Source organism: Citrus clementina, unplaced genomic scaffold (assembly GCF_000493195.1).
Source record: "Citrus clementina cultivar Clemenules unplaced genomic scaffold, Citrus_clementina_v1.0 scaffold_1, whole genome shotgun sequence".
NCBI classification, from domain to species: Eukaryota; Viridiplantae; Streptophyta; class Magnoliopsida; order Sapindales; family Rutaceae; genus Citrus; species Citrus x clementina.
Window position 1 is genome coordinate 17,966,333 of NW_006263303.1, and position 55,666 is coordinate 18,021,998.

At 35.5% G+C, this 55,666-nt stretch overlaps 7 protein-coding genes across 11 annotated transcripts; 5 read left to right on the forward strand and 2 right to left on the reverse strand.

The window, feature by feature from the left end:
- Nucleotides 1-4,700: 4,700 nt before the first annotated feature.
- On the forward strand, nt 4,701-5,933 carry LOC112095696. The gene is made up of 2 exons (XM_024177801.1): nt 4,701-5,679; nt 5,788-5,933. The coding sequence occupies exons 1-2, from the start codon at nt 4,701-4,703 to the stop codon at nt 5,931-5,933; spliced, it is 1,125 nt and encodes a 374-aa protein (XP_024033569.1).
- Nucleotides 5,934-17,490: 11,557 nt separating this feature from the next.
- Nucleotides 17,491-18,024, forward strand: LOC18053665 (aspartic proteinase CDR1). Its single transcript, XM_024177802.1, has one exon. The coding sequence runs from the start codon at nt 17,491-17,493 to the stop codon at nt 18,022-18,024; it is 534 nt and encodes a 177-aa protein (XP_024033570.1).
- A 2,476-nt stretch (nt 18,025-20,500) lies between these two features.
- LOC18053666 (choline transporter protein 1) lies at nt 20,501-26,783 on the forward strand. Of its 4 annotated transcripts, none has more exons than XM_024178535.1 (11): nt 20,501-20,913; nt 22,144-22,496; nt 22,655-22,800; nt 22,962-23,105; nt 23,300-23,339; nt 23,983-24,056; nt 24,151-24,264; nt 24,694-25,050; nt 25,161-25,421; nt 25,533-25,760; nt 26,132-26,783. In XM_024178535.1, exons 1-11 carry the CDS (start codon nt 20,726-20,728, stop codon nt 26,315-26,317), a joined length of 2,091 nt encoding a protein of 696 aa, XP_024034303.1. In that variant the 5' UTR covers nt 20,501-20,725; the 3' UTR covers nt 26,318-26,783. The 4 variants fall into 4 exon arrangements, with proteins under 4 accessions (XP_024034303.1, XP_006451901.1, XP_024034305.1 ...); XM_024178537.1 differs by having other exon boundaries at nt 20,894-20,926; nt 26,132-26,782; XM_024178536.1 differs by lacking the exon at nt 20,501-20,913 and adding an exon at nt 21,250-21,973 and having other exon boundaries at nt 26,132-26,782.
- A 242-nt stretch (nt 26,784-27,025) lies between these two features.
- Nucleotides 27,026-32,588, reverse strand: LOC18053668 (putative nuclear RNA export factor SDE5). Its single transcript, XM_006451841.2, has 8 exons — nt 32,516-32,588; nt 31,375-31,953; nt 31,218-31,243; nt 30,643-30,720; nt 30,093-30,142; nt 29,702-29,951; nt 28,217-29,146; nt 27,026-28,081 (listed from the first exon to the last, which is right to left on the reverse strand). Exons 2-6 carry the CDS (start codon nt 31,946-31,948, stop codon nt 29,819-29,821), a joined length of 861 nt encoding a protein of 286 aa, XP_006451904.1. The 5' UTR covers nt 31,949-31,953; nt 32,516-32,588; the 3' UTR covers nt 27,026-28,081; nt 28,217-29,146; nt 29,702-29,818.
- Nucleotides 32,589-33,027: 439 nt separating this feature from the next.
- Nucleotides 33,028-34,727, forward strand: LOC18053669. Its single transcript, XM_006451842.2, has 3 exons — nt 33,028-33,100; nt 34,018-34,099; nt 34,230-34,727. The coding sequence occupies exons 2-3, from the start codon at nt 34,024-34,026 to the stop codon at nt 34,328-34,330; spliced, it is 177 nt and encodes a 58-aa protein (XP_006451905.1). The 5' UTR covers nt 33,028-33,100; nt 34,018-34,023; the 3' UTR covers nt 34,331-34,727.
- Nucleotides 34,728-35,608: 881 nt separating this feature from the next.
- LOC18053670 (glycine-rich cell wall structural protein 2) lies at nt 35,609-36,631 on the forward strand. Its single transcript, XM_006451843.2, has one exon. The coding sequence runs from the start codon at nt 35,609-35,611 to the stop codon at nt 36,629-36,631; it is 1,023 nt and encodes a 340-aa protein (XP_006451906.1).
- A 134-nt stretch (nt 36,632-36,765) lies between these two features.
- LOC18053671 (MLO-like protein 11) lies at nt 36,766-44,148 on the reverse strand. Of its 2 annotated transcripts, XM_006451846.2 has the most exons (15): nt 43,965-44,148; nt 43,115-43,172; nt 42,778-43,010; nt 42,397-42,513; nt 42,039-42,099; nt 41,186-41,280; nt 40,562-40,636; nt 39,890-39,975; nt 39,548-39,597; nt 39,277-39,317; nt 38,860-39,030; nt 38,703-38,738; nt 38,287-38,354; nt 38,145-38,205; nt 36,766-37,625 (listed from the first exon to the last, which is right to left on the reverse strand). In XM_006451846.2, the coding sequence occupies exons 1-15, from the start codon at nt 44,109-44,111 to the stop codon at nt 37,218-37,220; spliced, it is 1,707 nt and encodes a 568-aa protein (XP_006451909.1). In that variant the 5' UTR covers nt 44,112-44,148; the 3' UTR covers nt 36,766-37,217. The 2 variants fall into 2 exon arrangements, with proteins under 2 accessions (XP_006451909.1, XP_024033418.1); XM_024177650.1 differs by lacking the exon at nt 43,965-44,148 and having other exon boundaries at nt 42,778-42,898.
- Nucleotides 44,149-55,666: the final 11,518 nt, after the last annotated feature.

Sequence of the window (55,666 nt, forward strand, 5' to 3'; positions counted from 1 at the left end):
GGTGCACCGAATAAGGCCTTCGATGAGCGAATATAGCCCACATCTAGAAAATCTTTGAGTTGTCTCCTCAACTCTACAAGTTCAGGTGGCGAGTAATGGGAAAGCATGGACTTAGTCGAAGAATTCCATGCTAATGACCATTTTAAAGTCATCCATGGGCACGATAGAGAAGTCAAGCTTTTTGCTCTATGTCCCAAGTGTTGTGTACACGCCTTGTGCGATGCCCGCAATGGATTTGGCGAGTGAGTTCACCGCCTTCATCGTGCCTCAATCCTTAGTGGTCTTGAGGCCTAAGCACTTGACTTCATCTTCGAACACGAAGTTATGTTGCTCCCATATCTAGTAGTGCATGAACAGATTGGTCGTTTATGACCTCACTCACATACATGAGCCTTTTCTTGGTGAATGCGGGCTGTTAGGTCTTGAATGTATCAAGACGTTGAAGAAAACTCATGTTGAGTTAGGGTTCTTTCGCGGACATTGTGGGGTTGCTCTTGAGTTGGGCCGTAAGAGCATTAAGCAACTTCTTCTTCGGATAGTCGCGTACCCAATGAGGGCCATTGCATATGAAGCATGGGCTTCAAGACTTTGGTGGCTCTTTCTTGTTCTCCAATTTTCCTTACCCCATCTTGTTGTTAGGAGGCTTTTTCTGCCCTCAGTCCTTGCCGTTGTTACCCTTGTCCTTGCGACTCTCTCCCCCACTTTTGTCTTAGTTAGGCCTTTTGCCTTGGTGAGCGACTCTGCAGTGGCGATGACATCGTCAAGTATTTGAAAGTCCCGCCTATCAAGCTCCGTCTTGGCCCAATCCTTAAGGTCATCTTGAAAATAGAAAAGAGAGTTCTCACTACCCGTTTGTTTGAGACGACGTGGGCACGCTTTCGCTTATATTTCTGCACTACTTGGGGCAAATTGCTTTCGGAGTTCTTGCTTCAAGTCGACCCAATTATCGATGCTGTAAATTCCTTTGCCCATCTCGTCATTCTTCCGACGCTACTATAGTTGTGCGGTGCCTTGAAGGTAGGTGGGTGTTATGTCCACTTTCAATACTTCATCTCGTACACCTATAGCATCAAAGTATTGGTCTAGACCGAAGAATAAATTGTCTATGATAATGGCATTGCGTGTGCCATCATAGGTGTCGGGCTTTGGCCTGTCGATGCGTCACACATCACTCGTACTTACGGATGCTGGGCTAGCGGAGAGTGTGCTTTTGTGCCATGCCCAATTCAAGCGGACTTCCTCCACTTCCTCACGGAAAGCTCGCAGTTCCTCTTAGATGAAATTGCAGAGTTTAAGCAACTCTTCGTGAAATGCTCAAAACTCCCCTTGGAGGGTGTTCACTTGATCTTGGATGAGGACCTTTGTTGCCACAGTGAAGTCGATATACCCTCCCTCGAGACCATCCACACTTTCCTCCAATCCATCAAGGGTGTCCTGAGCAACGAACATAGTTGTTTCAAGCGTAGCCATGAAAGGCTCCAAGGCATCAATGGATGGGGCCTTGGACTTGCCGCGGGACTTGCCTTGTGCTCATCCTTCCTCACGACCACGATTTGGCTCCGGTGGAGCATCCACACTAACAACACCCTCTTGTGATGTGTTGGGAGGGCTGGTCATTGCTCGTGAGCTAACTTGCGTGGGTGCAAACCTTGGCTTTGATACCACTTGTCACGAGATGAGTGTTTTGCACAACGAACCGGTGTGGCACTTAGACAACTCTTGCCAAAAGTTGCTAAGCCTTTAATCTTCTCAACTAGATAGAGGTGGCAAAAATACCCGCCCGATTCGGACCCGGACTGTACCCGGGCGTTGTGGGTCGGGTATTACCCGGCCCGGGTATGAAGCCGGGTTGGTCTTGGGCACCACTTGATAAACCCGGAATCTGGATTTTATTAAAAAAAAATTATAAAATATATATTATTTTAAATATTTATATTTATTTGACTAATTTATTATACATATATAAAGTTTTAAATACTTAAAGTTTATATTTTCATGTCAAATTTTATTGAAAAAAATTAAAACTTATTAAGTTACCAAAAAATAAAAAATATATACACATATAATATTAAAAAATATAAAATTCGGGTACCCGGATTAAAACCCGGCCCGGACCCGGACCGGGGTTTTGCCATCCCTACAACTAGATAGGCTTGGATGTTTTTGAAAGAGTTAGAGAGAAGAGAGCAATAGAGCTGAAAGAGGAAAATTGTATTACTCGCAAGAGTAATTATAAGAGAGCTTACAAGAATGTTTGAGTTGATTGCTCCAAGCTTGATACTTAAATGTTAAATGCCATGCCCTATTTATAGAGAGGCTTGCCAAGCTCTAGAGTTCTAGAGAATTCTACCAACTTGCCTAAATATCTAGATATTTACATGTGCTAGAGATGTGTAGAGAATTCTAAATATGTACAAGCTTGAGATGTGTTAAAGTTAGCTAAAATATTTTAGAATCAGGCCAAGCTAGCACTCTTGGCCTAAACTTGGGCTAGGAATTTAGGCGGTCCGGAACAATAGGCACTCCTCCAATTCGCTCCCTGCTGATTTTAGACACAGGCTCTAGTCTAACATGAGTTCAATGCCAACCATGCAAGTCCTGCTTTAACCAAAGCTACCCAATTTTTTATAGAAGAAGTTCTAGTTCCTATACGAAACTCCCTTGTGATCATCTTATTTGTAAGCCTTTTGATTTCCAATGTGTCTATGGTGAATGCGTTTATGAAAAAAATTACAGGGATGCTTCCTTTACCAAAGGGGTTGCTTCGAAGGAAGATTTCACTTGAATGTCAGATAACAATCAAAACCTTATACACTTTCGTCATGTAGTCTACGGTTGCTCAGATGACAAATATGCTTTACAAGAAGGTAAGTCTGAGTTGTTGCGGGAATCTTGGGCATGAACAAGGAGCTAAGTTCTTTCATGGTTCAACTGGGAGCTTTCGTTTTGTATTGCTTCTCCGACTGCTTTTCTATTCCCCTGTGTTAGCATATGTGAGTAGAAATGATGAGAGCACCATTAGCTGTATAAACAACAGAGCAGGTGATTCCAGCTCAAGAGTTGACGTGTCAACAATCGTTATACATGCTGGCTTTCTTTGTAACAAACTTATTTCAGTTGTAAAACATATTCCAGTAGCTTCATTAATCAGTTAGATAGATTCCTTTAAGCTACTATATAAACCAACTCTTGTAATCATTTTTGATAACATTGATTGAATATAAACTCATTGATTCAAGTATCTTCTCTGTTATTTTCTCTCTTTCTATCATTTTCTTATCTGCCAAACACATTAACAACATTTCAAACACCCTGCCAGATGGAAGATACCCAAAAACCTTTCTGAAGTATGGCACTAACATGGGCTACAGAGGAGGTTTTGCTGCTCAAACTACCCCCTTTGTTTATTCCGACTTTTACTGCTTAAATTTATTGGATGTAATTGTGGAGAAAACATTTGAATTATCCACCCCATATATTTGACATTAGAGTGAATGGAACAGGTGGTTGCATCATTGATTCTAGAACTGGACGCATCAACATCATTTAAGATGCTTGCTGGCAGCTCCACATGGAATTAAATACTATTTTCATAAATATCCGCTTGAAAAAGACAAATTGTCCTTCTTCATAGCAACTTTGCCATATCTTGCCAGAAGACTTCAGCTCATTTCCTTCAATGACATTGCATTTTGAAAAAGCCAACTTGACAATAGCCCCAGAAAATGTGTTTCTCATTAGCCGCCAAGAAAAGAGATTCGTCCTAGCAATTCTTTCATTCGAAGACTACTAATCTAGGAGCATGGCAGTAATGTAAATGCACTCTCTTTTGCACCAGAAAATTGCTCTGAGGACACAGGTTGAAAATCAACGTGCCTTGTTTCTTCATCTGGTTTTTTTATAATGAATATCCTGAGTGGAAAATCATATTGCTTCTAAACTTGAGAATTAAAAAGATATTAATGTATTTCCAATGTTGAGATAATTTTGGTGGACTGATCTATTAATTATTCGGTCTTTATCAAGTTGAACTTACAAGAAACTTCTTAGCAAATGCTCAACTCCTAGAGAAGATTATTTTTGCAGCTAGATTATTATGAACGTGATGAAATTTCATTGCATAATGCGTCGCCTTATTATATTATCAATCAATGCACTGCTTGAGATTAGTTACGGTGCTTTGTAAATGATTCAAAAAGCCAATGTAGACTATGAACTTGAAGCATCCCATACCAATATTGAGCAACTCATCATGTAATTTTCTATTACCTAATATTATTGTTTTCCTGAAAATTTAATTCAACCTAAAAGTCCCACAACGATAAAATCAATTTCGCATCAGAAGTAAAACTAACCTTAAGAAATTTCCCTGACATATAGCAAAAAAGCTAATAGAGTAATTTATTTCCTTTGATACACAAATTTTAACTAATAAACCAACACAGGAGTTCATCTGTATTAATATTCAACATTTAACAAATAGCTAACACACTAAGTTTTGGGAGATAAATCTATTCAAAAAAATACCATACTAAGTGAAACATGAAACATGCATGCAAGAAAACACAATAATACTTCCAAATGATTCTTAGTGCTTGTCTCTTGGCAAGTTAGCTTCGTCTTGTCTCACTGACAAGTTCTAGTGTTCTTAGCTGGTCTGCTTTGCCTTCTTTTCCTTGATCTAGCTCCCTCGATTCCCTATGGCTGGTCCAAGCAACCAAGGAGCGTTTGACTTACAGAATGAATGTGCACGGTTGCAACTAGATGAAGAGGAGGATGGTGGTCTCGAGGTGGTTACAGAGGTGGATGAAAATCAAGAGAGCATAAATAACGACTTTCGTTATTGCCTAGTGGGGCGTTTTTTAACTGATAAGGTGGTCAACTTTGCTACTATGAAGAATACTATGGCGGCATTATGGAGACCGGGGAAGGGTGTTTGTATCAAAGCTCTATCTCCTACTCTGTTCTTGTTCCAATTCTTTCATGAAATTGACGTAAGGAGGATTCTCGATTCGGGACCATGGACATTTGATCAACACATTCTCCTTGTCCATCGACTAGGTGCTAAGGAGCAACCACAAAATGTCCCTTTGTTTCATACGAATTTTTGGATCCAAGTGTATAATCTGCCCCTTGGCTTCCAATTCGAAAGGATCTTGCAAAGTATAGGCAACTATATTGGTTCGTTTCTGGAGTCGGATAAAAATAACCTCAAAGGAGTTTGGCGGAATTATATGCGGCTGAGGGTAACTCTCGATGTAAGGAAGCCGCTCAAGAGACGAATGCGACTGAAACGAACGGGAGGGGAATGGTTTTGGGTGGATTTTAAATACGAACGTCTCAATGTGTTCTGCTTCATATGTGGGCTTCTTGGCCATACTGATCGCAACTGCCCTTCCTTGTACGACGGGGTGGATGTTAATGCTCCTAGACCCTATGGCATATGGCTGAAAGCGGCATCTAGACGTGGTTTGCTGAATTCCGGTGACCGGTGGCTGAGGACAGCACCTCCAGAGAAGGAGGAAGTAAATCTTGACAGCTACTCCAACTCAGGGTGTGAAAAGGTAGTGGGTGAGATTAGTGCCACAATATCCGCGAAGACTGGGAACAAATCTCGTGGGAAAGAGCAGGTGGGTGGGAATGTGCCTACTTTTGCAGAACCCCCCACTCTTGTTAGAGGTTAGAGTCAAATAGAAAGTAATGGCCAGAATTCGGGGGATCCTGCAAATGGCATGGCCATAGTCAAGGCCAATGACGGTAATTACGATTCTCAACTCATCATTTCAGATGCTAAGCGCAGAAGATCGAGTAATGGGCCGCTTCCAATAGTGGGTCACGAAGAGTTGGTTACAATTCCCATAATGGAAATCTCGGATGTGCCAAAAAACGGACCAGCGGTGGGACCTGCAAATCAGGCCCACCGAACCAAATGAGTTGCTTCAGTTGGAACTGTCGTGGTTTAGGCCACCCACGAACAGTTCAGGTTCTTGTTAATCTGGCCAAGCAGTATAAGCCTGATTTTCTTTTTTTGGTGGAAACTTTGTGCCGTAGAGATAAATTAGAGAAGCTCAAAATTCAGCTGGGTTATGTCGGCTTGTTTGTGGTAGATAAGGTTGGTCGGAGTGGTGGGCTTGCTTTATTTTGGAAGCCCAACTTCATGGTTCAATTGCTCAAGTTTGGGAAAACTTTCATTGATGTGGCTGTTAGGGATTCAGAGGGGAGACAGTGGCGTATCACGGGTTACTATGGCTTTCCCGAATCTATCCGTCGTCGTGATTCTTGGAGGTTGCTGCGGTCTCTGGCTATGACTTCCTCTCTTCCTTGGATTTGTTTAGGCGATTTTAATGACCTTCTCCATTCTAGCGAAAAACGTAGGAAGTATAAGCATCCGCAGTGGAAATTACATGGGTTTCAAGAAGCAATTTCCGATGCGGGTCTCTTCGATTTGGGCATGAGGGGTTACTAATTCACTTAGGAGCGATCCCAGGGCTGCAAAGATTGGGTTGAGGAGCGGTTGGATCGAGGCCTTGCCTCTAGTTCTTGGATTCATCTCTTCCCGACAGCGAAGGTAACCAGTGTGGAAGCTTCCTGCTCGGACCACCTCCCTATTTTCCTTGAGCCTGTTCCGATGGTGAGATCCCCGAGAACTAAGAAGTTTCGCTTTGAGAATAGTTGGCTGCGTGAGCCCGATTGTTGTGACGTTGTGAAGGTTAGTTGGGCTTCGATTTTAGGAGTGCCTATTCAAAATAGACTTGCTTCATGTGGCACTGCTCTGCTTCATTGGGGCAAGCATCTCACCCAAGATTTTCAAGCTCGCATGTTGGATTGCAAAAGGAAGATGGCTTTGCTTCGGGGCAATCGCGATTCGGCAAGTGTGGATAGTTTCTCTGAAGCTATGAAGCGCTACAACGAGCTTTTGCACAGCCACGAAATCTTTTGGAAACAGAGGGCAAAATCTATATGGCTTAAAGAAGGTGACATGAACTCAAGATACTTCCATGCTATGGCCTCAGTTCGAAAGAAGCAAAATACGATTGAGAAGCTTCGGAATGCCCAGGGGCAGTGGTGCACTACTCCGAAAGACATCAGCGAAATCATTCACAAGTATTTCACTCATATCTTCTCCTCAGAACGTGGCTCATGTGCTGCGGTCCTTCATTATGTTGAGCCTTGAATTACGGCCGAGCAGAATCACTCTCTTATGGAGCCTTTTAGTCCAGCAGACGTCCGTGAGGCGATCTTCAGTATGCATCCAGACAAATCATCTGGTCCTGATAGTATGAACCCTGCTTTCTATCAAAATATTTGGTCTATTGTTGGTGATGAAGTCTCTGCTGCGTGTCTAAGCTATATTAGTCATTGTGAGTTTCCTGCTAACTTAAATGAGACCACTGTGATCTTGATCCCTAAAACTCCCAACCCTGAAAGCATAACTGACTTTCGGCCCATAGCATTATGTAACGTCCTTTACAAAATTGTTGCTAAGATGTTGGCTAATCGCCTAAAGTTGATCTTGGGGTCCATTATTTCGGATTCTCAGAGTGCTTTTATTCCGGGTCGTACTATTATTGATAATATTATGATTTCAGCCGAGCTTATGCATTATCTTAAGCGGAAAAGACAAGGTAAAGAAGGGGCAGCTGCTTTTAAGATTGATATGGCCAAAGCCTATGATAGAATCGAGTGGGGTTTCCTTTCCGCTATTATGCTCAAGATGGGCTTTACTCCGGCTTTTGTTGATCTGATTATGCTCTATGTTTCCACTGTAACCTACAAGTTCCCTCGTGATGGAGTGGAATTAGGCCCTATTGTCCCTAGTCGCGGTCTTTGGCAAGGTGACCCTTTATCTCCATACCTCTTTATTATCTGTGCTGAAGGTTTAAGCTTGCTCATTAACCATTACGAAATCGCAGGGCTGTTACATGGGGTTCGGATTGCTAGGGGTGCTCCATCCCTCACTCATCTTTTCTTTGCTAACGATTGCTTCCTTTTCTTCAAAGTTATTCCTCAAGAGGCTCAAATGTTGAAGACTATATTATCTTTATATGGGGCTGCCTCGGGTCAGAGGGTTAACTACAATAAATCTTCCATCTCTTTTAGTGCAAATGTTCACCATGAGGTTGCTCACTCAATTTGTAGCCTCCTTGGGGCTCAGGGCACTGTCAACCATGGCTCTTACTTGGGTATTCCATCTTTCATTGGTAGAAGCAAGTCAGCAGCCCTTAGCTATATCCGAGATAGAGTGTGGAAGCGCCTGCAAGGCTGGAATCAAAAGCTGTTATCTAGAGCGGGAAAAGAGATTTTGCTTAAGACAGTAGCTCAAGCAATGCCCAACTACGCCATGAATATTTACCTCCACCCCTTGGAGCTTTGTAGAGAGCTTGAAAGAATGATGAATTCCTTTTGGTGGGGTAAAAAAGGGAATGGCAGTGGGGGTATTACATGGATGAAATGGGATAGGCTTTGTAAGCCAAAGACTCATGGGGGCATCGGGTTTAAAAGATTGCATTTGTTTAATGTTGCAATGCTCGGAAAGCAAGGGTGGCGTCTCCTTACCAACCCCAATACCCTTGTGGCTCGTCTATTCAATGCGAGATATTACCCGAACACTTCTTTTGCTGAAGCCCAGCTGGGGAGCAATCCTAGTTATGTTTGGAGATCAATTTTGGCTGCTCAGCCGGCTATTCGTCAAGGTAGTCGCATTCAAATTAGAGGGGGCCAGCAGACTTCTATTGGTAGTGCCCCTTGGTTGCCTGACAATGACAGTGACTTCACTACTTCTAATCTTCCAGCAAGCATCAGTTCTGCAACGGTTGACAGTCTCATGGTCCCTAACCAACGTCGTTGGGACTTTGATGCTGTCGATGATATCTTCAACACTAGAGATCGAGACCTAATTCGTCGGATCCCTCTTAGCTCAAGGGTTGACAAGGATAATTGGTTCTGGCTGCCTGATTCCAAAGGGCTTTACTCTGTTCGTAGTTGCTACAGAATGCTTGATACATTGCATCCTCCCCCTAGCAGCAATGCTTGGCGAAAACTCTGGCTTCTTCCTGTTCCTGCAAAAGTCAAGCACTTCTTTTGGCGAGCTTTGACAAATGTCCTTCCAACAGCCGACAATCTCTTGCAGCGCCGGGTAGAGGTACAAGCTTCCTGCCCCATCTGTCACACTTCTTCTGAAACTGTTTTCCATGTCTTGGTCACTTGCCCTTTTGCTAAAGCTTGCTGGATATCCTCTGTTTTGGGCTTCAATGGGAGTTGTGTGAGCTTTGTTCATTGGCTGGAGGACTTATTTTCTTGCCGTAATATTGATGATTGTAGCCTATCTGCCATGGTCTGCTGGGGTTTATGGTTGAATAGGAATAACAAAGTGTGGAATGATGTTAACGGGAGGGTCCAAAAAGTGGTGAATTCTGCTGGGCAGAATCTGTTTCTGTGGCAGCAAGCTCGTAAGAGTGTCTGTGTCCCCCCATCTTTGGACTCAGCTGCTCATGGTTCTGTTCGCTGGCTTAAACCTAGTATAGGGTGGGTCAAATGCAATGTTGATGCAGCCATTAATAACTCAAGAGGCTTGATTAATTTTGGGGCTGTTATCCGTTCAGCTGGAGGTGACTTTATTGCGGCAAAGAGTGACATCTTCCCTGGTAGTTTTGAAGCTTGTGTGGCTGAAGCTTTTGGTGTAAAGGAAGCTCTCAGCTGGCTCAAGGAATTTGCTTTCCATTTTGTTATCTTAGAGATGGACAGCCTTCAAGTCTTTAATGCTTTAAACGATAAGGTTGTTTATCCTAATGGTTTTAGGTCTATTATTGTTGATTGTAGAGCTTTGGCTCAATCTCTAGGAGAAGTGGCTTTCTCTTTTGTTCGTCGATCTGCGAACTCCGCTGCCCATACTATTGCTCGGGTGGGGCGTTCTATGTCAGGTTTGGGTGAGTGGAGTCTTGTTCCCCCACCCTGGTTAATTGATGCTTTATCTCTTTAATGCAATCCATGCTTTCTTCAAAAAAAAAAAACAAATAGCTAACACATGAGTTCATATCCATTGATACACATCAGTTATGGAAATAACTATACACAGAAGTCTTTAAAAATTCATAAGAAACAAAAGTAGAGCTTTCACATCAGACTTTTAGGGTTCAGCTTTTACTTGCTTTCCTCTAAAAAATAAAAATTGACAAAAAGGGTGAGCTGTTTAATGAGCATATAATATATACATATTTTATCCTTAATTATATAATTGTTAGTTATTTTTATTTGTTATTTTTAATTAATTAAATTATTTTGTTGAATAGGAAATTAATTTGAGATTATGGATAAAAAGAGTATGAAGAAATTTAATTTAAGAAGTAATAAAAATTAAATTGGAAGACAAAAATATAGTTTAGAATTAATGGAAGTCAAGAAGATCAAAATCAAAGGTCAATTTCTTCAAATAATGAACGGTAGGCATGCATTTAGAAAACAAAGATTTGGTGATGGCAATTGCATGTGCATGGCATTATATATTATGGAAAGCAATTTAAAAGGGCCCGTGACTTGGCTTTCAAAAGCGGAAAGAAATTGATGGACTATGGTGTTGACAAGTAATGGCGGCATTAATTAAAAAGTTTGATTTTAGAATTGAAAAAGGATTGGAGTTAGAATCCAAATTGGATTCGGCCAATAAAACATACAGATTTGGCCAATAATTGCACGGTCATCAGGCATTATTATATAAAGCCAGAGACGGGACAAAGACAGAAAAAAACAAAAAAAGAGGAGCATTCGGCTAAGAGAGAATAAGCAGCAGTTCAATTTTTATGGCTGGTTTTATTTATTTTGTTGCTCCCAATCTAAATATGTCTAGTTAATTTTTTTATATTAAGGTTAAGGATGAAACTTTATTTAATAAAATAATAATTATTTTTTATTTAACTAATTCCCTACATATGTTCTTTAATGTTTATGGTTCTTGTTTCACATAATAGTTGGATGTTATTATTTGACTAAATCTATATTTGGATCTATAAAATCTATATATGACTATCTTTGATTTTGTGTCTTTCATTAAATTGTTTACACAGAGTGCTTAGGAAAACTTTAACTTTTTGTTATTCAATATATTTACATGAGATACTTAGATATCATACTATTAAGCAAAAAAAAAAACCTACACAATATTAATTTTAATTGGGCTTAATTGTTATATTCATGAGATAACATAGATTGATTTCGAGTTGTCACTCTAAAATTAGAGATTAATTAACAATTTGATAATTATTAATTGAATAGTGGTGGATTTTGAAATCTTGGTAATTTTTGTCTTATTGAATTCTTCTTTACTTTAATTGTTTTCTTAGTTTAATTTCTCTTAAAACTCAAATTGCTCAACTAGGTTATGATTAATATTAATTTTAGATTTAAATTAGACTTTTCAATTTATAACAATCTCTGTGGGTACAACCTCATTACCACTATTCTATTTTTAGACTCATACACTTGCGAATATATTAAAATTTTGCACAACACTGTCATACTCAGTAAGTATAAACATGCATAACAAACATGATGGTATCTTTGCTCAATATTTTCAAACACTCAGTTTAACCTTAAGTTAAAAAATAAACACATGAATCTTTGTATAGAAGTTTGTTGAGCATTATTTTGATTAAAATAAATTCAAACTAACTAGTTCGAACTAAGTTCAAATTCAGAAAACATTCATCATACCAAAACAAATAAAAATATATATAACATGTCAAAACAAATCAAAACAGATATCATATCATGACTTGTCATTTAGGGGCTGATGTTAAATAGTGTCACCTACACCCACAATGATCCAGCATAAATCTAATCATATAACTTGTGCAACAGAACAAAATTTCACTACTAAAAGTCACTCGTTTCTCCTAGTGACCCGGTCAGAACAGAACATATCGTGTTAGAAATAACTAACGACATTAAGCTAAAACATTTTCATAAAATACAAATATTCTACAAATTTTATTGTACTCGCAAGCGTACGAATCTATTGTATAATAGATTTTGTGGTAACGAGTGTCGATCCCACAAAGAGATAAATTTTATTATGCATAGGGTTAATTTTCTAAGTGTATATGTGAGTTGGTTGGAAGTGAATTTTTTTTTTTTTTGGGTTGATGGGAAAGCAGCCAAGTTACAACCCTTACTCCAATACCTATAATCCTAGATAGAGAGACCATCACAAATTTTCATGGTCTCAAGGATTCCAACAAAATGGAACAACAGCTCCAGCTCCACTAATGCAACCAATTCATCAAGCTCCTCAAGTCACTCAATCATCATTCGAACCATACAATCAGAATCAGACTACTCACAGCCAAAACCATGAGAAGAGGCATTCCAGAAATTCTAAAAATTTGACCTATCGTCATCAAAAATCTATTCTACAATAGATTTGTATGCTTGAGAGTACAATAAAATTTGCGCAACATAACTGGTGTCTTAAGTTCCTTAAATAGAGAAGTTAAAGACAACTACCATAGAGAAGTAAGAACAATTTTAAAGACGTAAACAATAAGCACATGTTCCTTAAATTAAAACTACATATAACCTACCCTTTGTTAACAGATATGCTTAGGTATTACAGAACTTTTTAATCTATGAAAGAAATACATTTTTTTTTAAAACAAATATATTTTGACTTGCTTGAGTCATACTTCTTAACTTATATGGGTTTGGTACTTTGGTTTCAGTACCTTCTTTTTCAAGTACGAATTGTATTACCTTTTTCTTATTTTTTTATGATGAAAAGAATTGTATTACTTAACAGGAGTAGATTTTTCTTTCCAATTTTAATTAGGTGTAGATTTTCTTCTTTTTCTCTATAAAATTTCTCTTTTTGTTTATTTGCTCTTTATGACCATCATTACTTAAGCCAATGGCCTTTAAAGACATTGTCCAAAGAAGATATCTGCTAGCCATCAGAAGCTCAAACTTGCTACTGCCTTACACTACTGCCATTATTAGTAGAGTTCACACACTCAAATCAAGCTCCTTCAAATATGATCTTCTCAATCAGTTGTGTTCTTTGAGCCCGTTTGCGAGTGTGGTGACGCTACTAAAGTGTTTGGTAACATTTATAGGTGGATTTTTGCAAATCAGCAGATTTTTTTTCCCAGCTGTAGGTTAAATTACTAAATTAGCCTTACATATTATTCAATTTTAATTTTATCCTCCTCATTTTTAAACTTCATTTCATATGGATTTCTTTTGTGAAACAAACCCTAAATGCCCATTTTAATCAACACGATTCTGACTGTAGCAGTTCTTGATGCGATTCCGACACCGATAATTCTCATCGACGCGGTTCCGACACCGGCCACTCTCATACACCTCTGTCAGTGGTGCGTTTTCCTTTACTCGTTGTTCGTTTTTTAGTGCCCTTTTCTCTATTGCATGTAATTTTTCATTTTCTTCCTTTTTGTTCATAATTTATTAGGGGCTTTTGTTTAGAATAAATTGATGGGTGATGGGTCATGCGTGATTTATTTCCTTGTAACCATTGTTTTTATTGTAGTTTTTATTTTTGTAATTGCTTTTTGTAGACGCGCATAGCCCCTGTTTGATGAAATTCCCCTAAAAAAATCCATCTCAAACTTATTTGAGCAGAGTTCATGCCCTGATATTTTAACAAGTTTCAATTTCGTTTATATTTACCTGTGGAATTTGTAATATATAGTATACACTTATGAGTGGTATAGGTTGTTTTTCTTAAAGTTTGAGTTTATGATATCTATTATCTGGGTTGTGTTCATTTGCCTCAAATCCTGTAAAGTTTGAGTTTATGGTAACTTGTTCTAGTTTGTCTTTTTTTTAATTTTTTTAATATCGAATTATTTTTCCTTCCACCATCCATAACAAGATTCTAGTAATTTTCTCAACTTCTATATTCTTATTTTTCCTGTATTGTTGTTTGACAAAGAAATTTTTTTTTCTAAGTTTAAGTGTATGAAATTATGTCTAGTAGCTCAACTAGTAAGGCTACCTAGAACCCCCAGACTTTAGATGTATTTTGTGACTTATGCATTAAAGAGGTGGATGCCGGACATCGTCCTGGGACTCATTTAACTTCCCATGGATATGAAAATTTGATTAAGGAGTTCACTAAAGAAACTGGATCAGATTACAACAGAACTCAAATGAAAAATAAATGAGATTCTCTTAGAACTGATTGGAAATTGTGGAAGAATTTGATTGGCAAGGAAACTGGTTTAGGGTGGAATCATAGGTTGAGGACAGTTGATGCAAGTGAGGAATGGTGGGAAAAGAAAATAAAGGAAAATCCGCAATTCAGTAGATTTCGGAAAAATGGTATTGATCCAGAGTCGGAGAAAAAATTAAATTTAATGTTCATGAACACTGTGGCTACGGGTGAGCATGTTTGGGTTCCCTCATCGGGTTTTCCTTTAGAGAGTAATGATGCATCTGAATCTCTTCGTGTTGAGAGTACTGCTGACTCTGATGAGTATATTGTGTCTGATGATAGTAAGGTAAGCAAAGGTAAAAGAGTGGTTGTAAAAGGGAACAAAGTAGGAGGTGCTGCAAAACTATCAAGGCAGCTTGATCGTCTCATTGATGCAGTAGAGAAGAGAAACACAACTCCAACTCTCAAAATGATACAAGTGAGAAAGATATTTATAAAGCATTGGAAGTGGTTGCTTCTTTACCAAACATTGAGGCGTAGTGAAGTGTGGTTATTTGCTAGTCAGTTGTTTATGGACAAAGTGAAAAGAGATTTATTTAATGAGATAGAAGGTCCAAATGTCAAATTGAAATGGCTTAATTATGAGAAAAATACAATGTGAAAATGTATTGTATTTAGATTATGAAACAATATTTTGTAGATTATGTTTATGAATGAATATGTAACTTTTTTATTTTTTCACTGATTACACTTTATATTATATTTACAATGTGTATGAATTGTTGCTATTGATTTATTTGTGCAAATTTCATTAATTATGCAAATTTTTCTAAAAGATATTCTTGATTATAAAATATATCCATTGTTCTTACCATGAGGCTTATTTATGAAAATTTTTCTGGACTATTTGCTTGAGGAAAAATAAAAGCTTCTTCTTTCACACACACACACACACACAATTCTTTTAGTATCCATAAAATAGCATTGAAATGATTATTAATATATCTTCCAAAATTATGTCTTAACTTTCCAGCAAGCTCTGACTTTTAGCGTATAATCTCCTTCACAAAATCTACATGCCCAAGCATACATAATTAATGGATTCTGTTGAAGCAATTCTAACGAGGTAGGCATACTCCCCTTTAATGCTGCTTCGTAAAGCATACTTTTCATTATTTCCATATCATGTGCTATTGATTTTTGTTTACTGTGTGGGAAATTTTGCTTGCATAAATTAAAGACCAGCAACTTGACATTCACACATGGAGATCCTGTTGAAGCAATTAAAAGAATAATCCATTTTATTCTTAATTATTTTATTTTTCTTTCTGAAACTAGTATTCCACTCAATTCTAAAACTGGATAACTTCTGATACAGCTATTATAACATAATAGGTCGTGGTATTACTGGACATTGAATTTATAACATAAAAAATAATCTATTTTATTACTAAACATTGAATTTATTATTGGACGTTGAATTTATGTCATAATATAATCAGTGGCGGATTTAGAAAAATAATTTACCGGGGGCTAAATTAGATAATAGTAAAATATAAAAAAATAAAATTTTGAATATATAAAATATTTGCTAATACATTTATAATTAGTCTCTACGCATTTTTATATTTTAAAAATGTTATGTAATAGACTCATTATCAATATTATTAAATTTATTGTTTCCTATATAAACAACCAAACTATCACTTATCTCATCCGATTCCAAAGATGATTCTTCATGAGTTTTATTGCTGAAAACATTCGTTCTACTAGTATTATATAAACTGGAAGAATTAACCATATTTTTAAGAATAGAAAATATTTTAGGTGGTGCGCTATCAATATTTTTAATTAAAATATAGGTTTTTATATTTCTTAAAAGTCAAAGTTTAAATTTTATGGGGGTTTATATTTTATAGTGACTATTTTAATAAATTTAATGGGGATTAATTAGAAAAATAAAATATTTTTCTCTTTTATTTTTTAAATTTTTTTTTGCCAGTGGGGGCTTGTCATGTGCTGCATCTGTCCCTGAATATAATAGCTGTCATAACATAATAGGTTGGGAATGATGGAATGTACTTTTGGGGTTTGGAAGAATACATGGAAGATTTTATGAAATTGTTCAACTATAAGCACTCTTCCTTGAGAAGTGTTATTAAGCGTACTTTTAAGGTTTGGAGAAATACATGGAAAATTTTATGAAATATGCCAAGCTATCCATTCAAGAAGCAGGTGAAAATAGTTATTGCTACATGGCCTTACATAATTATATCAGAAAATATTCACAAAATCATGATCATTTTGATGAAATAACAGATGAGCCAAGTCATAGTATTAGTGAAAGTTATGAAACAATTGATAATACAACTCAAGATATAATAATCTTGAGAGATGGCATTGTGGCGAGTTTAATGGAGGCACAACAATAGAAATATTTATACGATTTTTTTAATTAATTACATTTTAATTTGATTATGTTTTATTGTATGAATTTGTAAAATTTAAAGGTTGATTTGTAAAATTTATTGGTATGCGATGTCAAATGCATGAAATTAATTTTCTATAATTTATTTAAGGGAAACGTTGTGACTACTGTATTTTCAAGGTATTTTATTCTATTGTTGAACACTATGAGACAATCAAAATTTATTAATTTTTATTGATTAAATTTAATGTTTAGGCTATTAGTCTAAGAAATTTCACAATAAAATAAAAAGATTGTGTAATTTTCAAGGTATGTTATTATCACATTTTAATTTTAATTTGTACAGTAATAAATTGTAATTTTATGTCAATATAATAATTGGAAGTATGAAAAATAATTTGATTTATTAACAATTAAAAATAATGTTATTTAAAATTAATTATTACAAATATTCATCCACTCTACTGCTATTAAAATTTATCAAACACCATTAGCAGCTGCAGCTTAAAAGCTACAGCATTTTTACCAAACACCATCAGCAGCTGCAGGTTAAAAGCTACAGCACCTTTACCAAACACCATCAGCTTCCACTCCACAGCTATAGCTTTTATTCTACAGCAGCTGCAACTTAAAAACTACGGCACCTCATTCCCAAACATAACATTTCTCTTCCACCGCTCTGCTTCATAATCCACTAGTTTTAGGCTTCAACTGATCCATAGAGACTCCCCGGAATCTCCTTTGTATCCTGGAAACCTCAATCTCCATGACAAAGTTCAGAATTACATCAAAATTTCCAAAGCAAGAGCCTAGTATTTACTCTCAACAGAAACTTACCATAGTACTACAATGGAACCCAACAAGATGAGTCCGGATGTTTACTCTTAATCATACTTATATGTTGAAACTTGGAATTGGAGATCCTGTCAAAAGTCTCTGGTTTCTTCTGGATACCGTGGCTGGTCTTACTTGGACTCAATGTCAACCTTGCAAGTCTTGCTATGAGCAAAACGATCCGATTTACAACTCAAGAAGTTTCAAGTCTTATAAAAAGCTACCTTGCTATGATGCTTCTTGTAAGTCTCCATTCCATTGCTTTGAAGGGGACTGCTTCTATGGTATCACATATGGCGATGTTTATGAAACCAAAGAAGTTGACTCTTTGGATACTTCCACCTTGTTGCCGCCTGATGAACCCTCACCAGTATCTGTTCAAAACATAAGGTTCGGTTGCTCATTTGAATCTAAAGATTTTGTTTCCATTCAGAAGAAAATCATTGCTGGGATTATGGGACTGAATTGGGATTCGACTTCTTTCATGGTGCAACTCGGCAGGCTTGTGCCAGACCGCTTCTCTTGTTGCCTTGTTCAACCTGATAAGTCTTTCCACAGCCGTCTGGAGTTCGGAGACCAAATGTATGACAAGAAGTAATCAACTTCAAACAATGCCATTTGTGAAGCATCCGAATTCATATGCATATGGTCTAAATTTATTGGACATCAGCATTGCTGGAAAAAGTTTGAATCTGCCACCAAATAGCTTCACAATCAAACTTAATGGACAGAGAGGTTGCATAAATGACTGTGGATCTGTGCTAACTGTCATCGAGTGTGAGGTTTATGCAGTCCTGACGGCAGAATTTATAGATTATTTTTCTCAACATGACATTGAGAAATTATTTACCTGCAGAAAATGTGGGGTTACTTGTTTTAACCTGCCAGCGCGTTTTAACTCGTTTCCTTCAATGACATACCATTTTCAAGGAGCTGACCTCGTAGTGGAACCAGAAAATGTGTTCATTTTTAATCACCAAGACTCGTTTTTTTTTTTTTTTTGGCCCAGCATTCACACCTAGGAAAGGGAAGACGATATTGGGAGCACGGCATCAACATAATACTCAGTTCGTTTATGATCTTGATACATTTTGAACTCTATTTTGCTCCTGAAAATTGTGCTTAAAATAGAGGTTGATTTGCTCGAACAGTCTCCAACTTGTCTTCGTAAGTCCAAGAATATGATAAATCTGTTAATGTCTCACTATCATCCCAATTCTAGCTTTTTCTAGTGTAAAAGAATATGATAAATACACGGCCATGATCAGTTTATACTAGATGGCTGCATTCTTGATATTTTTAGCCTAAACATCTACTTTGTATCCCATTGCACACTAATGAGACTCGAATCCAGACCTGCCCCTTAAAATGGAAGCTGGTTAATTTCATTTAAACTCATGCCCGGGAAATGGTTCATTGAAAGAAGCACTAAAGGAGAAACAAACAATCTAAATCTAATCACTTAGTGTCGTGATTCTTCTCAAATCAATTATTTCGAAGACACACTGAACATTCCACTTGTAGCAATGAAGTATCAAGAATGGAAACACCGTCACTATAAAGTTTCACAATTCCACATTAAGCTGAAGCTTCTGAAAGCAAAATCGGTGCGGACATTACTGAAACGAGTTCATTGCTTTGCTGCTACTTATTCAAGTAACGTGGGAGTCAGCTATGCACCAATTGGACTCCAAAGTTGGCAACTGAAGCAGAAACAATCGACCCGACCCCAATTAAATGCAATGTGACAAAAAAAAAATGATCAAAATTGCACACTATTTAAATGCTACAACAGATACTGCATAGCACAGTATGGCTTCCTGGTGCCGGTGCCAAAGAGATGCCATTGATGGATTTAACAGGAACAGACAAATTATTTAGCTACAGAATCAACACTTTATTATAACGGTAGTGCTTCTGTAGCATGTAACATAAGACAAGAACGAGACTATCAAGTCACCCATCTCAAAAATGATTAGAAAAGCATTTACGCTTTAAAAGTCATCAACGTTTTTCCACCGTCCGATGATGCATCTGCAGATGCGGACGGTGGACCGGACACTTCTTAAAATCACCTACGGTTAACAACACTAGGGAATTTGTGCCGCGGAGCACAGCTGATACTTTCTCTGTAGCGTCGTTGTCAGAATCAGCGGCGCAGATTAGAAAAAATAGATAGGTTTCTGCCTTTTAATTAAAGATGTTATCATATTGATACTTCCATAATGGCTCGTATACTTTAATATTTAAGCTGACTGGCTACTCTCTTTTTTTTTTTTTTTTTTTAAATAAGCTACTCTCTTTATTCATTGTTAATTTATTATTATTATTCTTATTCTTTAAAGTTCATTCTTAATTCTAGACAAATTTATATGTATGTGAGTACGCATATATTATTGGTCATAATTATTATTATTTTTTTTGAAACTGATTAATCATCAGATTACTGCATTACACAGATATTTACAACAACTGCTTATTGTAGCAGAGATATTACACTGATATTTATAATCAGATATACATGATTGGGACTTATATTAGCAGAGATATTACACTGATATTTATAATCAGATATACATGATTGGGACTTACATTATTACAATGAATTCTATGAAGTACATGCCCAATACAAATAACCCCTCACAGGAAATGATGTCCATACTCCACTTACATTTCGCAAGGGAGAATAATTTTTTAAATATAAAGAACATTTAGCCCCTACAATACTTTTGTGGGGACTAGAACCGCTGCCCTCACAATGCTTGTGAGGACCCACCACTTCGGCCAAGGCCGAAGTGGCATTGGTCATAATTATTAAACTTTGTTCATAGGCGTTTTCTTTTATTCTTTTTCCTTCTTTTTTAGCACAGAAACAATAATAATTTCCTAAAGCTCACTCACACAAAGCCGAGCCAACAAAATGAGTCTAAATCTAAAGCTATCACAGCCGACAAGGATTCTTCAAAGTCTAAAAATTTCTCACAGAAAAAGACAGCATACATTTTTCTTGTGTATGTGCGTATATAGTATTAATAAAATATCTTGAATTATAAAATGTCTGTCTTAAAATCAAAAAGAAAATTATTAAAAATATTCCAAATCTAAAGACTAAAGCCCCACTTTCTTTTTCACACACAGAGCACACCAACAGCTCCTCCTAGCTTCCACTCTACTCACTCTTCTCTGTCATTCTCTCTCAAAAAGCTCCCTTTTTTCTCTCTCTAGTTGCAGAATTAATTCAGATACAGTTAGAAAGTTGCAATCTTTACCAGTTTGTTGTGTGTAAAAATTATAGAATCATGAGGGGGCCATTGGGAGCAGTGATAGGGAGGTATCCATCAAGTGATGGGAGTGTGCCAATTGATGGTGGGATCATTAAGCACAACAGGAAATGTAGAGATGTTGCATTTCTTGTTATTTTTATTGCATTTTGGGTTGCCATGATTGTTAACTCTAGCTTTGGATTTAACCAAGGAAACCCACTGAGGTAAAACAAAAATGTAAATTTTCACATTTACCTACTTCACAAACTTGTTCATTTCCCATATGGGCTGCTTTTGTTTTGGTAAAGCTTGATTGGTTTTATGGTACGTTTTTAGTTTCTATAAATTGGGTTTCTTTTCTGGTATTCATATTATTTATGGGTCTCCCTTTTTTTCCCATTATTTTTTTCTGCAATTTTTATTTGTCAAACACTCTATGTTACTCATTTTTATGTATTTAACTTGTTGTACTTGTGTTGCTTAAGCTTTATTTAGTATTGCAATTGGGTTTGCATCTTTGTTTTAGTTTCATTTTACACTTTGGCTGCTGGAAAATAAAAAGAAAGAAATGGACAGCTTATGATAGAATAAGAGTGCAATGAGGACCTTAAAATATTGTTAGTTATATGTTATGTTTGCAAATTAGACGTGTACTCTCTCACTAGCAAATATGCATAAGGATGATCTCACTGACAACCTTGTAAATCGGGTTCCTTTTCTGGCGTCCATATATGTGATGTGTCTCCCCTATTTTTCTCATTATTGCCAAATTATTTTTTCTTTTTATCTAGTCTCTGGTATTTTTTTTTTATGTATGTCTTGTTCTGGTTGTGTTTCTCAAGCTTTATTTATTCTCACAATTGGGTTAGCATCTTTGTTCTAGTTTCCTTTTTCAGTTTGCTATCTGAAACATTAGAGGGAAAGAAATGAAACAACTTATGATATAATAAGGATTGCAATGAGGACCTTAAATGATTGTTTTAGCATGTTATGATTGCAAGTTAGATGGAGTCCTCCTTCACTAGCAATTATAAATAATATAAATAAAGACCAATATCGCTGAGAACATAACTGGCTAACAATCACAAGAGCATTGTTGTTAGGTGATGATATTTTGTCAATCAGGTATTAACTATCTCATCGTGACTCCATTTTGGTGTCGAATTCATCAGATTCACCTGTACACCAAAATCCATGAACTTCTGAATACCATTAAAAATATAGCCTTTCTCTCTGTTATTTGGTTATGAATGCGCAATGGAATTGGGTCGCCGTTGTTCAAATGTATGCAGCAGCTGTGCTTTTGGTTTATTTATGAATTTTTTGTACTTTTACATTCACATATACCCTTCTTCCTTGCTCTCAGTTTTTCTACATTGTCTTGGTGTTCCTTTTTAGTTTACTTTCATTCACTTTTTTCACTCTTTATAATTTTTTATGCTATGACTTACCAGGCTTACTTATGGGCTGGACTACAAAGGTAATGTATGCGGTGACAGGCATGCAGGTCTTCGTGAACTGGAGCTCAGATATTGGTTGAATCCTAATCAGGTTTATCAAAGTGGTTTGAAAGGCAGCCAATTCAAGTTGGCAAATGCCCGGAGTATATGTTTGTTGGATTGTCCTATCCCAGCAGAGGACTCGCTAAATTGGGTCTGTGATTATCCAGAGGGTGAAATTCGTCTCTCAATGGATGACTGGATTGATAGGAATTATGATTATTTTGAATTCCTTACACCAGAAATGCGAAACAGCTCTCTTCAACTTCAAGGTCCTTGTTATCCTGTCGTATTTCCAAGTGTAAATGGTAAGTGAACTTACTGTAGTTCCCCTGTCATTAAATTATTTAATGTTTGGTTTTGTTTAACTTATTAATGTGTACATTCATATTATTTGATCTTCATCCCACTTTTGTGCTTATGTGAATACTTCACATTATAATGATATTTATATAATTCTTCCCAGTTTACTGGAGCTGCCAATTCATAGCTCGTGCATCAAATATGTCTTTGAAGCATTGGCAACAGATGGGTGGAGTGACTATCAACGAGGACCTTCTGATTGATAAGTCAATTCACAGGACCATCAATTCTCGGTCAGCTGTCTTAAAGGTTCACGACTTTTTTCTTTTGTTTCTACTTGTGGAATTGTCACGAGAAATATATGAGTTCCTCTTTTTGTTATTAACTATCTACTCTGTACTTTGTCCTGCACTGGCAATGCTCATTTTGAATATTCTAAATTAACATTCATCGAATATGTGTTATTGCAGAGGTATATGGCTGATATTGGAAAATCATGGCCTGTATTGATTGTTTGTGGAGGACTCTTGCCACTGTTTTTGTCAGTGATTTGGCTACTGATGATTCGGCATTTTGTGGTTGCCATGCCATGGATAACAGTTGCTCTCTTTAATGTTCTGATAATATCAGTTACAATGTTTTGCTACATAAAAGGTATGGAGTAAATCTTTCACCGTTTCTCCTTGGCTGTTGATCTGAAATTTTAGTTTTTACGTTATCAAGATTATGCTTGATATATGCAAGCAATCTTCATACATATAATTAGTTGAGCTGCACTCCACTCAATATTGCAATCACTCTCTTTAATGTTCTGATAATATCAGTTACAATGTTTTGCTACATAAAAGGTATGAAGTATATTTTTCACCATTTCTCCATGGCTGTTGAGTTGAAATTTTAGTTTTTATGTTACCAAGATTATGCTTGATAAATGTAAGCAATCTTCATACATATAATGAGTTGAGCTGCACTCCACTCCATAGTCCAATCAATCTGGAACCTCTGTTCTGCTAACAGTTTGAGACTTCTGAAATCGTACTGTTATATGGATAATATTTTTTATGGGTTTTGACCTCTATCAGCAGACCGTTACTCCTTGACTTTGCCTTTCTAAAAATTTTTAGGGAATTAAACTTTTTTGTTAATACTCCTTTAATCCTGTAACAGTGGCACAAGAAGCTCCCAGGAATCTGTCATTAGAATTATTGACTATTTGCAAAATCTTTTGTAGGTGCTTCAGCTACCTTATCTGATACCATTCATCCCTCTCAGTGTACATTTACTTCTGGTCTTGGTCATTCCCTAGGGCTGAGAGTTTGAGGTTTCAGTAGTGATAGAGATATTTCAAATCTCTGGTTTCTTTATGCTTATTTTTAACTCTTAATATATTGAATTATGGTATTGGATTCTTCACATGATTTTCTTATTTATAGTGAGGATAATCTTCAATGATACTCGTTACTGAATTTATTTTGTCTACAATGTTTTTAGTTGGATGGATTGGGAATGATGCCATCTCTCCTATCATCGGTGCACATGATCCATACTATCATGTATATGGACGGGTAGGTTTCATCACTTACTGAGTTCTCTATATTTGGGAGCTCTTTAGTCTTTATACCCATCTGATGCTGATTACATACTTAATGTGTATTTCAGGAGATAAACCATCTTCGTGCTGTCACTATTCTTATGACCTTTGTAATGATTGTTGCCATCCTTACATCAATTGCCATCATCCGCCGCATCATAATGGCAACATCTGTCCTCAAGGCAAGTACTATGTCTTGATTATTATACCCTAAAATAACGGAGAAATTATAGTGTTTGCACTGTCTGTCTTCGAACTTAATCTATGAGACTTTGCAGTTTAACCAGTTAGACAATGATAAGTTTAATTAATGGGTATTTATAGAAGTTTGGGTTTTAAAATATACAAGTATATTCTTGAAGGGGGATTGGCTTTTTCCTGACAATAGAACTAAAGATAATTTCAAGAGGGTACTGATATTGCCACTCATACGACAGAGCATAAAAGGGAAATCTCTGTTAAACTTTATGTTTCCCAGACAAGACCACCAACCGTAATTTTACATGGCATATTAGTCAAGAATTGGGCCTTTGTTATGTTTGGGCACTGAATTGTCTCTCTTTCTTGCAATGGTCTTTTGATTTAGCGGTCTTACTTAAATATTTATGCAGGTTGCTGCAAAGATTGTAGGAGAAGTTCAAGCTCTCATGATATTTCCTATCATACCATATATTATGCTTGCAATTTTTTACATGTTCTGGATTTCGGCTGCTCTTCATTTATTCAGCTCTGGTCAGATAATCCAAAACAATTGCAATTCCAACTGCTGTGCATATGATCTCGGCTTAAAACGGGTGAACTGTGATCATTGCTGTGGCTATCGCATCCGCTATACTCCTCATATCGCAGTTGCTATCTTCTTCCACCTATTTGGCTGTTACTGGGCTACACAATTTTTCATTGCAGCCTCGTCTACTGTGATTGCAGGGTCTGTTGCTTCCTATTATTGGGCTCGTGGTGAAACATCGGTAAGTTTTGGAATCTGTAGATTTACTTTTCAAGTTATGTGCTATTTTTCTTATTAAAAAAGTAGTTTGTGCATGTTTTCCTTCTGTAATTTTTCTATATCTTCATGCAGCCAGAGATTCCATTACTTCCAGTTGTTTCCTCTATGAAACGCCTTGTACGATACAGTCTTGGTTCTGTGGCTCTTGGCTCCCTGATTGTATCTTTTGTGGAATCAGTCCGATTCATACTTGAGTCAATTCGTCGCAAGATGAAAGTTTTTGGTACTACACCGGATAGTTGGTATGGGAAGGCGGCATTTTACTCTTCCCAGGGTATTTTGAGGTGTATTGAGTGGACAGTCAAATCTGTGAACCGCAATGCCTATATAATGGTAATCTTGGAAGATGTAGTTGGAAGTAGAATTATGGTTATCTGGTTGTGTTTGTTATCATTCGAGTTTGTTACTGATGGTTTCCTGACTGTTTGATTGTGATTCTTGTAGATTGCTATTACGGGAAAAAGCTTCTGTCGAGCTTCTTCTATTGCAACAGAGTTGATCATCAATAACATACTTCGTATAGGGAGGGTGAATGTGATTGGAGATGTTATTCTATTTCTTGGAAAATTGTGTGTCAGCCTCTCAAGTGCTGTATTCGCTTTCCTCATGCTGGATACCCACAAATACAGATCTGCTCATAATAAGATATCCTCTCCGCTCTTTCCCGTGTTGGTACGTTTCCTGTGATTCAATTATAAATGAGATAATTCTTATTTAAATTGTTTTCCATATGCCAATGAGCTTAAACATCTACAACCAGAATTAACTATTGAGCCTATATGTTACCTCATGGCATGAATGTTTGAAGGGGTCAAATTTGCTTGGTTGCTAACTGGACCCATTGGAGCAGTAGAATTTTGCTTAAATGCAAGAGTTGAATGTTGTTCAGATTATATAACATAATTTCCTTTCCCTGTCAAACTTATGAATATGCAAGAAGGTATTCAAAAGAGAGTCGTTGAAGAAAACTTGGTCTAGATTTATATGCTACTGAAACTTATACTAACAGCTTAACTATGCCTGTTTTAATATTGTTAATGCAGGTTTGCTGGTTCCTTGGTTATGTTGTTGCCTCTCTCTTCTTTGCAGTGGTGGAGATGTCAATTGATACCATCATCCTTTCATTCTGCCAGGACTCAGAAGAGCACCAAGGGACTGCTCAATATGCACCTCCACTTCTCATGGAAACCCTCAACGACCAAAATGAAATGCAGAGACTAACCCAATGACATTGAAAAATTGTATTGTATAATTTTCCCTTTATTGCATATGCTTAATAGAATTCTAGAAATCCTATTATATTAATCGAAATCAGTTGCGTTTTCATCATTGTTGTTGCTTGCACCCTCCTCTTTTCCTTTTCCTGCTTAACGGTATAGTTTTCCATGTATTTCTTCAATGGCTTCAGCTATGTCCTCATCCAAAGACTGATGACTCAGCTTCTGATTCATGTCCTGATGATAGCATGTCATTTATTTCATCCAGCGCCTCCAAATACTCTTCACGTTTCTGTAGATTATCGACTTTAATTTGTAGTGAAGGAATGAGCAACTCCTCACGGACAAGATGCTTCTGGGCTATGATTGTGTAGTGCTCTGATTGTGCAATGATCCTCTCATGAGTATGTAACCATTCATAGAAAGCTGCCATTTCATGAGTTCTTCGATATATACATCTCATGCTCCTCTCTTACGTAGAAAGAACCAAAAAGATCCTTAAATAATAAACAAGGAAATTATTTAGAACCATCAAATTGGATATTTTAGTCATTTTTCTTCTGTTCTCTCAGTTTCTTGATTGAATTTGCGGATACATTTTGTTGTCCTAATTAATTGCGCAAATATGCTCAGCCAGAATCCATTGCACCACAAAATCATTTAAAAACCATCCAAGGCACCCTGAAGATGAGCTTTAGCACAATGAATAAAGTTTCAATATTAAAAAATGAAGCACAAATTTCAACTACATCACTTTCAAGGTCATCCAGAAACAAGTTCATATGTGTCCATAGCTACCCTCTGTAACTGAGATTACCCGCATCAAAAAAGGAAGATTTGTTCTTCAAACCTTTCACAATATACTCACTGATAATCTTCCCGAGAGAGAGTGATCCCAAAGTTCCATATCAAACTATTTTAGAGTTTTTGTACTTCTTTTATATATGTATTTGTTGTAGAGTTTCTGTAATTATTTTTTTTTAAATACACATATAGTATACCATTAGCTGATGGAAATCTCATGCAGTGTCAAGAAGATTCAAAATGACTGCGATAGAAGATCTCTTTGAGGTTGTATCTTCATGTCCTTTTACTTTTTCCTGAAGAAACTCAAGCACTTGGGATCAATCACATCCACTTGAATTAACATTGCCTGACCATTTCCGTCCTCAGTCCATTCAATTGATTCTTTCTTCAATAGCTTCTTTATCTGCACAAGAAAAGTTTTACGTAAATGTCACCTTCTTCAGGTTTCATTTGTCAATTCCTTGCTGATTTGCTCATACCTGAAAAACATTATTTCCAAAGAATTTAAATGAAGCATAAGTGTCAATGCCGTTAATTCTTACATCTTGGTGGTTTTCACAAAACAAGAAATGTCCACTTCACAAAATCCAGGTGCTTCATAGATCATAATTTTACAGCTATGCCATGAATTGTAGTTCAAACAGAAACCAGAAGCACTACCAATAAAGTAAAAGGAAGACAACACTTTGGAGCAGAAGTTAGTACAACAAACTGATTGTACCATTCGTTTCCGAGCCTCTTTTTTTGAATCTTCGTCACTGGTCCCAACTACAATTCTAAGGTGCTTAATAGCTGATCAGAAGCAAGATGCAAGATCAATTCATTTGTTAGATTTAACTGAACTAGCAAGTCGAATAGAATGATGACCTACTTGGAATGCCTGAAAGGGAAGTCAAATGAACCCTCAGAAGACAAACTACTTCCTTTGGTTCAATTAAATGCCAGTCAAGAGTCATTACTTCATTATTTCTGCAATCAAATCCACACTTGTTATGCCACTAAACCAATAGACAAGATGGCTCAAGAAAGAATCATTAGTACAGACCAAGATAGCTCAAGACAAGCATCATTAATATGGACCAAGAATAATTAATACAGACCAACCTAGTTTTGACAAGCTTTTCAGCAGATTTTCTGTCAGCTTCACTAGCCTTTTGTCTAAAAAAATGTCCCTGCAAATTCAAAAGTATTAGGAAACTACTACAAGCAATAATACTGTAATAGACATAAAAAGAGTGATCACTAAATACTTCAGAATATGCTACACGCATAATGAAGGAAGTGACAAGAACAGCACACATCAGCAAGCAAAATGTTAAAGATAACAACCTAACAACGGAAGGTACCAGTGCATCATCAGAGAGAAAGAGAAAAATTACCTATGACACTTCAATGTGGTTACAGACGAGCAGTTTAAGTCTAATGACCAAATTTGAACACCATTTCATGTATGTTTGTTAGACGGTAGGGATCACAGTCACAGCAAGAATAGGGTAGAATTACTGAAGTTCACCATTCAAATAAAAATCCTAAACATTCAATCATTAACAATCACAGAGATGAAATTCCCAGAGGTTCAATAAGGCTGGTGGTTCTCAAAGCACTGAACTGCATAATATAAAATAGGAAAAAGGTAAGTATACTTGCTCCAGAAGTTTGTTCACACGTGCATGATCACCTTTAATAAAAGCACCAAAAGCCTGCAAAGCAACTGAAACTATTAATACCAACCATCAATGACCTATCAACAATATGATTGATCAACTTAAAAGAGATCCTTCTCCACATGCTAGCAGTCCGCTATGCAAAAGAAGAGTTTCAAGAAGGTAACAATGTGGCTGCAAATGCTCTTCTTCAAATTAAAGCAATATGAGCATCAATTTTCTATCTTGCCACGTCACTTCTATGAGTATTCTGCCTCAATCTTCTATGTGTGTCAAGTAATTACAGCTTTGTAGTACTCTCTCATTAAAATCCAATATTCCTTCACAGCTTTACGTAGCACCTCATAGCTATTTTCATCATCTTCATCATCTAAAATGCAATTCCAAATGTCAATGACATTAGTAAAGATTGACAATAAAGGAACAGAAAACATAGGACATAATGACATAATATGAAAATGAGATATTACACCGCAAGTACAAAAATTTTGGTAATTTAAGTTCCACTTTTCTTTTAAATGATATCGGATAAAGGACATCAACAGAATAATATCAGTGAAATGAATCACAAAACAGACTGATCACAAGACAGCATATAGAATCAAACTAAGCTGCCTAAAGACTGTGGGTAAGAGAATGAATAGGGTGAACTGGGGGTGCATGTATGTCTAAAAATTTTCCTTAACATTTTTCTTAGATGAATATATTTGATTGAGTTGGACGTAATTTTTAACCAAAGAAACCGAGTTAAAAGAAACTTAAAACTTATATTGGAATACCAATTTACAGATTATGACTTCAATTTGTGAAAAGGCAATGTATAGGCATTAAATTATAGGCAAATTATACCTACATTCTATTTACACTACTAACTCCATGCAAATGATCAAAGCAGAATACTCCCTTAAAATTTGAAAGTTATTACCATCTCTAGCATCCATTTTTCGTTCTGCTGCAATAGGCCCTGTAATAGTGTCTTCATAAGGCTCAGTAACCGGTTTACCAAATCCTTTTGGTCTCCTCTCTGGCCTCACTACATGTATTATTTTAGCAGTTGTGTAGATCTTTCAGGAACACAAAACAAAGATTCCAAAACTTCTTTCTGAAGGCCAAATCTATCTTTGTCCTTCTTGGGTGATTCTCTAAAAATTCTTGTCGTAGATCCAGCTCCATCACTGCATAGATGCAAACAAGAGAACCTTTTACCAATGCATGAAAAAAGAGACTGCATTGAAGCCTTGTGGAGTATTGCAGACCATTTCCTTCACTGATCATCAGAATTGAGCAACCAAACAGTGGAAATGGAATTAAAATACCTTTGATCAGAATCTTGGTATATCATTTGTTCTTGTTGAAAAAAAGGCTCCTGTCCAGGAAGGAAAAAAAGTAAGCCCATTCTCTGTAGACTACCATAAGAATTAGATCAGAACCACCAGGAAGAAAGTGAGCTTATTGAGGGTTAGTTGTCTTGTTCTCCAAAGGGACATTTTAAGACAATACTACGTATCTTCTTAACATATGCTCAGAAAGAATTTAAATATTAATTCCAGTGCAAACAATTTTCGCACTTAAATTATGAGCATGTCATTTTCTATAAAAATTGCTCCAAATAGATAAATTGTCGACAAAGAACTAAAAAATAGTTCCATGAGTGATGTCTTTCATGCAGCATCATGAAGTAGTCATCGTAAGAAAATATAAACCATCAAGATTTTCTATTGTATAAATCTAATTAGTATGCATACTCAAACAAATACAAAAGAAAGAAGAAAATATAAAAAATAATACCATAATGACATTTTTGATAAAAAGTAATATTTTATTAACTGTGACGGGATGCTCGCATACATTATATTTAAAGCTTACTTTTACATCAGCTAAGTTGACAACATCATCATACTTTTCCAAAGTCAAGGCTGATAATTCGATAAGTTTCTCCATGCTCTGCATAATCAACGAAAAAACAATTCTGTTATGTTTATGACAGGTCATAACTCTGAACATGTGTAATGTTCTGCAATTCATCGGCTAAACAGAATAAACACTGAACCTTTTAAGAGAACTAAAGATATTTGGAACAAATTAAAAATATTTCTCAGGCTGATCCTGGGAAATGTTTAGTGAATAGCATTCAAGAACTTCGGATAAGGAAAATGGTAATTGCTTTCACAGGAATTAGAACAGCTCAAACATTTTTGACAACTCGTAATTGTCATCGACTGTTAAAGCCGTACTCCAAATACAAACATTTGACATGTTGAGTTGACACACGTAGAAGAAATGAAGTAATAAGAGCATGAAATTTATTTGTTTATCAATATTCAAAATTTCATATATATAATTGCTACATCATAGGCAAAAATATATACTGTATTCCCTGACATAGAAGATAAAGGAGGAATGAATCAACATAAAAGTGGATATGTATTTTACATCTTTACCTTCTGCATATCAAACCCACAACAACCTGTAGATCCAATCAGAAGCCACATTAAGCAAATAATTAAGCTTAAAAATGACACTACATTTGGGGGATAAATAACAAATGAAAACCCTCGAGTATTAGACAGATTGTACTGGCAGACAAAAAAACATTACCAAGTACTTCTTCAATCATGGTCATATCAAGTTGAAAGCCATCTCCAAGCATTTTAAACAGAAATTCCTCAACATCAGCAAGCATAGAGTCATGCTTTGTGGTCATGTTTGGAGGACCTTTTTCACACCAAATTTTAGAGACTGGAAATTCCTTCGAATCCAATTTCACAGGTTTGGTTGGTTCACAAGAGTTATTTGGTAATGACTTGGTTCTAATATACTCTTTTCCAATTACACCTGAAACGGTACCCATGGATACAGGACGACTTTTCGATGTCGATACTCCAGTATTTCTTTCTTCATGATGAGACTTGGGCAAAACACTGTCAGATGCCACTTCCAAAGTTGTCTTATCCTCACCCTTGAATTTAACCCTGGATGCATCAATAGCACAGCCTATTCCATTCATTGAACAGAGAATGTTAGCAGCTCCATTTACGTCACGCTTCGCCTCGCAATAAGCTGAAGCAATGTCCTCAAGCGAAAACTGTGAGCCAAAAGCTCCAAGCAACTCTTCCAACTCCCTTACTTCAGCATCACAAAGTATAGTGCTTGCAATTGCTTGCTTCTTCATGTATGCTGCACGAAAAATTAATCATAAACATACATTGGTCCATTGAACTTCTTACCAATTTCTAAAAGCAAATACAACAAAAAGAGCCAAAGAATGACAGCATTCTTAAGTTTTAACTTTCTTTTCTAACTTTTGGCTTTAAATCTTATTTCTCTTTTTTACAAAAAAATAGTAAGAAGTCTTAGGGTTTCATTATTTCTAATCAAATTAAAAAACAAAAACAGACAAAGTTTTCAAAATTGTTTTATTATATACATTAATTTTGAGTCAAGACAAACATTATTAGTTGACCAGCTCAAAGATTGTCTTTCACTTTCTTTAATTTTTCAACAACCAAACAGGATGACGAATTCTCAAAACATCAAAAATGAAGTGTAACAGGTCAAATTTCAGTGATTTTCATTTGTTTTCCTACATTTTCTCACCAACCAAACAAGTTGGAAGTTGAACTTAACAGTCCACATTTCACTAATCAAACACTAAATCCATTTAATGATGAAAATAACATCGATTAATAACAACAAAAAATAAATAATTAAGCAATGGAATAGAAAGAGAACGAGAGACCTTCTCCAATAAATGCCTCCAATCGAAATGAAGAAAATTGAAACACAAATTGATGCTGACACGGACGTTTATATTAACAAAATAAAAAGAGGGATGATACAGCACAAAATTTTATATAAATTAATTTGATATTAATTTATTAATTTAATAAAAATATAAAATAATAAAAATAAATTATATAAATAAAAAATATTTAATTAAATTAAATTTACTATGTCACATTAATTTATGGAGAATAAATTTATAATTATATTATTACTCAAATAAAAATACACTCTTTATTACTTTTAATACATGCCCTTCAATCTTCTAGTAATTCGAAACGGGGTGTACTCGGGAATTAATGGCGTGGATTTAGTGTTAATCTGTTTTCTCTTTGTTTGGACCGGCTACATGACGGGCCGTAAAACCCAGGCCCTATGAGATTAGGTGAAAAATGATGAGGCGGTTAAAGCGGTGTCGTTTCTTCGGCCCCCTCCTCCTCCTTCTCTAGCTCTACAGTTAGCGGCAGTACATTGTGTCAAAATTCCCCACTAACAAAACCCTTGAGCTAAACCAGAACAGCATTCAACTCTCATTTCAAAGGTACTTTCTTGTTTCTCTAACTCTATTGATTTTAGAATTGGTTTAATATTGCATGAATTTTGAAATGCTTGACAATATGATGGATGTGTCGAATATTATGAATACAATTATTTTCTAGTCCAGTTTCATGGTATATTTGGACAGAACATTTACATACTGATGAAAGTGCTGAAAATTTATGAATACAATTTCTACTTTTATTAGTATTATGACCCAGATGCCACTCATTGATGGTTCTGTTTTAAGAAGAATGAGTGATCCTCTCTGATCCTTTAGGCCAAAGAGCATTTCCACACCCATGAAGAATTTTAACTGTTACCATATCTTCTGTGGAATGAAACTTGAAGCTGACAAGCTACGACTTACTTTTTATACTCCTTTTACATAATCAAATGATCTATATGACATGGGTCACCTGTGAGTTCTCTTTCACCACATGCATGTAGAAACCCAGTAATTGATGTGGAAATATATGCTTAGTTTGGTTACTTTCATTTTTAACTGGCTGATGTTAAGCCTTTTTCGGGAGCGAGGCCTAAGTGATAGTTATAAACATTTATGCAGTCTTCTTTGGCCGTTGATTTGAATGTAAAAATTGCGCATATCTTTCTTGCGGTATCAAGTATGTATATAAACATTTGATTTGTATATTCAAATCATCAGCCCTTTCTCAGGAGCAAGGTCTAAGTGGTAGTTATAAACATTTATGCAAATCTTCATTGGCGGATGATTTGAATTTACAAATTACACATACATTGCTTGCAGTATCAAGTATGTGTTGAAAAGATTAAGAACCAAAAACATGAGTTTGGTATTGCCTTTTGATAATTCCACTACCATGCACCAGATGACCACATTAGAAATAGTGTTCACTTTTTAGAATGCCATTATACATAAAAAAAACTTTCTTTTTGCAGAAAGAAATGGGATCCAGAGGAGTTATTGGAGATAAATGGTCCATGAGAGTTCTTTGGGCCTGTGCAATTGGAAGTGCAATCGGTATGTCTTGCTCACCTTTCTTTTTGTCTCGTTGCTTAAAATATTTGCTCGATTGCCAAACAAGTAAATTTTCGGCATCTTCTTCCTTTTCGTTCGAGTTGACATTGTTTATTCATTACTATTTGTTTAGGCCTGTATATGGTTGCTGTCGATAGACAAATGAAGAACAGAGAACGAATGTTGGCTGAAAGTCTGAAGGCGGAATCAGATGGCGTAGGTGATCAAGTTTGAATGTGGATGCACTTCTTTTCTATCTAATGTAAAATTTCTTCATTTTTTTGGTTCTGAAATTCGAAGGGCTTTATTCTTATAACAATAATCTATTAGCCTTAGTGTAGTTGTTTATTATGGCGTTTTGAGGGTTCAAGACGAATGTTTTCTACAATGGCTTAAGCTACCAAGTTGGTGCGCCAATGCTGTACCTTTTGATATCATACTTTAATGAAGTTTCACCGAATGTCTGTTCATGTGCATTTGTATCTATGTGAATAGGTGAATTAAATCCAACAAGTCCATTTTCCAGCCAGCAGAATTTCAGATGATGTAAAATAGTTTCAAATCTTCCCATAACTGATTTCACTTGGAGAGGTTTGAAGTGATTATCTACTTAATACAATAATTTTTTCAGCACATCGAGCATCCATGTTATGTTTGGTCGATTTCTAGATTTTTTGAGTTATATATTCAGTAGACCTCCTGCCTACATGTTATAGTAGATTATATTATTTAACTTGGTAATGTTATTATCAATATATTGTAGTAAAATATCACAAAATCATAATAATAATTTAAGAACAAAAAGGAAAAACTATGTAAATATGAGGTCGTGGCGAGCAGGGCAGGGGTGTTACATATCGCCAGGAAAGCCAATTTATTCGCTTGAAAGAGCTTTGATCAGGACTGGTTGTACCACTGTCTCGCCTCTGCTTTCTTTCGAGAACGGCTGATGCAGCAAAGCAACATTTGGTATTCAGATGGATGGTCCAACCGACAAGCTCTCACTCCAAACATTTTGAGTTACATTCATTAGACCTCCCGGTTATATATTACAATCGATTATATTATTTAACTCTTGGACTTGGTAATGTTATTGTCAATAAATTGTAGTAAAATATTACAAAATAATAATAATTATTATTATTATTATTTAAAAACTACGTGAATATGAGGTCTCTCATTCCAATACCACACTATGGCCTGTGAATATGATCAGTTGCTCACTCACTCTCCATGAACGAAAATGATGCAGCAAAGCAACAGAGGAGTTGTGTATCTTAATATTTTCCTTTACGTTTCCCTTTGAAGCTCTCTTGATATAATGGTGATAAAGAGTCGCAGCACGTAAATCCCTCTTCACACAAGGCTCATGACCGCGGGATCCAATAACAAATCAACACAATGACTTTTCCGTTGCCTACTAATTTTGGGTTTCTAAGGTATTGCATTATCTACTTAAGGGGAGGTTAAATAGATGGAGAACCAAGCAAAGCACAATAAGTTGGCAAAAAAATGGCACCAGTTAAAAAACGTGCATGCATTGGTCTTTTACTCTTGCTATGCTCAAGCTTCAGTTCTGCCTCCAGGATTCTCCTGGATCACAACCCTGCTGACCAAAAACAAAAAGATGCTGATAACCATAACATCGGTAATAGTCCCATCAATGAGCAAGGGGCTAGTGGATTCGGGTATGGACGTGGCACTGTAGTTGAGTTAGGAGCTGGCACTGGATATGGTTATGGAAGTGGATCTAGTGGGTCTGGGATTGGTTACGGAGCTGGTAGTGGTGGTGGTAGTGGTGGTACTGGTATTGGGTATGGGGCAGGTTCAGGATCAGGTGGGGGTACTGGAGTTGGGCAAGGAACTGGCAGTGGTTACGCGTCCGGAGGTGGCACTGGCACTGGTATCGGTATGGGAACTGGCAGTGGAACAGTTATCCCTGGCGTAGGAGTTATTCCTGGTGCTGGAGGCACCGGTACTGGTATTGGTATAGGAACAGGCAGTGGAACAGTTATCCCTGGCGTAGGAGTTATTCCTGGTGCTGGAGGCACCGGTACTGGTATTGGTATAGGAACTGGTAGTGGAACAGTCATCCCAGGCGTAGGAGCTACTCCTGGCTCTGGAGACACTGGTACCGGTATTGGTATAGGAACTGGTTCCGGTGGCATAGGAGTTATTCCTGTTGTCCCTGTAGTAGGTTGCAGGGCAGGAGCTAACTGCCCCAATGTTCCAGCATGTGGTGGGCCAGACTCAAATTGCAATCAACCTGCCCCTGGATACACTTGCCCACCTTGGAACGCTGAGTCCAGTGACGAAGGCCGTAAAGTGACCTCTCAAGACGGAGACCCTAAAATGGCAAATGAAGCCGGTGAACCTGCTCCTAAAAGAGAAAACGAAGCCGGTGAGCTAATGCCACTTGATGAGGACTCTGTCCGCAGACTGCCCCATGGCAGTTCCCATCTGCCAAACATGCCAGATGGCATACCCTATCCGCCAAACATGGCAGATAACTCGGCCAACCAAGGCCATGAGTGATGAATCTGCTGTTAGTGGATCCCATGATTAAGAGTAAGCCAGTCTAGCAATAACTGGGCATAGTAATTGTAGTAAACAAGTTAAAAATTAATAAACTCATTCCTTTGTTAGAGGTTGAGATTCTACAATTGGTATCATCATATAATGGTTCACTACTAAAATCATTATAACATCTCATTCAGTATCTAGAAAAACAGGTAAGAGAGCATAAGAGTCGTCAGCGTAGAGGATGCTCAATGTAAGTGAAATATATAAAGAAACTATCAGTTAAACAAAAATACAGCAAAGATAATATGATGGCTAAGTAAGAATCTACTAATTTGTTGGCTTGTATCATTCACACTATACGTTACAGTTCAGTTTTTGCTAGATTCTACCACAACAAAGCTCATACATTAATCTCGATGTACTTGAGTTTCTAACTAACATCCTGTGAGTATTCTGTGAACCTCTATCTTCCGTAGACTTTGGAAAGAGAGCAATACTTTTCTCTTTTTTTTTTCCGTTAAACTGCTTGAAGGAAGCAAAGTCAACCCCCAAATACATTGATAATATTCATTTTCTACACAATTTTGTTGATATTGCATCATTCCCTTCTAGCTGGCATGGAAGATGATCTTAAAATGCCTTCTGTATGATAATTCAATGAAGTAGTTGATACAGAAACAGAAGCAGAGGGTCGGAGGAGAGGTGTACCAACACGACTTGAAGTCTCGTTAGGAACTGAGGCAGGAGAGTTAGAGATGTTGCGTGGCTGTAATTCAACTTCAGCACCAGTGCTATTGCCAGCACCAATAGCAGTTTCAGGAATATCAATCAATTGATGATCATATTCCTCAAGTGATGCTACAGTGCTTGCATCTGTGACTGTGTGTATGGTTGAATCATCAGTAAAATGTCCAAGCCTTCTCTTCCTTCTAGCAGCTTTCCCCCATCCATGGATGGTCTCCCTAATCCGACGTGGAATTAGTGCTGCCTTATAGTTTGTTCCCATCTGAAAGAGCATGGTGAACATAATTGGATGCAGTTGGAACTTGGGAATCACTCATAGTATTATTATGAATCCTAAGTTTTAGAATCTAAGTTATAGTCAACGTATCTATCTATGCAGTAATTTACACTATCTAGTACATATACATAATGAAACATCCAGACATCCCATGCAAATTTCCATAATCATTCTAAGGCCCTGCATCATGTTCTCTGTTTAACTAACAAAGAAAGGATTAAAAAACCAAGCCTTCTTGGAGTCAATACATACCACTACAAACATGTTACATGAAATAACTTCGCCTAACAGTTACTACGAATTTGCAACCAATTACAAATTCCTAAGCTAGAACCGAGAGCACTTTTTTTGCACATAATTTGACACTAGTGGTACACCAATGGATGGACATACTTTCAATGGTATATTTATGACTGATGTACATGATAATCTCTTGCTTAGTAAGTTTAACTTTAGTACCTTAATTAGCAAGCAGGAGAATTATCAGAGAATTATTGTTAATACCTGAGTAACCAATGCATAGAGAGGCAGGGTGCTGTAGCTGCAGAGGAATTGTCCAGCAAACCTACAAAATATGGTAAGAACTAAGAACCATAACTATTGATATATCTATAACAAATTAGAGCTGACTGGACTGAAACCGTACCCCAGAATAAGTCGTAAGTACACCAACAAATGATTATGAATGAAGCATGAATTATATCCAAACTGCCACTGTTCAAGTAACAAATAAAAAGATAAACAAGTTAAAATGCACATGTCCCATGTGCTTGCAATAATTTTGTTTCAAGAGAGGGTGCTGTATTTCCAGCTTGATAATCTCATCTTGTCTATTTTCTTCAGAAATATATTGTGATAATATTGTCTATACTACCATAATTTGACAATTTAAAGCAACCGAAAGAACAAAAATCAAGGGACAATCTATGAAAACAGTTAATTTTCTTCCAACAGATCTTGTAAAATACTTTTTAAAGACAATGTGAGTTTTAAGAATGTTGAGAATGTAAGGTCATCTCCAGCAGAAAAGGAGTACAAATTAAGTCATAGAAGAGGAAGTACCCAGAACCAAAAGAATGAAGCCAGTTCAAATGCATTCTGCCAAGAGAAAAAAGGAAAGAGAGAAACATGTAAGTTTCACCATGCTCACATAAAAAATAACATTTAAAAAAAATTGTAGGTAAAACTTTTAGTGACCATCATAAAATAAATTAACAACCTGGAACAGAATAAAGTGAATCAAGGATAACATTAGTTCAGGCTTATTAAACCAGAAAAGCTCATCTCGTGGTTTCAGCTTTGCCCCAGCAAAGTATCCAGTTATGCCGGCATTCTCCAAAGCCAATGTTGCAATCACATGTTGTAGCTTTGAGCCCACTAAAAGAACAAGCTGCATAAATAGCAAGAAATCAGAATTGTCAAACATCATAAGGCCATCTAAAATTTACCAACAAAGTGAATGTCTTTTAGAGTCACCCTAGCAACAGGCTTGCTGAATAGAGAAACATAAAACATTACTTGTTCCATATTAGGGCTGTATTAATACTGGAAAGCAAATAGGTGACTACTAAAACTAAAAGTTAAAAAAGAAAAACAAACAAATTGATAAATAAATAAATAAATAGAAGATACTTACAGTGACAGGAATAATGGCAATCCAGAAATAGAGATTAGATCCTGTAGCACAGTTTAGGGAAAAAAAAATGACCACAAGTTTGTTTGGGAACACAAATAATCTGATATAGTCAGCAAGATGGAAACTGCAATTTCTATATCTATATATTTTTGCAACTAGCGAGCATGAAGAAAACCAGACGACAAGAAAAGATGATTTTTATGTTCTTATGAATGTCGTTTAGGTGGAAAGCTGAAAGCATCAGAATCATCTTTATGAATGCATGACGTACCTTTCACATTAAACAGCATGAAAGCAACAACAAATCCCCACAGCGGGCCACTGCAAGACATTAAACAAATGGGTGTTAGCATAGGCCATTTTGTGAAAGACACTTGATCAATCAGTAGTAAGAGTGAACATAAGAGGGAGGGGGAAGAATCAGCTTAAGAGTGCCCGAATCCTCCACATTGTTCATACATGTCTACACTTAAAGCAAGTTTATTATAGATTCTAAATCAAACAACAGAAGTGAGAAAGTGACCACATAAAAATGCAGATATATAATCAAAATTTTGGTGATAACTCAAAATGTAAAAAATAATCAGAAAAGGTTGAAGTTTATGCTCCTCACCTGACACCAACTATCCTTTGAAATTCTTCTTCCATAGACCGAATCATGTAACTGTGAAAATCATATTTTGGAGAAAGATTGTGGTTCTGTGATTTAAAAAAAAAAAAAAAGTAAATTACATAAAGCAGTACCAATACTAGGCATTAAATTTAGTACAGGTTCCATAATATGCCTTCTGCTTCATTTGATTCTTTATGGAGGAAAAAAAATGGAAAATTGAAGTGAAAGTTTGATTCTTTTGCTGATTCTCACGATTTTAAGAATAATCCCAACATCATCTATTTTTGCATACATTATCTTTTCTACAACTTTAAAAAACATACCCTCAACAGCGCTTGCCAGTTGGCTCTAGTGGAAAAATCCTTTTAGATTATACAAGATGTCTAGCGTTCATTCTTGCCATAGTTGATATAACACTGTTTTTATTCAACTCACATTTGAGTTTTACACATGTTTCTATTGTTATCTTTTCTGAACTTTCACACACTGCAGGTTATCTTTACTAAAGTTTCATATGCTGAAGGTTCAGAGACTGCCATACTCTCATGTAGGTGTAGATTATTGACGATACACTCAAGGAATATCCTCATGTACAACAGATCCATGATTATCACAAAATCATGTTAATAATTGTAAAGGCATATCATTTAAACAAACAGGAAAACTGCATACCATGATGAACCCCTTTCGAAGTGTAAGATAGTCAGCACGAACCACTGAGCGCCCAAATTGGCGGAAGAAGCAGGTCTACAAGTTGATAAAACCAGTAACCTCAATCAAAAGAGGTATGATCATAGCTATCAGAAAAACAGATATGCTCTTCTGGTTACATAGGGGAAAAGAAAAGCATATAAGTACATTATACTTCTTCCAGCCACTTAAACACGAGGTTTGAATTCTGAAGGTGATTAATGATTACTGTGTAACTAATCTGATAGTTAATTATTTCTTTGCTTCCCAAAGGTTGTTTCCTTAATACTCCTAGCATTGACCTGGCGGAAGATTTCATTTCTTCACAAACAACTTTATGTGCAGTAGAGTTGGCTTAACCAAATTCTCACCCAGTGGGGGCAAAACAAAAGAAGAAAAAAGCAGTCAAATTTTACTTCTATCCACTGGCACTCCACTTAACTTTCTGAGAATCTCCTTCCAGTCAATGGAATCATGAGGGAGAGCAATTACATTACAATGAATATTAAGGGCACTACCCTACTTAGTTTCCAGGGTAATGTAAAGTACGCAAAGAGATAAAATGGATCAATTTAAACGACGAGAGAACAGAAAGTCTTAACATACCACCCAGATAAGTAACTTATTCCTGGACAAAGGATTAGATGTATGGTATCTGACAAAGGTTGTTTGCCTTCGGATTGTCAACTCTCTTGTGATTTCTGTTCCAGAAAAAATTCAGCTACTCATTTGAGATAAAAAACAAAATTAAAAATAAAATCAATTGATCTGAAATCAACTTTGGCTTTAAGGAACCAATAAAGCCAGAATGTTAATTTATCTTAACAGTTTTTTATAACATCATAAATAGAAGCAGTTAGTTGCAGTAAGAAGTACACACCATTTAGTAGTGCAATCTACAAATCCTCATTCATAAGAAATGATGCAGTATATATCTGATTATCTGAAACATAAAAAAAGGGACTGAAGAATACACTGTGTAGACATAAAACCTGGGCCTACGGATTTTAATAATGATCTCTCATATCACTGCTTACCTGACTCCAACTTAGTCTGCCTAGCTTTATCTTTTCCATTTTTCTTTCTTCCCTCCCACCCTTGTTCTTTTCATCTCCCAACTCAGTCTTCTTTTTTTAGATAAGTAAACTACTCATTATGTTATCTGAATCAAATTTCATCGTACAAAATCATGTAATAAGTGCTAATACCTCAACCATCTCTTTCTCTTCACAATTTTGCTCAACTTCCTAAAACCCTTATGTTTGGAACAAGTTTGTCTATAAAGATTCTAGTTTCCCACATAACTAAGGTGAATTAATAAATTGGACTGTTGTTTTTCTTCAGTCTTTATTGAAGGTGCACTGTATCAGTCATAAATCATAAGCCTTAAATCAGCAGAAAGGAACTGTTTGACTCTTACATAAACCTACCACCACAGCTTAATTGTTTACAAGCTCACCAGTCAGAGAATCATGCCGGTCCATATGAGCCTCTTCCTCCCATACTCTCCAACTATGAATCTGCTCAAATGACACAGCATTTACAATTAGCAGGAAAGAGATAGAGAGAAGAATTTGCAAAAAGTATGGCTTTTTATTCTATGACTTCATGCTAAGAACCATTCTTAACCACACAACATGGAAGTCACAAATACATTTGTTAAATTTTATCTTTCCGAGGGCAATCTCAAATTTTAGCAGAAAATGCTGGAAACGGTGCCCAACAACGCATCTGATTCATAGCAGCCAAAATGTCAAATAAAGGACCTAAACTTCTCAGCAACATTCTCTGATTTCAAAAGAATATGAATATCTAACCTTCACAATTGCCAGCAACATAGTTAAGCAGCTGTATGATATATGAGTGACTGCCATGACAAAAATGAAGCGATGCAACTGCTCAAGACCCTCATATGAAACAAATGGCTCATAACCCTGCATAGAGAAGGAGGAAGAATTCTTTTTAGCCAAGATAATTCCAAAAGCGCAGAGAAAGAACACGTAAACATATAAACAAATTATATAAACTGCATAAAGCATAATGCATTGCACAACTTTATCATCATTTTCACTACCAACAGGGCTGGTAAGGCTACCAATATATTTTCTTGCAATTTCCTTTCGCAAAGACAATAACCGATTAAAACAGAAAACTGAAGCTAAATTTTACTATTCCAATTTACATGATAGGTTACGCACCTCTTTGCAGGTATTTTTATTCAACTCATTCAGCACTCTCCTATAGCGATGAGGAAAAAGTAAACCCATCAATTTACGGCCCTCGGAAGAGTTATTTTCCATTTCTTCATCAATCTCAGATCTGGTGCAAGGAGCAAAAGTACTATCATAAAACTTTGATGGAATGCAAATATTGGATATAGAGCTCGAAGTAGCCGTTAAAAAAAGTGAAATGAATCCAAGCAGCATCATCTCTGAAGAAAGAAGTTGAAAAGAAGAAAGCTTAAGTATAACATATGAGTCAAAAGAATATTTGACATATGTCAAGAAGATGCGAAAACTAGTTAATGCAGTACACCTTCTTTCATCTTCTCCACGGCTGCAAGCAAAGGTTTTCGATTAGTTTTCCGCAACCACTACAACAAATGAAATTGATTCACGTAAGAATGGCAGAAAATACATCTATTTAGTATTATTGCCAATATTGTAGTTGAACAAATCAAAACAAATTTGAGCTGTGACATGACAGAAAATTCTCCAATGCAATCCTTAACCAGAAGAATCAACATGCAACTGGAAACAACAAAAAGAGTCTTTGTCTATGACCAGAGCTATAACAAACTCGAAAAAAATTACCAATAGCCATTCCAATCCAAGTGGCGCAAGGCTATAAAACAGTATTGTGTTTTAATTAAACAGCCAAAATGATACCATTGAGCAACAAATACATCATACCATAATCAGCATACAGAAAATTCTACGACTGTGGTTCATATCTGTTTTGAGAATAGTCAACATCATTTGCACACTCTTCAAGCCTATATATGATGAAGCATACCATGAAAGAAAGAAACCCATTTGATATCAAATTCTTAGCAATGACAATCAGGACAACAAAGCACAAAGAAAACATAAAACGGAACTAAAAGTTGCAGCCGAATACTACTTCGGGTACTCAGGCTAGTAAAACTAAATGTAAAGCCAAAAAGTAAAATCCATAATATCAATTTAAAAAACAATTCAACTTTATATGAAGACGGTGAATCGAGACTTCAAGTTCACTCCAATCCTAAACAGTCTGAGTAAACCACAAAACAAAGCAAACCCACTTCACAATTCTATTAATAAGCAATATCTACAACAAAAAATACATAACCGTAAAGCATAAAGTCAATATAAGCAATATATTATTAAACGCTGCTGCTTACATTGCTTAGGTGGTGAATTGAGCGTTCTACAATCAGAGAAACAACCACAAATACTGTCAACACTGTAGCAACTGACCATGTCGGCGTCAAAGCCAACGAACGCATTTCTTTACCATTCTCTCGCATTTCTTTTGAATCCTCTGCCATTATTATTCTAAACTCCCCCACCCCTCCCTCTTCAAATCTGACCCCAGAAAAGGAAAATTTTATATATGTATCTTTTTAGTAGATTTAAAAAAAAAAAAAAAACACACATTCATTCAAATTACTCCAAAAAGCAAAAAGTAATGAATGGTCTGATGAAAAATCCGATTTCTTTTTTTTTAGAGGAAAAAGACAAAAATTTCCCTCTGAAGATGGAGAGACTGTAATCTTATTTTTTAACAGAATGCTGGCCCCCGAAAGAAGCTGAGAACGTATTGACTGGGAAGCAAGCAGCAAAAACGCGCAAAAACGATGACGTTTACCACAGGGTAATGAACTAAACTAAATTAGCTAACCAACTTCGATCTCGGTACTAATAATAAATAACAAAACGCGTTGTTTAACTCGAAAACATTTATAACCCAACACCTACTACTACATTCATGTATTCATTCGTTCATTCGTCATTCAAAATCCAGTCTTCGGTCTCTGAATAAGACAGAAAGTTGATTCCAAGATTCAAAAACCAAAAATGTACAATTGTTCAAACTACAAACTGTACCAACTACCGAGTTCTCCCAAAAAAAAAATATTTTTTTGGAAAGTATAATAGAAAATATAGTATAAAAACAAAAGCGTCAAAGGAATTTTAAAACTTCTTAGATTTTTTCCCTTTTTCTTTTTTTCAATATGAAACGGCGAAAAGAACGATGAGCCCTCACCAGAAACGACCTGGGGACTTTTAACTTTTCTTTTTCTTTTTCTTTTTTGAAATGTTTTTTTTTTTATATAATTTTTGAATACTCCGTGTTTGCAGTACTGCAGTTTGCAGAGAGATCTGTGCAGTGCAGTTTTTAAACAACATTAATGGAAGTTCGTTTTAATTTGGCGGGATACGATGTCGTTTAGGGTGAATGGGTCTTTTTATATTATTTTATTTTTCATTTGGAAACTGATTTTTAAAAAAATAAAAAAATCACCGCTTTTCTTGGTTAACCTGGAACGTGCTGCATGCAGCAGCACACTCACCAGAAGAAGAATCTCACTAGATACAAAGAACAGGTCCTTAATTAAAATAATAATAATAAATAATTCATTATTTTTTAAGAACATAAATTTCAATTCCTAATCTTCACCAATAACCTTTTAGTTGAATTTTTTTGTAAACGTGACAGTTTATTTATTTGTTATTAATTTCAGACTTTAAGATTTATGAATAATATTTTAATTTTTATACGTATTAGTCTCTATTTAATGTTATTAAAATAGGTTAGAAATTATTGTTAGTGTGGATTAGAATTAGCGATGTGTTAGGTGGGTTCTCAACAGAGGCGTAAAGTAAAAAAAAAACATAGTAAATATTATTAATTAAAACGATATATTACTTTGATTATTTATTTATCACAGAGAATAAATATAATAAGAAAACAATTAACGGGTTGTTGAACATTGAGAATTGATTTGACTTATATTCGTTAGACGTTTTAATAAGTATCACGAGTTGTGCAAATCATTACATGTGCTATGTGTTTTTTTTTTGGGTAATGAATTGTATTATGCAATTAAGATTTCACATATATGTAGGTCACCACTCATCACTCACGAATTTAAACATTTGATGGTTTTAAGTATAGACCAATATTTTAAAAAATATTTTTTTTTATATTTTTTTAATAATACTTTAATTAATAAATTTTTTTAAGTTAAATATTGTAAGAAAATATGTTTTTAGACATTACAATCATTAATAATTATCTTGTAATTAAATTTTATTTTTTACACAAATTGTATAATTGATAACCTTAGTTTAAAGAGTTATAAATAATAATATTGTTTGTCGACTAATTCATTCATTACTAATTTTTTTAAAGAAATAAATTAAATTACGTACACTTTCAATTTTCAAAAATAATTTTTTATTTAATGTTAGAATTTTTTTTACTTTTATTATTATTCTTTTTAATTTCTCTTAAAAAAAACCTTATACTCTCATAAAATCAATGGACAAAATATAAACAATGATTAAAATAATATAGAGCATTGATATTCGAACACCATGAACACTTAAAAAAAAAAGTAAGATTACTGATCATGCTACAGTATCATCGTAGCACAAAAGACAACAGCATTATCATGCTATAATGATATCGTTTTTGTACTGATGATTTCTTCTTGGCGTTCAAATATTATTTTTCAAAAATTTATTGCTCTCTTTTCTACCAAGAAAATTATTGCATTCAATTAAATCATTTTTTTAAAATAAAAAAAAAGTTTCTCGAAATACAAAGTACATAGTCCCATTGTTATATTCGTCATCTCAATTTTTTCACTACTACCATTTCTTCTTAATTATTTATTTTTATAATAATTATGTAGAAGTAAAAGATACATTCTTGACTCCTTATTTTTTAAATTTTTTAAAATTTTCTTAATTACTGTTGAAATTCAAGTTGTAATTAAAGTAAAATAAAATTTAAGTGTTGAAGCTGCTAATGTAAAGTGGCCGCAAGAAAAAAATTTTCTAAGATCTCAAATACTCTAAAGTGTTCCTGTCATTTATAGGGGAGTGAAGAATATTTTTTAAAAGTAAAATAAAGAGTGTAGATGTTTTTTTTTTTTGTAAGTTTAGAACTATTAAGAGTATTTTGAAGGGGTACATCACAAACAAACCTCTTATTCAACACAAAGACAAAAAACAATAACTCATTGGGGCTTAATTAACATTTTAATTAGGTTTCAAATAAAATTTTACAGGAATTAAGAACAAATTCATTTCCAACAGCCGGCAATGTAGGTCATTACAGTACGTTCCACGGTTCCACCAGTTAGGCTTTTGAATTGACAAAATATCCTTTTGAATTGACAAAATAATAGAGAAAACGATGGCCGCTACCATATTATCCAAATCTTCTTTCTAATTCCTATACATCTATCAAGGAGAGATTAGCGTTCTACGTACACGTCACTTTCAAAGCGCTCCAATCAAATAAAGGCAAAATTAAACAAAGCACTTAAACACTACTTTTGATCAGAAAGCACTTAAACACTACTTTTGATCAGAAAGCACTTCAAAAGTACTACTGGGTTTCACACACATATGCTTATTAATTAATTGGGAGCCTCTAAGTTACAATAATTGTAACGTACATCCTTCATGTGAACCACACAAATTGTGGGAATCTTCTTTCTAATTCCTGTACATCTATCAAGGAGAGATTAGCGTTCTACGTATACGTCACTTTCAAAGCGCTTCAATCAAATAAAGGCAAAATTAAAGAAAGCACTTAAACACTACTTTTGTTCAGAAAGCACTACTGGGTTTCACACGCATCTGCTTATTAATTAATTGGGAGCCTCTAAGTTACAATAATTGTAACATACATCCCTCATGTGAACCACACAAATTGTGGGAATCTTCTTTCTAATTCCTGTACATCTATCAAGGAGATATTAGCGTTTTACGTACACGTCACTTTCAAAGCACTCCAATCAAATAAAGGCAAAATTAAAGAAAGCACTTAAACAATATTTTATCATAAAGCACTACTGAGTTTTACATGCATCTGCTTATTAATTAATTGGGAGCCTCTAAGTTACAATAATTATAACATACATCCCTCATGTAAACCACACAAATTGTGGGTCCCACAATTTGTGTGGTTCACATGAGAGATGCAATTCGGTTTCAATATTCATCACTATGGAATATTAATAGGATTAATATGAAACTGTTTTTTCTAAAGAGGGTTGTGATTAAGTTATATTATTTGTAGCTTATATTAATTTAAAATTATTTTTTTAAATTCTTGTTATGGGTCTGTTATTGCCTATCTCATGAAAAATTATTTTTGGGTGAAGGTGCAGAGCAGTTGTTGTTTATATTTTGATGATTTTTATTTGGTATTATTTGTTGATTGTGTTCGATTATGAAGAGCTGTTTGTTTGACAGTCATATAATTTCGAGAAGGGACACGAGTGGCCAAAATTAGACGACCAGCCATCGTTGTCTTAAGTTAATTTTGAATTGACAAAATTTCCTTTTGAATTGACAAAATAATAGAGAAAACGATGGCCGCTACCATATTATCCAAATCTTCTTTTTAATTCATGTACATTTATTAAGGAGAGATTAGCGTTCTACGTACACGTCACTTTCAAAGCGCTCCAATCAAATAAATGCAAAATTAATGAAAGCACTTAAACACTACTTTTGATCACAAAGCACTACTGGGTTTTACATGCATCTGCTTATTAATTAATTGGGAGCCTATAAGTTACAATAATTGTAACATACATCCCTCATGTGAACTAACTATGGCCGCACGGCACGGCCCACTAACTGTCGGCCCATAAGGGCTCGTGGGCCGGCACGGCACGACCCACCAAATTGGTGGGTCGTGCCGTGCCGTGCCTACCTTTTTTTCAGTTGAGCCCAGCACGGGCTCGTGCCGTGCTCGTGCCGTGCCGTGGGCCGTGCCCAAAAAAAGCCCACCAACTTTTTTTTTTAACGTACTTAAAAAAGTTTACGTGTCTGGCGTGCTTTATTCAAGCCCACGTGTCTAACGTGCTTTATTCAAGCCCATGTGCCTAACGTGCTTTTTTGAGCCCACCAACATAATAATAATAATATTCATAATCATAATCATATTAATTTTTATTAAGAGAGCAATTTAACATTTTATTATTAGTTTATCACAATTTCACAACTATATATTTTATTTCACAATAAATCAATCATAATTCATAACATAACAATACATAAATTTAATCCCATAGATCATAATAATTAATTAAAATTAAAAAAACAATCATCGAATAATCATTACAATAAGTCATAACTATGAAATATTAACATAACAAATCATAGGTCACAACTTACAAATTACAACTACGAAACACGAACTACGACCAATTGACGAATAACAAGCACGAAAAAATTATAAACATAAATAAATAATTAAATAAATATCATAAATAAAATAAAATATCATAAATAACATTATTTATTTAATAAATATCATAAATAAAATTATGATATTTATAATTTTATTTATTAAAATCATGATATTTACTTATTCATTTAATAAATTATAAACATAAAAATTAGAATATTTATTTAAACTAAGATTTAATGATTTAAATTAATTTTTAAAAGTCTATGCTAAAAAATATATTAAAACATTTAATTTCAAGATATTTTACTTTAATTTCATAACATTTTATATTTACTTTTTGTTAAAAAAATTTACTTAGATATATTTTAGCCCACGTGCTATTGATGGCCCACGGGCCGCGTACTAGCCCACCAATGAACCGTGCTTATTACGTGCTTTTTCGCGTGCCGTGCTTTAAGGCCCGCGTGCCTAAAATTCAAGGCACGGCACGGCCCACGTGCGTGTCGTGCCGTGCCTCGTGCCTCACCGAAACGTGCTCGTGCCGTGCCGTGCCGTGCCACGTGCCGCCCGGCCCATTGGCCATCTTTAATGTGAACCACACAAATTGTGGGAATATTCTTTCTAATTCATGTACATCTATCAAGGAGAGATTAGCGTTCTACGTACACGTCACTTTCAAAGCGCTCCAATCAAATAAAGGCAAAATTAAAGAAAGCACTTAAACACTACTTTTGATCAGAAAGCACTATTGGGTTTCACATGCATCTGCTTATTAATTAATTGAGAGCCTCTAAGTTACAATAATAGTAACAAACATCCCTCATGTGAACCACACAAATTGTGGGAATCTTCTTTCTAATTCTTGTACATCTATCAAGGAGAGATTAGTGTTCTACGTACACGTCACTTTCAAAGCGCTCCAATCAAATAAAGGCAAAATTACAGAAAGCACTTAAACACTACTTTTGATCAGAAAGCACTATTGGGTTTCCCATGCATCTGCTTATTAATTAATTGAGAGCCTCTAAGTTACAATAATAGTAACAAACATCCCTCATGTGAACTACACAAATTGTGGGAATCTTCTTTCTAATTCATGTACATCTATCAAGGAGAGATTAGCGTTTTACGTACACGTCACTTTCAAAGCGCTCCAATCAAATAAAGGCAAAATTAAAGAAAGCACTTAAACACTACTTTTGATCAGAAAGCACTACTGGGTTTCACATGCATCTGCTTATTAATTAATTGGGAGCCTCTAAGTTACAATAATTGTAACATACATCCCTCATGTGAACCACACAAATTGTGGGAATCTTCTTTCTAATTCTTGTACATCTATCAAGGAGAGATTAGTGTTCTACGTACACGTCACTTTCAAAGCGCTCCAATCAAATAAAGTCAAAATTAAAGAAAGCATTTAAACACTACTTTTGATCAGAAAGCACTACTGGGTTTCACATGCATCTACTTATTAATTAATTGAGAGCCTCTAAGTTATAATAATTGTAACATACATCCCTCATGTGAACTACACAAATTGTGGGAATCTTCTTTCTAATTTATAATTTTATTTATTAAAATCATGATATTTACTTATTCATTTAATAAATTATAAACATAAAAATTAGAATATTTATTTAAACTAAGATTTAATGATTTAAATGAATTTTTAAAAGTCTATGCTAAAAAATATAATAAAACATTTAATTTCAAGATATTTTACTTTAATTTCATAACATTTTATATTTACTTTTTGTTAAAAAAATTTACTTAGATATATTTTAGCCCACGTGCTATTGATGGCCCACGGGCCGTGTACTAGCCCACCAATGAACCGTGCTTATTACGTGCTTTTTCGCGTGCCGTGCTTTAAGGCCCGCGTGCCTAAAATTCAAGGCACGGCACGGCCCACGTGCGTGTCGTGCCGTGCCTCGTGCCTCACCGAAACGTGCTCGTGCCGTGCCGTGCCGTGCCACGTGCCGCCCGGCCCATTGGCCATCTTTAATGTGAACCACACAAATTGTGGGAATCTTCTTTCTAATTCATGTACATCTATCAAGGAGAGATTAGCGTTCTACGTACACGTCACTTTCAAAGCGCTCCAATCAAATAAAGGCAAAATTAAAGAAAGCACTTAAACACTACTTTTGATCACAAAGCACTACTAGGTTTCACATGCATCTGCTTATTAATTAATTGGGAGCCTCTAAGTTACAATAATTGTAAAATACATCCCTCATGTGAACCACACAAATTGTAGGAATCTTCTTTCTAATTCTTGTACATCTATCAAGGAGAGATTAGCGTTCTACGTACACGTCACTTTCAAAGCGCTCCAATCAAATAAAGGGAAAATTAAAGAAAGCACTTAAACACTACTTTTGATCAGAAAGCACTATTGGGTTTCACATGCATCTGCTTATTAATTAGTTGGGAGCCTCTAAGTTACAATAATTGTAACATACATTCCTCATGTGAACCACACAAATTATAGGAATCTTCTTTCTAATTCTTGTACATCTATCAAGGAGAGATTAGCGTTCTACGTACACGTCACTTTCAAAGCGCTCCAATCAAATAAAGGCAAAATTAAAGAAAGCACTTAAACACTACTTTTGATCAGAAAGCACTATTGGGTTTCACATGCATCTGCTTATTAATTAATTGAGAGCCTCTAAGTTACAATAATAGTAACAAACATCCCTCATGTGAACCACACAAATTGTGGGAATCTTCTTTCTAATTCTTGTACATCTATCAAGGAGAGATTAGTGTTCTACGTACACGTCACTTTCAAAGCGCTCCAATCAAATAAAGGCAAAATTAAAGAAAGCATTTAAACACTACTTTTGATCAGAAAGCACTACTGGGTTTCACATGCATCTCCTTATTAATTAATTGAGAGCCTCTAAGTTACAATAATTGTAACATACATCCCTCATGTGAACTACACAAATTGTGGGAATCTTCTTTCTAATTTATAATTTTATTTATTAAAATCATGATATTTACTTATTCATTTAATAAATTATAAACATAAAAATTAGAATATTTATTTAAACTAAGATTTAATGATTTAAATTAATTTTTAAAAGTCTATGCTAAAAAATATATTAAAACATTTAATTTCAAGATATTTTACTTTAATTTCATAACATTTTATATTTACTTTTTGTTAAAAAAATTTACTTAGATATATTTTAGCCCACGTGCTATTGATGGCCCACGGGCCGCGTACTAGCCCACCAATGAACCGTGCTTATTACGTGCTTTTTCGCGTGCCGTGCTTTAAGGCCCGCGTGCCTAAAATTCAAGGCACGGCACGGCCCACGTGCGTGTCGTGCCGTGCCTCGTGCCTCACCGAAACGTGCTCGTGCCGTGCCGTGCCGTGCCACGTGCCGCCTGTAACATACATTCCTCATGTGAACCACACAAATTATAGGAATCTTCTTTCTAATTCTTGTACATCTATCAAGGAGAGATTAGCGTTCTACGTACACGTCACTTTCAAAGCGCTCCAATCAAATAAAGGCAAAATTAAAGAAAGCACTTAAACACTACTTTTGATCAGAAAGCACTATTGGGTTTCACATGCATCTGCTTATTAATTAATTGAGAGCCTCTAAGTTACAATAATAGTAACAAACATCCCTCATGTGAACCACACAAATTGTGGGAATCTTCTTTCTAATTCTTGTACATCTATCAAGGAGAGATTAGTGTTCTACGTACACGTCACTTTCAAAGCGCTCCAATCAAATAAAGGCAAAATTAAAGAAAGCATTTAAACACTACTTTTGATCAGAAAGCACTACTGGGTTTCACATGCATCTCCTTATTAATTAATTGAGAGCCTCTAAGTTACAATAATTGTAACATACATCCCTCATGTGAACTACACAAATTGTGGGAATCTTCTTTCTAATTTATAATTTTATTTATTAAAATCATGATATTTACTTATTCATTTAATAAATTATAAACATAAAAATTAGAATATTTATTTAAACTAAGATTTAATGATTTAAATTAATTTTTAAAAGTCTATGCTAAAAAATATATTAAAACATTTAATTTCAAGATATTTTACTTTAATTTCATAACATTTTATATTTACTTTTTGTTAAAAAAATTTACTTAGATATATTTTAGCCCACGTGCTATTGATGGCCCACGGGCCGCGTACTAGCCCACTAATAAACCGTGCTTATTACGTGCTTTTTCGCGTGCCGTGCTTTAAGGCCCGCGTGCCTAAAATTCAAGGCACGGCACGGCCCACGTGCGTGTCGTGCCGTGCCTCGTGCCTCACCGAAACGTGCTCGTGCCGTGCCGTGCCGTGCCACGTGCCGCCCGGCCCATTGGCCATCTTTAATGTGAACCACACAAATTGTGGGAATATTCTTTCTAATTCATGTACATCTATCAAGGAGAGATTAGCGTTCTACGTACACGTCACTTTCAAAGCGCTCCAATCAAATAAAGGCAAAATTAAAGAAAGCACTTAAACACTACTTTTGATCAGAAAGCACTATTGGGTTTCACATGCATCTGCTTATTAATTAATTGAGAGCCTCTAAGTTACAATAATAGTAACAAACATCCCTCATGTGAACCACACAAATTGTGGGAATCTTCTTTCTAATTCTTGTACATCTATCAAGGAGAGATTAGTGTTCTACGTACACGTCACTTTCAAAGCGCTCCAATCAAATAAAGGCAAAATTAAAGAAAGCATTTAAACACTACTTTTGATCAGAAAGCACTACTGGGTTTCACATGCATCTCCTTATTAATTAATTGAGAGCCTCTAAGTTACAATAATTGTAACATACATCCCTCATGTGAACTACACAAATTGTGGGAATCTTCTTTCTAATTTATAATTTTATTTATTAAAATCATGATATTTACTTATTCATTTAATAAATTATAAACATAAAAATTAGAATATTTATTTAAACTAAGATTTAATGATTTAAATTAATTTTTAAAAGTCTATGCTAAAAAATATATTAAAACATTTAATTTCAAGATATTTTACTTTAATTTCATAACATTTTATATTTACTTTTTGTTAAAAAAATTTACTTAGATATATTTTAGCCCACGTGCTATTGATGGCCCACGGGCCGCGTACTAGCCCACTAATAAACCGTGCTTATTACGTGCTTTTTCGCGTGCCGTGCTTTAAGGCCCGCGTGCCTAAAATTCAAGGCACGGCACGGCCCACGTGCGTGTCGTGCCGTGCCTCGTGCCTCACCGAAACGTGCTCGTGCCGTGCCGTGCCGTGCCACGTGCCGCCCGGCCCATTGGCCATCTTTAATGTGAACCACACAAATTGTGGGAATCTTCTTTCTAATTCATGTACATCTATCAAGGAGAGATTAGCGTTCTACGTACACGTCACTTTCAAAGCGCTCCAATCAAATAAAGGCAAAATTAAAGAAAGCACTTAAACTCTACTTTTGATCACAAAGCACAACTAGGTTTCACATGCATCTGCTTATTAATTAATTGGGAGCCTCTAAGTTACAATAATTGTAACATACATTCCTCATGTGAACCACACAAATTATAGGAATCTTCTTTCTAATTCTTGTACATCTATCAAGGAGAGATTAGCGTTCTACGTACACGTCACTTTCAAAGCGCTCCAATCAAATAAAGGCAAAATTAAAGAAAGCACTTAAACACTACTTTTGATCAGAAAGCACTATTGGGTTTCACATGCATCTGCTTATTAATTAATTGAGAGCCTCTAAGTTACAATAATAGTAACAAACATCCCTCATGTGAACCACACAAATTGTGGGAATCTTCTTTCTAATTCTTGTACATCTATCAAGGAGAGATTAGTGTTCTACGTACACGTCACTTTCAAAGCGCTCCAATCAAATAAAGGCAAAATTAAAGAAAGCATTTAAACACTACTTTTGATCAGAAAGCACTATTGGGTTTCCCATGCATCTGCTTATTAATTAATTGAGAGCCTCTAAGTTACAATAATAGTAACAAACATCCCTCATGTGAACTACACAAATTGTGGGAATCTTCTTTCTAATTCATGTACATCTATCAAGGAGAGATTAGCGTTTTACGTACACGTCACTTTCAAAGCGCTCCAATCAAATAAAGGCAAAATTAAAGAAAGCACTTAAACACTACTTTTGATCAGAAAGCACTACTGGGTTTCACATGCATCTGCTTATTAATTAATTGGGAGCCTCTAAGTTACAATAATTGTAACATACATCCCTCATGTGAACTACACAAATTGTAGGAATCTTCTTTCTAATTCATGTACATCTATCAAGGAGAGATTAGTGGTCTACGTACACGTCACTTGCAAAGCGCTCCAATCAAATAAAGGAAAAATTAAAGAAAGCACTTAAACACTACTTTTGATCAGAAAGCACTACTGGGTTTCACATGCATCTGCTTATTAATTAATTGAGAGCCTCTAAGTTACAATAATTGTAACATACATCCCTCATGTGAACTACACAAATTGTGGGAATCTTCTTTCTAATTTATAATTTTATTTATTAAAATCATGATATTTACTTATTCATTTAATAAATTATAAACATAAAAATTAGAATATTTATTTAAACTAAGATTTAATGATTTAAATTAATTTTTAAAAGTCTATGCTAAAAA

Bases quoted from the DNA above. Each gene is read 5' to 3' on its own strand.
- LOC112095696 (XM_024177801.1), top strand. From the start codon at position 4,701: ATGGCTGGTCCAAGCAACCAAGGAGCGTTTGACTTACAGAATGAATGT. The intron at 5,680-5,787 runs GTTAGAGTCAAA...TCATCATTTCAG, and splicing joins ACCCCCCACTCTTGTTAGAG to ATGCTAAGCGCAGAAGATCG.
- LOC18053665 (XM_024177802.1), top strand. From the start codon at position 17,491: ATGTTGAAACTTGGAATTGGAGATCCTGTCAAAAGTCTCTGGTTTCTT.
- LOC18053666 (XM_006451838.2), top strand. From the start codon at position 20,726: ATGAGGGGGCCATTGGGAGCAGTGATAGGGAGGTATCCATCAAGTGAT. The intron at 22,497-22,654 runs GTAAGTGAACTT...AATTCTTCCCAG, and splicing joins CGTATTTCCAAGTGTAAATG to TTTACTGGAGCTGCCAATTC. The intron at 23,146-23,982 runs GTATGGAGTAAA...CAATGTTTTTAG, and splicing joins AATGTTTTGCTACATAAAAG to TTGGATGGATTGGGAATGAT.
- LOC18053668 (XM_006451841.2), bottom strand. From the start codon at position 31,948: ATGAAGAAGCAAGCAATTGCAAGCACTATACTTTGTGATGCTGAAGTA. The intron at 31,244-31,374 runs GTAATGTTTTTT...TTGGATCTACAG, and splicing joins CATGATTGAAGAAGTACTTG to GTTGTTGTGGGTTTGATATG. The intron at 30,721-31,217 runs GTAAAGATGTAA...TTGATTATGCAG, and splicing joins GTGGGTTTGATATGCAGAAG to AGCATGGAGAAACTTATCGA.
- LOC18053669 (XM_006451842.2), top strand. From the start codon at position 34,024: ATGGGATCCAGAGGAGTTATTGGAGATAAATGGTCCATGAGAGTTCTT. The intron at 34,100-34,229 runs GTATGTCTTGCT...CTATTTGTTTAG, and splicing joins TGCAATTGGAAGTGCAATCG to GCCTGTATATGGTTGCTGTC.
- LOC18053670 (XM_006451843.2), top strand. From the start codon at position 35,609: ATGGCACCAGTTAAAAAACGTGCATGCATTGGTCTTTTACTCTTGCTA.
- LOC18053671 (XM_006451846.2), bottom strand. From the start codon at position 44,111: ATGGCAGAGGATTCAAAAGAAATGCGAGAGAATGGTAAAGAAATGCGT. The intron at 43,173-43,964 runs GTAAGCAGCAGC...CATTTGTTGTAG, and splicing joins CAATTCACCACCTAAGCAAT to TGGTTGCGGAAAACTAATCG. The intron at 38,355-38,702 runs GTACTTCCTCTT...TTACTTGAACAG, and splicing joins CTTCATTCTTTTGGTTCTGG to TGGCAGTTTGGATATAATTC.